This window comes from Ochlerotatus camptorhynchus, unplaced genomic scaffold (genome assembly GCF_037179485.1).
Source record: "Ochlerotatus camptorhynchus isolate MF236.1 unplaced genomic scaffold, CSIRO-AGI_Acam_v1.1 ptg000467l, whole genome shotgun sequence".
Lineage (NCBI taxonomy): Eukaryota > Metazoa > Arthropoda > Insecta > Diptera > Culicidae > Ochlerotatus > Ochlerotatus camptorhynchus.
In genome coordinates this window covers 171,841-239,369 of record NW_027040953.1, presented here as the reverse complement: position 1 = coordinate 239,369, position 67,529 = coordinate 171,841, and the positions used below count along the sequence as shown (strand labels likewise).

The 67,529-nt window shown below is 42.4% G+C and overlaps 1 protein-coding gene across 1 annotated transcript; it reads left to right on the top strand.

Annotated features, from left to right (window-relative positions):
- Positions 1-8,546: 8,546 nt before the first annotated feature.
- On the top strand, positions 8,547-40,427 carry LOC135712280 (protein yellow-like). Its single transcript, XM_065235244.1, has 2 exons — positions 8,547-8,920; positions 38,877-40,427. Exons 1-2 carry the CDS (start codon positions 8,689-8,691, stop codon positions 40,277-40,279), a joined length of 1,635 nt encoding a protein of 544 aa, XP_065091316.1. The 5' UTR covers positions 8,547-8,688; the 3' UTR covers positions 40,280-40,427.
- The last annotated feature ends 27,102 nt before the right edge of the window (positions 40,428-67,529 follow it).

Genomic DNA, 67,529 nt, shown 5'->3' with positions numbered 1-67,529 from the left:
ATTGCAGTACCTAGTGCCGCTGCAGCAGTACTGCCTATGGCTGAACGGATGTCCCTCCAGCCATCTTCAAGAGAAGCTGCGCCAAGCTGCTCTTCCATGGGTAGTGCAACTTCCAGCTGCTGCGCGTAGTCCTGGGCAACTCCAGCCACAGTGGGACGAAATCAATAAAAGTGGGACATGGCTGTTTGCGATGAAACTATGGAGTGTAGCTTTTTGATGGCTTCTAGAATGTTTCTTTATTTTGTAAGTACTTTATTTACAAAGTAAACATTTTTGGTTAAGGAGGGTATACACTCAGATAAAAAAATTACTTTTTTATGTTATTGTTCGTAACGACGAAAATTATTAAACGCGCACCATCTGGTTGTGAATCGTCATCGTATCCCATCAACGAGATCCCTCATCCGTCAACGAACCCGTCAAACCTCGATGGACGAAGGAAGAGAAAAACCGCAACATAAACAGTGGAGTTAGATCACTTCCGATGCTTTAGATATAAAAGCCTAACGTGACAGGAGGAAAGGACCTTTTACAATCTGCCAACGAGAAGTTCAACTGTGCCCGACAACTTGTAAGCAATCTCGCAGTGAGTTTAGAATTCAGTCGAAAAGTAAATTGTACATGAAGAAGAAAGTTAATGTAATTGAAATTAAATAATTAAAGTGAAGTTAAGTGATATAAGTTAATTTGAACTGAACAAAATTAAATTGAATAGAAATATACAGAATTGTTTATCTTACCTGTGGACTGGTCTTAAGTGCATTTAAATCTGAAAAAGAAGAAAGTGTACTTACCTGAGCATTATCGCTGGACGTGAACCTGTAAAGGAAAGGTGCAACCGACTAAAATCCCGCTGCTTCCCACTACTATCAACAGTTATGTTAAATTTGATGAACACGTATCGAAACATTGAAGATGAAACCTTTTTAAGAAACTTTGTCAAAGATTTAAATTTCCTATCTTTTAAGTGGACGAAGTTATGGGGTGAAAATGGACTACACACGTTAGTACCCCCTTAAAAAACGTTTTTTCACCATAACTTTTTTCTTTGAATTTTCTCGTTTTTTAAATATTCTACAGTGTTGTAAATGCTTAAAAAATCCACATTTTTGCTTAAAACATTAAATCGCTATCTCTTTGTTGAAAGTATTTACGCCAGTTTTTACAATTTTTTACACTATCTTTAAGGGGGTGTACCTTGTATGTTAGCAGGTATTAGCAGCTAATGACAACGTCATTGCATTCAGCAACTTTACCCTACTGTTTCATATACAATTCATAGGGGGATCCAAGGGGATGCTCAATAAATTTTCAAAAAATGTACCTCAATGTTTTGTTACGTTTTCATGAAGATTTTTCCAAGTATGTACATACATGAAGACAAAAAATGTGTTGCAAAAATGTGGATATTCTATGGTGAAAAAACGTTTTTTAAGGATGTCGTTTGTAGTCCATTTTCACCCTATAACTTCGTCCACTTGAGAGACAGAAACTTTAAATCTTGGACAACATTTCTTTAAAAGACTTCATCTTCAATGTTTCCATAGGTGTTTATCAAATTTAACAAGACATAAAAAAGTTATTTTTTTATCTGAGTGTATACCCTCCTTAACCAATTTTTTTTTACTTTTTAAATAAAGTACTTAAAAAATAAAGAAACATTCTAGAAGACATCAAAAAGCTACACTCAATAGTTTCATCGCAAATAGCCATGTCCTACTTTTTTTGATTTCGTCCCACTGTGCGGCGTCCCGTAGTTGCTCAATGTTGGGTCGCGGCGTTCGACTTCGACGTATTATGCACCGTCGAGAGCTTTGAGCGCATGCATACTGCAACTAGGTAGTGGTCCGAATCTATATTCGCACTGCGGTACGTGCGGACGTTGATAATGTCGGAGAAGAATTTCCCGTCGATTAGAACGTGATCGATTTGGTTTTCTGTGTGTTGGTCAGGTGATCTCCAGGTGGCTTTGTGGATATCCTTGCGGGGGGGAAAAGTACTTCGAACTACCATTCCTCGAGAGGCTGCAAAGTTGTCGTTCGATACGGCATGCAGGCTGTTTGGCCCGATTGCCGGCCTATACATTGCCTCCCGTCCTACCTGTGCGTTCCTGTCGCCGATGACGATTTTGACGTCCCGTTACGAACAGCCGTCGTACACCTGCTCCAGCTGCGCATAGAACGCTTCTTTCTCGTCGTCTGGTCTCCCTTCGTGTGGGCAGTGCACGTTGATGATGCTTTAGTTGAAGCAACGGCCCTTAATCCTCAACTTGCAAATCCTTGCGTTGATCGGCTGTTAACCAATCACGCGTTGGCGCATCTTACCCAGCACTACAAAGCCGGTTCCCAGCTCGTTGGTGGTGCCACAGCTCTGGTAGAAAGTAGCCGCTCGATGCCCGCTTTTCCATACCTTTTGTCCCGTCCAGCAAAGTTCCTGCAGTGCTACGACTTCGAAGTTGCGTGGTTGAAGTTCGTCATAGATTAACCTATCGCAACCCGGGAAGCCGAGCGATTTGCAGTTCCATGTTCCGAGTTTCCAATCGTAGTCCTTATTTCGTCGCGTAGGTCTGTGCCGATTGATCCGATCTGTCTTTCTTTCTTCAGTATTTGCAACTTTGTTTTTTTTTTCAGGGCGGCTTGTTGGGCCTGCCCCAACCCCCTGTCTCGCCGGGGGACCATCGTGCACAGCTCTGTTTAGAGTCCCATGATGAACAGACGCTCAGGTTTGGTGAAGCATTTCCTCTATCACCGTACTATGATTACCGCGCCAGTGTTCGCGTCGCACCTCTTCACTTTGCTATTGCCGGACAGGCAACGTTGCCCAGGCTGTGACACCCTGCTGTGTCCATGTTTCAGCTGGTAGTCTTTTGTTATCATATGACTCGAGGAGGCGTGAAGTAGGAACTTGTGAGAACCAGGGCTAGGTATTCCGCTCCTTCCAGGTTGTCAACTCACCATTTTGTAGCCCATAGTGAAACATATCACCTTCATAATGCTTCCATATGCCCCAAACGATTAATTCTTGGTTGAACTTCCATGATGTAATCAGCTGCTTCATGCAGACTGAGCAATTCTGATTATAGTATCAGATTTGTTCTGAATACAGAGGAACTGGGAGGACTTATTAGAAACTTTTCACCAATCTCTGACAGTCATGCTTCTGGAATTCTTGTTTAGATTGGAATCAATGTTTACTCTTCAGCGTTATTCCTGAAAGTAGTCTGACTGCTAACTGTTTATGTGGCTTGCTGCAGATAACTGTGAACAACCTTAGGGAAGATCGGGTAACCAACCCCGGTGGGAACTTTGGTCATAGGCTGACAGGGAAGGGGGGGGGCGGTTGCTTCGGCAAGCCTGAGAGTCTGTTCTCCAGGAGGAGCGGCTCACAACAGCGTCTGTTCCCCATGTTAGGGGCGGCTGATCTACGTCCGAGTGCCAGTGAAGGACTCTAAGCACAACTGTGCACCCTGGTCCTCCGGAAAGTTAGGGAGTTGGTGTCAGGCCCTGCGAGCCAGCCATAAAAAAAGCATTGCAACGGAAAATCAGCAACAGAGGAATACGAACCGAGACCAACAGCAACGACCCCAGCGACGAAATAGGACTTGCGATTGGAAACTCGGCACGTGGAACTGTCGATCTCTCAATTTCATCGGGAGCACCCGAATACTCGCCAATCTACTGAAGGACCGTGGATTCGGCATCGTAGCGCTGCAGGAGGTGTGTTGGACAGGATCCATGGTGCGAACGTTTAGAGGTAATCATACCATCTACCAGAGTTGCGGCAACATACGCGAGCTGGGCACAGCTTTCATCGTGATGGGCGAAATGCAGAAGCGCGTGATCGGTTGGTGGCCCATCGACGAAAGAATGTGCAGGTTGAGGATCAAGGGCCGATTCTTCAACTTTAGCATAATCAACGTGCACAGCCCTCACTCCGGAAGCACGGATGATGACAAGGACGCATTTTACGCGCAGCTCGACCGCGAGTACGATCGCTGACCAAAGCAACGACGTCAAGATCATCATAGGAGACCTAAACGCTCAGGTAGCCCAGGAGGAGGAATTCAGACCGACGATTGGAAAGTTCAGCGCCCACCAGCTGACGAACGGGAACGGCCTACGACTCATAGATTTCACCGCCTCCAAGAACATGGCCATACGTAGCACCTTCTTCCAACACCACCTCCCCTATCGTTACACAGCAGACAGAATCGCAAATCGACCACGTTCTGATTGATGGACGGCACTTCTCCGACATTATCGACGTCAGGACCTATCGTGGCGCTAACATCGACTCTGACCTGGTGATGGTCAAACTGCGCCCAAAACTTTCCGTCATCAACAATGTACGGTACCGACGCCCGCCACGGTACAACCTAGAGCGACTGAAGCAACCGGATGTCGCCTTAGCATACGCGCAGAATCTCGAGGCAGCGTTGGCAGAGGAGGGCGAGCTTGATGTGCCCCGTCTAGAGGATTGCTGGAGTACAGTAAAAGCAGTCATCACCGACGCAGCCGAGAGCACCATCGGGTACGTGGAAAGAAGTCGACGGAATGAATGGTTCGACGAGGAGTGCAGAGCGATTTTGGAGGAGAAGAACGCAGCGCGGGCGGTAATGCTGCAGCATGGAACCCGACAGAACGTGGAACGGTATAAACAGAAGCGGAAACAGCAGACCCGCATCTTTCGGGAGAAAACACTAAAAACGCCGCCTGGAAGAAGCGGAGTGCGAGGAAATGGGACTGCTGTGCCGTTCCCAAGAAACACGGAAGTTCTACAAGAAGCTCAACGCATCCCGCAACGGCTTCGTGCCGCGAGCCGAAATGTGCAAGGATAAAGACGGGAGCCTCTTGACGGACGGACGTGAGGTGATTGAAAGGTGGAAGCAGCACTTCGATGCGCATCTGAATGGCAAGGAGAACATGGCACGGGAGACCAGCGCAATGGAGGAAACGACTACGTCAGTGCAGCAGAGGACGGAACTTGCCAGAAGGAGGATGCCATTCAGCAGCTCAAAAACAACAAAGCAGTTGGTACGGATGGTATCGCAACCAAACTCATATAGATGGGCCCAGAAAAGTTGGCCACCTGCCTGCACCGGATGATAGTCAGGATCTGGGAAACAGAACAGCTACCGGAGGAGTGGAAGGAGGGGGTAATCTGCCCCATTCACAAGTAAGGGCTACCATTTGGAATGTGAGAACTTCAGAGGATCACCATTTTGAATGCCGCCTACAAAGTGCTATCCCAGATCACCTTCCGTCGTCTATCACCTAAAATGACCGACGGCCGATCGACAACGGACCAGATCTTCACCGTACGGCAAATCCTCCAGAAATGCCGTGAATACCAGGTCCGAACGCATCATTTGTTCATCGACTTTAAGGCGGCATACGACAGTATCGACCGCACAGAGCTATGGAAAATCATGGACGAGAACGGCTTTCCTGATCAAAGCAACGATGGACGGTATGCAAAACTGCGTAAGGGTTTCTGATGAACTATCTAGTTCATTCGAATCTCGCCGGGGACTGCGACAAGGTGACGGACTCTCATGTCTACTCTTCAACATTGCTCTAGAAGGTGTAATGCGACGAGCCGGGCTCAACAGCCGGGGTACGATTTTCACGAAATCCGGTCAATTTGTGTGCTTTGCGGACGACATGGACATTATCGCAAGAACATTTGGAACGGTGGCAGAACTATACACCCGCCTGAAACACGAAGCAGCAAAGGTCGGACTGGTGGTGAGTGCGTCAAAAACAAAGTACATGCTAGTAGGCGGAACCGAACATGACAGGATTCGTCTAGGAAGTAATGTCACGATAGACGGGGATACTTTCGAGGTAGTGGAGGAATTCGTTTACCTTGGATCCTTACTGACGGCTGACAACAATGTGAGTCGTGAAATACGAAGGCGCATCATCAGTAGAAGTCGGGTCTACTACGGGTTCCAGAAGAAACTACGGTCAAAAAAGATTCACCCCCGCACCAAATGTACAATATACAGAACGGTAATAAGACCGGTGGTCCTCTATGGACACGAGACATGGACTATGCTAGACGAGGACCTGCAAGCACTCGGAGTTTTCGAGCGACGTGTGCTAAGGACGATCTTCGGCGGTGTGCAGTAGAACGGTGAGTGGCGGCGAAGTATGAACCACGAGCTCGCTGCAGTCTACGGCGAACCTAGCATCCAGAAGGTGGCCAAAGCCGGAAGGATGCGGTGGGCAGGGCATGCTGCAAGAATGCCGGACAAAAACCCTGCAAAGTTGGTGTTCGCTACTGATCCGGTTGGCACAAGAAGGCGTGGAGCGCAGAGAGCACGATGGGCGGACCAGGTAGAGTGTGATCTAGCGAGCATTGGGCATGACCGAGGATGGAGAGCGGCAGCCGCAAACCGAGTATTGTGGCGTACTATTGCTGATTATGTCTTATCTTAAATGTGATGTTGTACAAATAAATGTATGTATGTATGTAGTAGTGAGAAAATTCCGAACTTCTGTCCACCAACCATTAAGTCTTGATCTACTGAACAACTTTGCGCGAGACAGTAACCTTCTATATGTCCAGGATCGCGAGTTATTCCATGTTGGTCCCTATTAGGTCAAATCCCATATGCTACGTGTACTCCATTTACGCGATTCCCTCGCGTAAACGGAATCATTCGAGACCAACGTAAATGGAATTCGTGTAGACCGAGTTCACGTTCTTTGGGGGGAGGGTGTGCTTTGTCCCGATACTTTTGCATTTTAATGAAGCTATGCAAATATACTGGTTGCTACCAAAGGATTCATAGTCCATTTATTATATGACAAGCTTTAATTATTTGTTTGTATTTACATAGTTGAAGATGCTAATTTCAATTAACAGACTAAAGTGGTTATTTTTTATACGATAGATGAGGAGATGAAAGTATAGAGTTGATAGTTACGTTAGAGTACGGCAGTGTATATAGGGGGAGTTTGGTAAAGAGAGATGATCAACCCGATTTGTACCTTCCTCAAAGCTGTCCTTGCTCGCTTTCTACTCTCTATATACAATTTTCACACTGCCGTTTTTCTGACGGAACTATCAACTCTATACTTTCATCTCCTCCATCTATCGTATAAAAATTACCGCTTTAGTCTGTTATTTGAAATTAGCATGTTCAACTATACATGATAAGTTTCATCGGGACTATGTTTTGCTTTTTGACATATCTACGAAGCTTAGCTTTGCTTAGTATGACTGAACAGATCAATGGTTGCTACAGTGTGATTGATCATAATCACTGAAATTACATAATTACTGGGACTAGAATTGGGAGTGATCGATCATTCTCATTGTTCAGGTTTCAGTGATTCCATATATTAATTATCAATAACGGTCAACGTCCTTACAGTCAGGTGAAAGTGATGTGCAATACAACTGTCGCAATTGAAATCTGCGTACTTTAAAACTCTGATATTTCTAGACCATTAGATGATGAATTTGAAGAAATTTTAATGATCAAACCATCCTAAAGTATATTTGTATTATAATGCACAATATCTTAGTTAAATAGAGCATACTAGTATAATACTGTACTGAAAAAAACGACTTGATATATAGTGTGTCAGTTGCAATTTACTTTAATATATATAATTAAATCCAAAGTACAGAACCAATTTTTTAGCTGAACTTGGTGATGAATCAATAATAAAAAATACTACATATTTAATACCTTGAAGGTCGAATTAATAATTTAAGCTAATTTAAGCATTTCTGGAAATTGTCAGCTTTCAAAAATATCAAGAAGCAATTACTTTTCACGAATTTCTGTTTTTTTTTCATGTGATCATATAACCATATAAAAGCAGTTTTAATGAGTTTTTAAAAAAAGCTAATCTGGTACTCGTCAAAAAACATTCATCAAAACTCAAAAATCAAATTCTGAACACTTAAAAAAAATCTGACCGAAAAAAAAAACAAAATTTGTCAAATGATTTTCGAGCGCTACTGTACACGTGCCTAACAACCAACTAAACAATTTCATCGACCCAATTCTGCTTCTCATCTCTTCGTCTGCATGGATTTTTTTTTTTTCGTCGACCGGTTTCAACTTCGAAATCATCTGAACCTCAGATTCCAAATCTCCGTTCTGGACTTTGCTAATTAATCGAATTTGTTAGAAATATCCAGACTGTAACCAAGTGAGAGATATCGAGCTGCCACTCACCCATCGCACCACTCGGTTGATCGAGCCTCTTTGGGCGGTCGGCAGGCAGGCAGGCAGGTAGGAACCCAATCGAAGTCAAGAGCAGTACGGCGGAAAACAAAAAAAAACACGCATAGCTGTGAGTGAGAACCCACCACCAACCCAGAAGAATTCATGTTCGGTGTTGTATCATAGCGTGTGCTTTTAAGGTTGTTGTTGTTGTTGTTGTCGTCGTTGCTGTTGCTGCTCTACTCTGCTACCGGAGAACTCCGCCGGTCACCGATCAGCAAGTGTGTGAGAACCACCCCGAACTCGTTGATATAACCGGCGTGCGTTGATCCTCCAATCGTCAGTCGTGGTAGTTGGTTCCTCCGATTAGGACCTGAACCGGGTGTGAGCGCGTGCGTTAAGTTTTCAGTGTTTTCCCAAAGAATTTTGGAAAAGGATTTTGTTTAAAAAAAAGCGGTCTAATTGGAGATTGTCCCGCGATTCAAAGAATTATAAAAAATATGTGGAAGTCCGTGGTGTGTTTGGCCCTTTTGGGCGCCCTCGGTGCCGTCAGTGGAACGTCGAAGCTGCAGGAACGGTACAGCTGGCGTCAGATGGACTTTGTGTTCCCGAACCAGCAGCTGAAGCAACAGGCCCTGGCCAGTGGGGACTACGTTCCGACCAACGGTCTTCCGGTCGGAATCGAACGATGGGAGAATAAGCTCTTTGTGTCGGTGCCAAGATGGAAGGATGGTAATTATCTCTCGCTCGTCGGAGCGTGCTTTTGTTTGCCCCAACAAGGACAATGTGAAAGTGCAGTTGGTGTGATCTTTAAAACAAAACGCGGGGGAAAAAAATCCCGGCCAGAAAATGGAAGGGACAGTTGCCGAATGGCAAAGCGATCGTGAGGTGGAGATTTGTTTAATTGAGGAATGATGTTTTTTTTGCGATCGTCTGAAGGACATATGATCGTGGAATTTGTAGGTAGTAAGAAGCTTCCTTTCATCGAACGAGTGAAGTGACTGTGGGCCCTCCAATGTCGTTTAAACTGTGGGAAAGGAAGCTGATAAGCGGATGAGTGGTGCAAAAGAGTGATTTCGCAATATTTGGCATTTGTGTTTTTGCTTTCTGGCAGTTGCTTGGGAGTTGATTGAAAGTGCGATCATTCGAGAGGCGGGGATTATGCCGAAGTGTTGTTTCAATAGTAAGAGATGGGGAAACTACAATGTTTTGTGGTAATCCATGTTGAGATGTCTTGAAAATTTTCTGAGGTTTAACTTCAAATGTTAAGACGGTTGAAAAGTGGTTTCCCTCAGTGGTGTTTGGCAGCAACTGAATTGTGACTAATACGAATAGATCACACAAAAGTAACGACAACCGTTCTATGTCAAATGTGCGGCAGCTGAATGCTTCACTGGTTCCATTTTTGTTGTGTTTCGTAGAATTTTTCATTTGATTTGTCTTTACTAGCACTGTTCATTGATTAAAGTTGGTTAGGCTAAGACGCTCTCAATTGTTCAGCTCTTTAATTTGCGCCACAAATTGGCCCTATTGAGTTGAAGGGTGTATGGCATATTATCATTCAATGGCTTCAGTCTTCTTAATTAAGTCCTTTAGCTTCTGCTAATTTGTAGCAGAAGTGATTTTCATGAAATAAATTGATGTCACAAATACCCAAAATTGAAAAAAAAAACAGTGGTTTTTGTATTGAGAGATGAAAGTTTATGAAATCAAATTTACCCATAGCAAAGAAGATAAAGCCTCAAACAGTAGGGGGAAAGACCACCCTTGATCCGCAAAATGTTGGCAACGGTTCCAGTTTTTTTTTTTCACTGAGGAATTATTTTGTAAAACAAATTAAATGTTTGACTCTCAGCCTTTTGAGGGGGTTAATTCGAAATACTGGGATCAACGCAATGGTTATTTTCATTCAATTTTTCTATTTAATATTTGATATCTGGTGAGAATGTTTGTTAATGTTTGCGTGCAATTGGCTGAAAAAAATGAGCCTTCAGATCCATGGAAAAAAAATTCTAGTCAATTCCGCCGTAATTAACATGCCTCCAAATATTTTTGGCAGAAATGTGGACACATTGTTGCAGTTAACTTATAGGTTTTTGATGGCTGAATTAGATTTACAGTTGTGCAAAAACAAAAATAAAAGCTGGTTTTATCAAAAAGTGTTTCAGAAAAGCTAAATTGATCAATTTCAATACACTGAAAATCTAGCTCAGAGAGTGAGTCACTTTTACTGCCCAGACAAAAAAATACGTTTTCATTTTCCTAAAAATATTGCAAAAATATATCGATGATCAGAAGTATTCAGTTTTTCTATTTTTCTAAAGAAAATTAAAGTGTAGAACATTTTTTTCTCTTGGTCATCATGGGACAGAGTTGGACTCAAACAACTGCAAAAATCAATCTTTCGTTTTCTGTTTAGAGTCCATCTTTTTTTTCATGATGAGAAATATTTTAACATGTACATTTTTTCGAACCATTTTTTTTTTTGGGCTTCTCTTGAATATTTGACATGTGGTGAGAATTATTTATAATATTGGTACCGTTTGACAGAATAACGTTCAATGACTTCATTCTTCGCAATGAAGTCCTCTGCTACCTCAAGCATCTGCTGGGCGATTTTCATGAATTAAATTGATAATGATTATGTCACAAATATCCAAAGTTAAACAATCGAAGTGAGCAGCACTTAACCCGAAAACAGTTGTTTTTTTTTATTATTGAGAGACAACTCGCAGGTGAAAGCTTATCAAATCATATTTACCCACAGAAAAGAAGAAAAAACCTAAAAAAGTAGGGGGAAAAGACCACCCTTTATCCGGAAAATGTTAGCAACGGGGAATGTCCTAGCGGTTCGTCTCAGCCTGAATAAATGCCAATAGTTGAAAGCATCCTGTTGTTTACTGGACAATTATTTTGCGACATAAATTAAATGCTTCGCACTCAGTAGAGTTGGGCAGTAGCTCAAGTCCGCTTTCGACGGGGTAAATTCAGAATGTTGGGGCCTCGAAATTTTCTATTTAAGAGGAAGTTCACCATTCTGAAAAAAAATAATTACATTTTGATTTGTCCAAAAATGTTGGAAAAGATATCGACAATCTAAAATGTTCAGTTTTTTAATATTTTTCTCCAGAAAATTTATGTGTAATTTGGACACAAAAAATCGCAAAAATCAACCGTTCGGTTTTGTTTAGAGTCCATCTTTTTTCATGTTGAGATAAACAAAATATTTGGGCGTGTACATTTTTCATGTCTTTTTAATTTTGATAGCTAGCTTTCAATATTTGACATGTGGTGAGAAATATTGTGTTGGCATGAAATTCGAGAAACATCGTTCTAAAGTAATATGCTAAAAACAAAAAAAAAATGAACCCTCAGATTCTTGAAAACATTTGACATGTTAATTCCGTCATAGCGCACTCTCCAGATGGATGAAAGTCTAGAGGGCAAATTCCGAGATAATTTGATTAAATTCCAGGGGCATCTAGAAAAATCTTTCAAGATAAAATGGAAGAATATTCCGGAGGAGGTCAAGAAGGATGTCTGAAGAATCATTCAAAGGAAATCAGAAGAAACTTCCGGATGAGTTGGAAGAAACTTCTGAAGGGAGTCAGAAAAAAATCTAGGAAGTTTGAAAAATAAGCTTTCTGGAGAAGTCGGATGATACTTCCTGGGGTAGTTGGATTTAACATCTTGAACAATTCCAGAAACGTCGGAAGAAACTTTTGGGGTGAATTCAAGTACATCTTCCTGGGTACACTACCGATCATAAGTTTAAGGACACCCCCAAAAAACCATGCAAATATGTTTTCTTCAATGATCTCTCATTTAACGTTCAACTTTCGATCTCCAAAGGTTATTTGAATGGTATGAATGGTGTAGCATAAGTATTATACTACTTCTTTTATTTCCAAATTTGGCCAACCCAATTCTGAGAATATTAGTCACGATTCTTTAGAGTAAATTTTAAAAAAATTTGTAATTTTTGGTGAACTTTTGCACACAAAATTTGAAAATTATATTGAACAATTTGCCTACGAGAAAAGTTCCATTAAATACCTATCAAATGATCTAAAGAGAACGAAAATTGGACGTAACATGACAGAGATATGAACATAACAAATTTGTCATGTTTTTTTTTTGGGTGTCCTTAAACTTATGATCGGGAGTGTAAATCAGAACAGTTTTTTTTTAATTTAAAAATAAATTAAATTAAAATAATCTGGGGATATTTAGTTGTACAGAAGTTCATAATTAAGTTTCTTTCGGCTTAAATCATCCGACAGGGTGCTTGTTATTATGAATTAATGCCAACTGGCGAATCGATTTTATTTTTCCCTCTCCGCATTCCATGAAACTTCGCATAATTGTTCATTAGGAACAATTAAACAAGTTTGTGCTGGAATTCGGCCATATTGGCTCACGCATAATTTTCCAAAACGGCGTATTCGATATTTTTCAATACATCATAGCACGAAAACGGCTCGTCTAATCGAAATGAAGGCTCAGCCAACGAGTTTAGTCAATTTTTAGGTGTCCATTGTTGTCAATTCAGGAAAGTTAGCATTTTGGATATGCTTCCTAAAAAATTAAAAAGTTTAATAATCTTAAAATTTTATAATTTTGTTTTAGTGTGTATTTTTTTTTTGAAAATTCAATCCAGTTTCCAAAACATCGAACGCGCCATTTTGGAAAATTTCCATATCAAACTTTGTTCATTTCCCCTGTTGCGATGAACAAAGAAAACTCTTGCATTTTTAAACTTCTACACGGCCAATGAGATTAACCCAAATTTGTGTTCAGTTTACTCATAATCGCAAAAAGTGCAGGAGCTCAGTGATGAGTAAATTAGCCTCATGTTTTCCTGTAGAAAGCCTCAAAAATAAATCCGGAAAATGAAGAAAATTGAACTCAGTCTACTAGTAGCACTAATAGATTGAGAGAATTCAATCTTCACTTTTCTCATGTTCGGGATCTTTTTAACTGGAAAAACCAGGAAAACTCTGAGGCAAATTTACTCATGGCTGAGTTTCTGCAGTTTAGGTGATTTATTAGTAAACTAAACTCAAATTGGGGTCGTGTTTAACGAACAAATTTGTCATCGGTATTTTCGTACAATAGGATTGTAATGAAAAGTGGTCCGTAGTAAAAATCGCTCAGATTGATTCCCATTCTATGCATATGAAAAAGTGTAAAAGTTGACCCACATTGTTGACCCCCAACCCTACCCCTTTTTAGCCACTTTATGCGTAGATCCGCGTTTTCCTCAATTGAGTCGATCTCAGCTTAATTTTGAGTTGGGCTCTTCGTTCTTGTGCCTAGCGACTTGAGTTGTACACACTTAGAAATATTGATGTAAATTTAGGTGCTCTGAGAATGACATATACGAACGTCAATTGTGACATAAAATTAAGTCATAATAGATGTGAAATTCAGCTCAATCAAACGTAATTTTGAACTTTTCAGTCTCGGAGCACTTTAGTTTACATGACATGTTTGTTTACGTCTCATCCTTTATGTCAAAGATGGTTTCCGTCACGTGTAAGATTATGTATTTCTAACTGTGTAGCTGTGGTCAGTTATCACCAATACTCCTAAAGAACTATCTCGCGCAGTTTTAGGAGAAACATGGGCAGATTTGTGAAGGTAACTAAATGATTAAGGAATATTTACCTATCGCAAGGGATTTACCTGCAGACAGCCATTCCATAGCAAAACGATTAAGTGGTTCTCAGAATTTCGTAAAAATTGGTAGTTTTGTTCCTTATCGCAAAATATTACACCCGTGATTTTTCCATGATTTCCATGGTAGGGTAATCCAAAAAATCCAAACTTTACTTTTTTTTCAAAAACTCATAACTTTTGAACCGCTAAGCCGATTTCAAAGATCGAAATATCAAATGAAAGGTAATTGAAAATAATTTTAAGGAAAAATATAGTGATAGTGAAACATTTGATTGCATATTGAAAATCATTTATTGCAATTCTTTTTTCGGTTTTCATGGTTTGTAGACAGATAAAAAAAAATTGAAAATTCAGGCATTTTTGCACATCATAAAATCAACAATGTGTATTTTTTTTCTCGTTTTTGAGTTATATTTTTTGAAGCTATCGAGTTATGGGTTTTCGCTCAATACTCCTATGCGACTAGACTTATGACTTAGATTATGTGACGTTTACTACCACTCGAACGTTGCCGTGGAACACTATTTTGCAAATCATTCTTCTAGAACCTCGAGCAAATAGAGTCTTATTTATGTTTAGCTAGAAAAATCTTAAACTCATTGCTTCATTTTCGATAAATCACTGGTGGAAGATCATCTCAAAACTGCTCGATTTAAGGTGATACTATAAGGAAGCCTTAGCGTGAAACTTCAAAGGCACAAATGTCAGCTTCCACAAAACATACAACTTTGAAATTCCTACTCTCTGTTTGTAGTAGCACAGTATTAATTTATCATCAATGATAGGTCCTTTTCTCTTACCTCACTATTCGGGCAGTAGACGGATGAAACAGGTTCATTCTCTTCATCGGCTTTCTTTTTTATTTATTTATCACCGTTTTCAACTGGTCGTACAGAATCCTATTTCTAAAAACGTGTTTAGTCAAGTTAAAATCAAATTCGTCACAGACAACATTGAACAACCGAATACACTACACCAGAGTACGCACTGGAACTAGTTTCTTCTTCGATTCCGTTGTTGGTTACTACTGACTGGCTGCTTCCGTTCCTTTCGCTTGGGGCAGGAGTTCATCCGATGCCCCTCCGTCTTACAAAGGAAACACAAGTTTTGGTTCCCCTTGCGATTTAGAAAATGCAGCGAGTTGGGAATCTCCTCTTTTACATCCATGTAAATTCCCCGTACATCTGTCAGCATTCCGAGGCCCAAGACAGCTGGAAATTTCTCTCGTACTACACGTACTACTATGACCGTATTTCACTAGCACCAATGCTAGATCGCTATCCTCCCAACAAACAATTTGAGTTGATTAATAGTAGAATAAGCTATTTTTTAGCTGAAGAAGCATATTTTTGCCTGAAAAAGCTCTTATTTAGCTTTCAATGTTTGTTAGGCGGGACTTCTGGTGATAGGTCGTAAACGCTCACGTAAACTCAGCGCTTCCACAAATGTCGCAATACCGGCCAATGACGGTTTCTTACAGCTAGCTGTGAAGCCTTAATCTAACAGTCAGTTTTATTTCCACCGACATCTCCATCTGTTGCTTGCTTCTAACGGGCCTACGACAGAACCGAACCAGAGGGTGACTCCCGGGATTTCCCGGGAATTCAACCAATTGCACCATTCCCGATTACTGGGAAATTCAAGCTATCGCCCTAATAAACGAACACAATATATGTACGATACCACAAATCGTTCTACTATACCACATATTGTTGGGATCATAACCCAACTAGGTTGTTAGGCACTCCTTATGATTCTTTTATATGCGAGTGGATATAATTTGATTTTGTTTGATGATTGTTATAATTCACCACGTAACCGGATTAAACAGACTCTACTTTAAATATTGATTCAAATTAGAGGGGTTCTACTGCCTGATCGTATGTATCGTTGTTTAATTTTCGCTCGGAATTTTTCATTTCAAAACCTAATCAATACTCGAAGCTATTTGCGAGTTAGCGGGGAGCTTCAACTTGCTGCTTTAACAAAGCAAATTTTCGAAAAGAGGATCGATAAAATCGCAAGTTGGACAGATTTCATCTAGTAAGAGAAAAAAAAATCATTCGTTGTTCATATCAGGCTAAAATGTGAAAGTTGGAAAGCATTTTACCGAGTATTCCGCAGACAAGGCATTGTGTTCTCGTTGTTCGACGGTGCTGGATGCAGTACATCCAGACTGATTCGAATTAGCTCATAACATATGCTTGAAACGACCCTCAGAATCCCAGCAACAGCCGAGCTCTTCGAAAGGCTTGAAAACAGCAAAACAATCCAGTTTGTCTGGCCACCTAAAACGCAAAGAACAATCTGATATAGTTGCGAGGCTCGCTGCTCTTGATAGATTCTCGATCGCTGGAATCGAGAAAAGTACTTTCATCCTCCAATCGCCAATCCGAGCACTGGTAGGACAAACGTGATGAATTTGATTCAGAACTTCTATGAAAATGCCAAAGATCAGGTAAAGTGTAACGTTGTTTTAGATAAATACAAAGATCAACATGTCGGTTTTGAATTGAAAACAGCTTTTCGAGCTGATTCAAACTCGCTGTGCTGATAAGTTCAGTCTCACTCTAGACGAGTGGACTAGTTAACTTACATTGTGCAGATGGAACGACTTTCAATCGAATTCGATTTGACCAGCGCAGATGTCATTGGGTCAACCACACATGGTGCGAAGGTGAGGCTCTCTGACTACCTGCAATTGGCTCTATTCCCAAGTAACATTGCCAGTTTTATGGTGGTTTTAAAGCATGCTACAAGTCTAAATCATGGTCTACAGAACCCTCATAAAACCAAAATTGTTACTTGGGTTTGGATGTTTCCGACGTCGAGTCAGCTGAAGTCGAACGTGTTGTACAGTATACTGATTCCTGTTCTGATCTAAGTTCCGATGAATCAGACTCTAAATCCTATAGTGTATGTATCTATACTTGCCGTGTACCCCAATTCAAGTCGATCTTGTTGCGTTTCAGACATATAGAGAAGCATTTTAAACGTTGTTCTTTGAAACAGGGACTTCTTCAAGCAAATATTTCGAAAGCTCATGGAAAGTAATTGGATTTTTTATTGGATGTAAAGACCAGATGGAACAGTGTGGAAACTATGCTTGAAAGGTTTTTGCTAGTACACTCATGTGTCGAAGAAACTCTCTGTGAGCTAATTCTCAAGAGGATGAAGCTTCTGAAGCTTTATCAAGCCGTAACGCAGATTTCCTTCAAGCTGAAGGAACCCTACATTTCCTCATCAGTACTCTCAAGGACCAAACACATCACATCGGAAAACGGCTTTTCCAAGCGGTGGTCACGCGAATCTCTGAAAGACGCAACGTTGAACTTGTATCTTTGCTTCGTTTTCTGCAGAACAAGGATTGTACCGGAACAAATGAACTTCCACTGGCATCTCGAACTCAGATTCTGAAAATGGCCAAATTGGTAGCATCAAGAGTAATCCACTTGACAAATGATGAGAATAACCAATCTTCATCGAATCAGTGCAGACAGAGGCAAAAGTGAAGCTTGATGTACTTAGATAAAAACTTACTCAGTGCATTCATGAACACACTTCTAAACGCACGGTACCTAGTACAAGTAACACTGACATTGCCAAAACAATCCAACACAAATTTGCATTGAATGAGCTACTTGGAACACTTTCTCCCAACCACCAACTTAGACCGAAAGAGAGTGAGTTTCCTCATCATCATCCAACTTTTGTGATAAGAAGCGTTCGAACCTGAAGTCGTATTTCATGAATCAAGATCAGCCAAAGTGATATCAGCAAAAGTCAACAGACTGAGTTAACTTGAAGCAAGGACTAAAAGTTGATCTTGTAGTTGCTATTTGATATGCGATAAAATGAAAATTATCGGTAATTCCCGATTCCCGGGAAAGCATTATATTCATAAAATGTCGAGAATCGTCATCCTCTAAATCGAACGAACTTCACACAATAAGCAAGCACCGCAACAATAGTTGCTATCGAACAGCTGCCTGTGCCAGATCCAGATTTTGATAAAAACTTCGAAAAATATGGGAACGTTCACGCTAAGAAGAGATTTTAATATCATTCTTCATCAAGACTCTGGGACTTGAATACTCGAAAGGCTAGACTTATTAACATTTCTGACATAATTGAAGTGAAACGGCTTACATTTTTCAAAATCTTTTACTCAAACTAGTCTTGTTCAATCTAATCTAACATCAACAGAGCCAGTTCTTGAAAGTATCCTGGAAAATGATGGATATGAAAGGCTAGAATATATATGAAAGGCTAGACTTATTAACATTTCTGACATAATTGAAGTGAAACGGCTTACATTTTTCAAAATCTTTTACTCAAACTAGTCTTGTTCAATCTAATCTAACATCAACAGAGCCAGTTCTTGAAAGTATCCTGGAAAATGATGGATATACCTCCATCATCTTTCTTGTCCTTTTGATATATGTTACACATCAGAGGTTCGCAACAGATATCAAAGCAGCCAGGCCCGCTGTGCCGCATTTAAGGGGCAAGATGGTTCAGAAACATACCGTCTTTAAACGCCCATTAATCAGTTTATCGTGCATTTAAGATTTAATCCTAGTATACAAATTCATAAACGTAAAATCAACGACGAGGCACAATTTACCGATCGTTTATCAATTCTTTAACGGTTGTCACATTTAACGGAAACGTTAAATCGTGTACCTTAAATATCGCGGCAAATTGACGGTTTACGATTTAACGAAAATGTGCCCACCATTGTACCCTTCATATACCATTTAGATCTCATTTTTGTTATGATTACTGTTAACTCGACCACACGGTTGCCAAGAACTTGTTATCAAGTACGCTTGTATCAAAATATTCAGATTTTGTTTACATTCTCTGCTCGGGTGGCTCCTTTCCCAAATGTTGCGCACGAGTTTTCCGGACTGTAACCTTAAAGCTGGATTTAGGCTAGGCAAGTGAAATGATCAACTCAGTTGAATTCAATTGACGTGAAAAGTTGAGCCTGGTTCAACTTTTTCAATTCAAGTTAGTTGATCAAGTCAGTTGAATGGCATGGTTCACACGTTCAATTGGCGTTCAAGTCAGTTGAATTCAACTGACTTGATCAATTGACTTGCGCTATCTAAACCCAGCTTAAGCGATTACAATTCAGTATTGATTAAAAAAAAACAATGCTTCATGTTTAAGCCTTATGTTGATGGCATCCGTAGACTTTGATTACATACAGCTATAAGTTCTGTTACGATGTAAGAGTGAACCGAGTGATGTCACTTAACAAACAAATAAACTTTATTTTACGACAAAATACAAAGTTATAATTAATACTGTTCAACCGGCGATAGCTATTGACGTTTCATTCTCTAATGACAAGATGACTGCGATAGCATCCGGTCGAATGACAGCTGTCGGGTGACAGCCGTGAGTGTAGGAGTGTAGAAGAGCTGGTACGGCATGTAGCGTACCGGTGCATGCCGTTGTCTCGAAGAGCGACGCAGGAGTCTTTTCATCTGGATCAGGTACTCGAAATGGAACTCGAGCTCGACGTTGTGGAGTAGACGGTTCGAAGAGCCCTCGCAAGAACTCTCGCTGCAGTTCATTTATCCCTTCCGGTTCAGCTAGTGGTGGTGCTGCTCCAGTAGCAGCCAAATCTTCGGACGGCTTTAGATCCCAAGTGTCCAGCAATATATTAAGTGGAATGGTTGACTCTGCCTGATCGGGTCCTCCCATTACAATCGTCGTGACGTCTCCGTAGCTGATTGCTGTGTGAGTGGATTAAACACACATTATACATTACTCGTCCTACACGTTCTACGATTTCTCCAGCGATCCAGCTCCAGTTGTTGCCTTGGTGAACTTATCCATACAGTTTGTGCTGCACATCAAAGTTCTTCTCCTTCGCACAATGTTTTGTGTTGAACTGACGGTCTTGCTTGCTGTTGTCATGCTTGGTGAACTTGCTGGGTTGACGAAGGAGTTCCAAAAAGGTGCGCATGGGTCGGCCAAGCAGGATTTCAGCAGGTGATTTCCCACCAGGCACACTACGACAGGGTGTTGATCTTCAGGTCTTCCCCTCCAGCCTGAATCTTCTTGACACTCCTTTTAAAGGTGTCATCAAAGCGTTCTGCCGGTCAGTTGCTTTGGGGGTGGAACGGTGCTGTTTGGAAATGCATTATCCCGTTTGTCTCGCAGAATTCCTCGAAGGTGTCGCTAGTAATCTGCGGACCGTTGTCGGTCACCAAATCTTCCGAAGATCTTTCGAAGATTCGACACTGTAACAGCATTTGGAGAATGAATCCACCACTAGAAGGAAGTATGTGTCATTGATGGAACCAGCGAAATCTGCGTGCTCTCTCTGCCAAGGTTTCTCGGGGGTCGGCCACGATTCAAGCTTTGTCTTAGTATCAGCTTTTGCAACCGAGGCGCATTCCTGACAAGCGCGTACTAGCGTGGTGATTTGGTCATCGATATTGGGCCAATAAACGAAATTGCACGCTAGTGAACGCATGCGATCGACCCCTGTACAGTTGTTGGAGAATTTTCTGATGCAGCTTCTTCGGGACTACGATCCGGTCACTGTGCATCAGCATACAGCGAATCGCGACGCGCAAAGAACTGCTGGACCTCCAGAAACTTGATATCACACTCCGACCCTGGCTGGTCTCATTCGCTATCTGGCAGACGATGTTGCAAATGACAGTTTCAACCTCAATCAACGCAATGATATAGTCCTCGTCCGGCTTAATATGTGAGTTGTTTAGGCGGTAAAGGATGTCTGCATGTCCGAAATGGTCAGTGGAAATGTACTCGATCCGGAAGTCATACAGAAGCATAGTAAGAGTCCACATTTGCTAACCGGCTGTGTACGCTTCCACGCTTTGAACCGGTTTGTGGTCGGTCTGAGGAACAAACTGCCTTCCGCAGATCATTCTCTATCAGGCTGTACCGGGACTCAGCTGGCATCAGGCTTCGGGATGCAAGGTAAATTCGTCTGGAAATCGGTGTGCAATGCTAGCACCAATGCCCACATTGGACGAATCTGCAGACACAACTAATTCATGGCGAGGATTATAGTGCGTCAGCATGAGCGGTGACTGGAGGATTTCCTTGAAACGATCAAATGAACACTGTACTTGGAACTCTCCTTGAGCAGCTCATCCAGAGGTTGGCGTAGTGTACGCATTTCCCGAATGTATTTTCCGTAAGAGTTAATCGCACCTAAGTACGAACGAAGCGTAGGAACATCGTGCGGAGGAGGTATATTGATGATTGCTTTCACTTTGTCCGGGTCCGGACGAATGCCCTCCGTATCCAGAAGCTGACGCATGTATTTTACCGTGAATCCATACTCTTGAAGGCGCAGTAGAACACGGTACAGCTTCTGTTTGTATTCCTCAGCATTGCGATCACCGACAAGGATGTCGTCGAGATACGGAGATGTACGTACGGGAGTCCACTTAGAATGGCATCCATGATCTTCTGGAAAGCGCCGGGTGCACACTTGACACCGGGGGAAAGCCGATTGAAACGCTAGAGCCCCTTGTGGGTGTTGATGGTGACGGACTTCCTACTTTCCTCGTCGATCTCAACTTGTAGATAAGCATCCGAAAGATCTATGTGGCTAAACGTTGTGCAATTCGCCATGCGATTGAACATGTCTTCCGGGAATGGAAGCGGGTAGCTGTTTGATTCGAGCGCATTCGGCTGGCAGACAACTGCGACGGGAGCTGCCCAATCTGCGTATGTCACTGGTGTGATGATACCCAAATCTTCAAGCCGCTTCAGCTCGTCTTCAACTACGGCCTCGATGTTGTACGAAACTGGCCGCTTGGGCTTGAATACTGGCTGAGCGTCCGACTTGAGATGTGAGATGCACTTGTGTTTTAGTGCACAGTCCCATACGATTGGCTACCGACCAACTTGGTACGTCCTCGAGCCCAAAATCATCCATAAGATCTGAGCTTCGAAAATTCAGGGTAAGGTCAGAACAACAAACGTTGCAATTACCTTCCTTATGAGTTCCGCCGATAGTGTACGTTGCTCGGAACATGGGCTCGATGTTTAGTCTATCTCCGCTGTTCGGGGATTCAACAGTCCGGTGGAGACGTTTGAGGTACCCCGACATTGATCCAGTTCTGCCTGGATATAATGGTTATGTCCAAACCCGAGTCCAGCTGCATTTCAACCGGTGTGATGTCCTGCGTTTCGTTTATCTTCGACAGCAAGCGGATCCGGATGTCCGCGGCTGTTGTGCTCTGAACCTTTTCACCATCGATATTGTAGCGGATAAAATTCGATCAGAGCTCCAACACTGAGAAACGGTAGGAACGGTAGCACCATCATTCAACCAGTCTCGAATTAATCTTAAAAAAGGATCTTCATGCAGCGAGTAGTATCAGGAGGGTCTAATCCGTTTCGGTAATACAAAAAAAAACTCTTCGTTAGATGGAAACACTTAGTCAAAAACACTACATTTATGAAACGGATCAATATAAAGATCTACACTACACAACAAATATTAAATACAAGGTTTGACTCTCTTCGGTGAGGTCTCTTCGACGACCTGTTCACTACTCAAAACATTCCATTTCTATCCAGAGCAGCGCGTGACGTCACGGATATTGCCGGTCGATGGTCTGGCAAGCCAGGTCGACACACTGATCGGACGTTATCCTCCTCTCTTGACACTCTTTATCTTTTCTTTAGATCTAAGCTACCATAGAAGAGATGAGTTCTATATACCTAAACCGGCCCGATTCCTTATCCCCATCATTGGATGGTATATATTGTATGGTCTAGACTGTAGCCAATAAGCCAAACGTAAACAAATCTGCCCGGCGGTTGTACGCGTTGTACCATACATGTAACTCTAAGACCAGAAGGTCCTGAAGAAACGTGCTCAACTTTTTGACTCAGCTCTGGTACTCTCTTCGGTCCCAAGCTAATCGATGCACCCGTCGAAACATAGGAAAATCCACGAACCCCTCATTTTATCGGTCAAACTTTCATAGCGAATCAAAACTAACATAGTGTAGTACTAGAATTTCGACTAGAATGGGATACGGTAATCGATTTGCTTGGGACCAATAGGCTAGTCAAGTAGTGAGCCAATGTAAAATCGTTAGTTTTGTATTGATCGTTGATTGTACTGCTCAGCTGTAATAGATGAAGGCCAGGGTTGTAGTTGACTGGGGATCTGGATTCCGAACACTCTCACCCACCGTGAAATTGTTGCAATTTCTGAAACAAAAAGAAGGGATTAGGATTGGGGGGTGTTCGTCGGTTGAGCATCATGATTGATCGGCTGATGAGTGCCTTCTGTGTTGTCTAGGCTAGGAAGCAGACAGATCCCTTCTACTGATCGCTTGAGGAACCCATCTTTCGTTTTTAACGTTACAACTCTTACGACTCCGTCTTCACCCGGATGGGACTCCGGTCTCGCCCCATTTTCCACCGTGTTAGGGGTAGGTTCTTGTCACAAACTACCACCAATTTGCCGACCTCGATTGATTTCATAGGACCCAAGCGTTTTGTGCATCCTTGGTGTTGGCACAAATACTCCTTACGCCATCTGTTCCAAAATCCTTGGAACTTCTGCTGCAGTTGTTGATAGTGGTTAAGTCGGTTTATAGGTACATTCAACCAATCAGGTTCAGGTAGATCGTGGAGTGATGAACCTATCAAGCAATGATCTGGTTTTAATGGCTCTAGGTCGTTCGGGTCATCGAAGCTTCGACTTGCACGAGCAGAGTTTGAAAATCTTCTGGCGAAATCGGTTCTTCTCCAACGACTCAAGCAGAGCAGATGATGTTTAGCTGATCTAACGGCCACCTCCCACAAACCGCCGAAGTGAGGAGCATTCAAAGGATTGACGTGTCATTGGATGCCTTCGTTTATGCAGTATTTGGTTACCGCTTCCTGGTGCTTACTGTCTCGCAACATCGCGAACAGTTCCTGGAGTCGATTCCGTGCTTCGACGAAGTTTGTTATCGCTATAAATATCGTTACATCTGCCTCTCCGTCCCATGAAACGGCAAAGTGCTTGTAGGAATCGATCGGTGGATAAATCCAAACGAGATGCCATGCAGATGAATACGGAAACGTAGGCCTTAACGGCGACACGACGTCGACCGAGACGAACAAAGACAGGTCCGAAGTAGTCCACACCAGTTTTAGCGAACGGTCGAGACACAGTGACTCTGGACGATGGCAGTTCGCCCATGAGCTGCTGTGTTGGCGGCGGATTTGCTCTGTAGCATTTCCTACATCGTTGTATTGGACGACATCCATCGTTGGACAACATGTCGAGCTACAGCGTCCTTAGATGATCTCAACCCGCACACGAAAATAAGGGACTTGAGCGGGTCCTCTTTGAGCTCCTTCAGCTTGAAATCGACGCAAGCTGTTACCCTACAGGAGTACGTAATTAAATCTTCATTTTCCTTCTTCGCCGTCTGGAGACACCGGTACCGACGGTGGAAGGTAGAAACTGGACTGCCGAAAATGGTTTTCAATTTGGTCATCGTCTGCTCGAAGGTAAATTTCTTGGAGAGTTTAGGAAGAATGAATGAAGTATAGCTTTCGAAGCAGTAGCCGTACCTTCACGCCGTCGTCCAATTTGGATGCGTCCTTCTCAAAAAGATCTGCATACCTGTGGAGAACCATGCATCGAATGAGCATCCCTTTGCCAGATCGTAAGTGAACTCAGTAATACTGCTCGCTAGGGAATCAAGAACTAGCTCGTTTTGCTCCGCCATCCGGGTCATCAGTACTTGTTGGTTGCTTAGGAGCTGCAAGATTGTTTCCTTGAACGGTTGATCCGCAGTGCTACCTGTTACTGGTGGTTGTGGCCCAGGCATGGCGAACACGCGGTCGGTACACGACTTACAGTTATAATTAATACTGTACAGCCGGCGATTACTAATGACGTTTCATTCTCTGGTGACAAGATGACTGCGATAGCATCCGGTCGAATGACAGCTGTCGGCTAACAGTCGTGAGTGTAGGGGAATAGGGTCGAACTCCAACAAGTTCAACTCTAGAAAAAACCCTTTTCCCGGTAAAATGTCTGACAATAAAGTTTCATATTTCAGATGCAAGCAACCTATCAAATCTCAATGTGAGCTGAGAAAATCAAAACATTCATTCAACTTCAATCTGGAACGTTCAACGACCCCGATTCGAATTGCTTTGCACCGAAAAGCACCGTGATAATGTTCCGCCAAAAAAAAGGTACAATTTGTAAACGTCCGCGTAATTTCCTTATTTTCAATTCCCGCTGACAACTGTGTCTGTTTGTCGTCGCCGTTGACTGCGACAACATGAACGAGGAAAACAAAAACATCAATTTTGTAAATAACTGCTGGAAGTCTTAGCCGAATGTGGTTCAAATATTTGCATCAGTTGAATTCTTCGCAAAGTAAAAGTGGAAAGCTTGTTTTTTTTTCTGGTTGTGACCTGTTGTGAATGCACGGAATTCACGTCCAAATTCCGACGTCAATGGGAACGAGTCACTCGTACTTGATGTCATGTGCACTGGGGCGTTCAGTTCGTGGTAAACGCGTTGTAAAACAGCCCCATTACGTTGCTGACCGCAAAATGCGCACTGGCTAAAACCCAACCCATAAAACATAAATGACCAACCGCAGTCAATTAATCTCGCAGTGACAAGTTTTGACGGATTCCAAGGCGAGGTCACAGCAAGGTTTCCAGCTCAGAGCTTCCGTTCGAACAAATCAGAGCAATCGTTTTCGAAATTCCAACACCGGGTCCTTTCAGAACGTTCAATGACTGATCAAGTAATCAACACTCAACTGCGGACAACTTTACGACTTCCATTCGCTCTCAAATAAACAATCTAATTATGAGTCAATTAAATCCACATTCAACCCAACTCAAGTCAGGCCCGAGGGGGCAACTTTTTTTATGTCATAGAGACAAACATCAAATCAAATGAGACAACATTACGCGCGGCAAGTGACAGAAGTAGCAGCCTCAACGAACGTAAGAAGTGCCTTTTCCGTCTTCAACTTCATCTACTTTTAAGTAATGTGGTTCGCTAGTTGCCTCCCCCGCCCCCCTCACTTTCCGCAACTGATACGGTGGCAGATTATTAGCAAATGCAGCAACGAGCAACCTGACGGGTGTGTATCACGCAACGTTTGTCGTCGAAATCCATCCAACATGAAAACATCGATCCGACCGACAGACCGACACCCACTGCGCGTGTTGTAAACGGTTGAGCGTGATTGTGCGTTACGCTCCGTTACGCTCCTTCGGAGAAAAAAAAGGACGCTGCTGTTGGCCAACTCCTTATGTTCGTGCAGCTGAGCAAATTGGTCAAGGTCGAATTGGTCGGCATAATCGAGCGAGCAGCCCGCGAGCTTTTGGAAGTCGTAGGATCGCGATAAGGTGCTGTTTTACACATGTTTGAGCTTGGGAAATTCGGCGGCTAAGCGGGCGTGGCATGGGGCAATGCCGCTTGGCTTGCCTGGGTTCGCTCGGTGGAGTTTTTGCGAACGTTGATGGGAAATTTTCTCCGAAGGCACTGTTATAGAATCGCTGATTGCTTTGCCGGGGGCAAGTTGAGAAAGGCTATAATTATTTGTTAGATCTTCAATAGGTTACCGATTTCGGCAATTGAGGCACCCACATTTTAGTTCGACAGGGTCATAAAGTAGCTACGCACTTACTGAGCGTTTTCAATGGCTTAGGAATGTTGAAACTTTCCAATTAATTGATTCTTTTTTGGTGGTGATCAAGGCCTTAATTACCATACTAGGATCTTTTAAACTACCCTTTCACAGGTCTAAGGGTATTCTAATGTAGTCTCATTAACTTCATTAGGAAATCTTCGTGAACTAAGATGAAGATCAGAGAATTTCACGACAGTTCCATTAGCTTCAAAGAAAATTCTAGAAACTAGACAAGACCTTCAAAAATCTTCAAATTACTTCAGATTAGCTCAAAGCTCTTTAGAAAATTCAAAGAGCTTCGGGAAAGTTCTTGGCAGTTCCATGAACATCCGGAAAATTGTGTAAATTTGAGGGAAGTTCCAAAAACTTCTCGTAAATTCTGAGCACTCCAGGTGCGTTTGATTAACTAAACGAACTTGTTTAAAGAACAAAGTACGCAACAATTCAAAGAAGTTAAAAATCCCATGAACGTCAGAAAAATTGCGAGAACTGAAATGAAGGTCCATGAAGTTTTGTGAAATTTTAGGATGATCTGAGAATTTCATGGCAATTCCATTAACTTCAAAGAAAATTCCAGAAACTATACGAGACCTTCAAGAAACTTCAGATTACGTGAGATTAGGTCAATGCTCTTTAGAAAATTCAGAGAGCTTCGGGAAAGTTCGTAGCAGTTCCATGAGCATCCGGAAAATTGTGAAAATTTGAGGGAAGTTCCAAAAACTTCTCGTAAATTCTGAGCACTCCAGGTGCGTTTGATTAACTAAACGAACTTGTTTAAAGAACAAAGTACGCAACAATTCAAAGAAGTTAAAAATCCCATGAACGTCAGAAAAATTGCGAGAACTGAAATGAAGGTCCATGAAGTTTTGTGAAATTTTAGGATGATCTGAGAATTTCTTAGAAATTCCAATAATTTAGAGGAAATTCTGGAATCTTTAAGACCGAACCGCATAGAAGCTTTTAGATACTTAGGGTAGGTTTCGATTGCTTCTGGATTGTTCCACAGATTTCACAAAAGTTTCGCGAACGTCGGTTAAGATCCAATAGCTTCACGGCAGTTCTATTAAATTCAGGAAAATTGCAGGAACTTCAGTTGAGTTGAAAGCTCTTAAAGGAAGTACTACCTGATGAGGATGCTAGTTTGCGTAGGCAAGTCTTGAATTTCTAGAAACCATCGATACAGACCATTGTTTACAAAAGCTGTTAGACCCTAATTCCAGCTCGATCTAGAGTTTAGAGGTCTTTAGGGCAGTTTTATTAATTGCAAGGAAATTCCCGGAACATCATCAGAAGAGTAGTGAGAACTCCAGGAAAGGTAAAGAATTTCAGGGAAGTCAATAAAAACTATAGGAACTTTGAAGAAGTTCTGAGGAATGAAAGGAAATTTCGAAGTTCTGTAACATTTCGGACACTTCAATCAAGCGTAGAGAACTTACCTAGAAGCATGCTCCAGAAAAGTTCAGAAAACTTCAGGAGAGATGTGAAAATTTTACAGAAGATTCAAGAACCTCAAGGAAGATTGGTCTAGAGATAATCAGGATAGCTCTGAGATCTTAAGGCTTGCTTCAGAATTTAAAATTTAAAACCTTCCCAAACCATGAACGTCAGCAACATGTTGAGAAACTCCAGGAAGTTCAAGGAATTCCAGAGTCCAGAGAAGTCCTGAAAATTTGTGAAAACTTTAGACTTATTTTGTGATTTTCAAAGAAGGTCAGAAATTTTCAGGGAAGTTTAAAGATTTTTAGAACAATATCATTTATTTCAGGGCAGTATCAAAAACTTCAGGTGAATCACAACAACTTCAGGGTGGCTTCGAAAACCTCTGAGCACTTCAATTGACTTCAAGGAAATTATAGGAACTTTACTGAAGTTCCATGAATTTCGAGGAATTTCCGAAAAAATGACCAAAAGTTCCCCAACAAACATTGGAAGCAGAATAAGAGCTTATTCAGACGAAAATTTACTTATTAAACTAAAAATGAAGACAACAAATCAAGAAGACTGGCAACTTTACCAGAATCCAAGCGACAGATACAGTAGCGCTGCACTTGAGTGAAGGTGGAAGCAACGCATAGAAAAATGAGCAAATACACAAACCCTTCTTCTGAGGATGTAATCTTTGCTATCAAATTCGTTCAAAGCATTTACCTTTGAGCGGCAGATGACGCGATTGTACCTGTCTCATAGCGTTTGTATGAGAAAATGGAAGAGTTGCTAGTCTTCTTGATTTGTTGTCTTTGCTAAAAACTAGCTTATTCAGCCTTTAATAAACTCAAATTGTTTGTTGGGTCATGTTCTACGGTTTTGTTAATTTTTAAATGTCCGTATTTGTAAACTTCCAAAAATTTGCATTTTTCTTGATGTATTTCTAAAAAATCAAAAATTAGACATTTGTTAGATATATTGGGTGTAATTTTTTTAAATTTTTACTTGAAATCACTAAAAAACAGATTTTTACATATTTTTTTCCTAGAACGACAATATTTTTCTCTACACATTAATCTCAGACGTCATTTTGATCATAAGTGTCGTTTCCGCGCTATATTTTTTTGAAAATTTCAAAGACGCCATTTTGAAAATTTTACATGACTCAAAATGGCCTTATTTTAGCAAAAATATGAATCATTGCCCACATCAAACAATTATGCAGAGTTTCTTGCGAATCCAAGAAGGTCAAGTTTTTCCGATCCGCCATTTGGCATGGAACTACTCATTTGTGGAGTTCAGCTGATTTGATCTACTAGATCAACCAAGACTGGGACATTGTCTGAAGTATCGAATTTTGTCCAAGCAGACTAATGTTAGCTATGAGCATCAAGCACGATCTATTTTCATGTATTCCAGATGTTGTTGGTTCTCCAAATTATCTTGAAGATCCCATCAACTGATCTGCAAGGTCAACCAAGACTGGGACTGCATCGGTAGTATCGAAATAAGCTCGAGTAGATCCATAGAGTCAATTGGCATCACTTGCGATCCATTTTCATGTATATGAGATGTTGCAGATTGTCCAAATCGTCTTGGAGTTTAGGTGAGATGATAAACTAGATCAACCAAGATTGGGGCAATGTCTGCAGTATCGAAATATGCCCAAACAGACTCATGGTCTCAATCCATTTCCACATAGTCCAGATGTTCTAGGTTCTCCAAATTGTCCTGGAGTTCATATCAAGACTTGATCAGTAGCGCGTCGTGCACGATCTATTATCATGTCTAGAACACTTAGGTTCTCCAAATCGTCCTGGAGTTCAGGTTCACTACCCAAGCAGCACACTTCCATCGAAATAAGTTGCTGCAACTTGATTGTGACTGGAATGGGTTGCACATAAGTAACCACAATTGTTCAGTGACAAGTGTGCTGCTAGGGTAGAAACTTTAGATAATCAAAACATGTCCAAACCAGTGCTGTCATGGTAAGTTTAGAGCTGGTAACTAGCTGATTTTTCATATGATCTCCCCTTTTAAGCAGCGCCCAAAATTGAAATCTCGGAATGTAAACACAATTTAGTTCCCTGCAATTGACACTAGGGTGTGGGTAAATCTTCGGTCTTTTGCCGTCTTCAGGGGATATTAAGTTGTACTGTCTATTCCCGATGAAGATCCAAACTCTGAATCGAAACGTTAACGATGATTAACTGTAATCATCACTTTTCCTTAAAGACTGAAAAGCTCAAACAAAATGCCTAGCTCTTTCAGAGCTTTGAACTGCTCTGACAGTATAGACGTAATTGGAACTGCTTTAAAGAACTGCAATAATGTTCTCTAGACTTCTCTCAATTATTAAAAAAATAATTAATAATTCCCGCAAAATACAGCGAGCTGCTGTTGTACTGAACTGTTCTTTGATCGATCGTGAAGCTCCCGCAATTTTTCTGATGTTTTCGATACTTCCTTGAACTTCTCTTAAAATTTAAAAAAAATTCTTGAAGTTCCCAAAAAAATTTCTTACCATCCTTAAATTTCCAAGAAGTTCCAGGAATATCTCTTCCGTTCCAAAATGTTTCTTTATATTCATGGAACTTCAATGAAGACCCCGTAAATTTTCAGAAACTGTAGAGACATTCCTAAAATTCTCGAAATACTCTTTAACTCGTCGGAACTTCTTGAAAGTTCCTGCATTTAATCAATGGAACTGCTTTGAAGCTCTCTAATCTTCTTGTAAGTACTCGGAACATCTCTGAAAATATTTAACCTGCTCAAATAAACTTCCTTGAACATCCTTGATCTATCCGGATGCTCCCGCAGTTTTCCTGCAGTTTCCAATACCTCCTTGAAGCTAATGGAGTATCCCTTAAAATCTCCAGACATTCCAGAAATTCCCAAAATGTTCCAGAAATTCTCGGGTTTTCTCTTCCATTTCCTTAATTTTGAACAAGTTTCTGGAATATGTCTTTCGTTCCAAAAAAATCCTGATATTTCCTGAACTGTTTCCAGATATTTAAGGAACCTTCCAGAACTTCTAGAAATACTCCATAATGCATCGGAAATTCTGGAAAGGTCTTGCACTAAATCAATGAAGATCTCTGATGTTCCTGTAAATACTCGGAACATCTCCGAGAATATTGAAACTGCTTGAATAAAACTTCCTGGAAAATCTTTGTTCTATACTGAACCCCCTCAATTTTCCCCTCAAGTTTCTGGAATATATCTTACGATCCAAAACAAAATCCTGATATTCCCCGAAGACTCGGTAAATTTCCAGATATTTAAGGAACATTCCAGAACTTCTAGAAATACTCCAGAATGCATCGGAAATTCTGAACAATTATTGCAGTTAATCAATGAAGATCTATCATTTACCTGTACATACTCGGCACATCTCCGAGAATATTGAAACTGCTTGAATAAAACTTCCTGGAAAATCTTTATTCTATTCGGAATCCCCTTAATTTTCCCCTCAAGTTTCTGGAATATATCTAACGTTCCAAAAGAAAATCCCTGAATACTCCGTAAATTTCCAGATATTTAAGGAACCTTCCAGAACTTCTAGAAATACTCCAGAATGCATCGGAAATTCTGGACAATTCTTGCACTTAATCAATTAATGTTTCTGGCACAACTCCGAGAATATTGAAACTGCTTGAATAAAACTTCCTGGAAAATTTTTGTTCTATCCGGAATCCCCTCAATTTTCCGGAAGTTTTTGATACCTTTTCGAAGCTCATAGAACTTTTCTTAAAATCTCCATTCACTCCTGAAATTCCCAAAATTTTCAAGAAGTTCTCGAAAATTTTACTAATATTCCCTGAAGACCCCACGAATTTCCAGAAACTCTAGAAATACTCCATACTGCCTTGGAAACTCTTGAAAGTTCTTGCAGTTAATCAATGAAGATCCCTGAAGTTCCTGGTAATACTTGAAACATCTCTAAGAATATTTGAACTACTTAAATTAATCGCTTTAAAAAAATTAAAAAAGCTCCCGCAATTTCCCTAAATTTGTCGATACTTCCTTGAAGCTTATGGAGCTTTCCATAAAATCTCCAAACACTCCTGAAGTTCCCAAAATGTTTAAGACGTTCTCGGATTTTCACAAACGTTCCCTAAATTTTAAGGAAGTTCCTGGAATATCACTTAAGTTGAAAATTTTCCTGATACCCATGAATTTTCCCTGAAGACCCCGTAGATTTCCAGAAATTTTAATACTCCATAATTCCTCTCGGAACTTCTTGAAAGTTCCTGCAATCAATTAAAAGAACTGCTCTAAACTTCTCTGATCTTTCTGTGAATACTCGGAGCATCTCTGAGAATATTTGAACTGCTTAAATAGAACTTCCCTGAAAATCTTTGGACTTCTGAAAAGTTCACCACATATGTCTAAAGTTTTCTAAAATATTCAGTATTTCTTCAGGACTACCCTGAAAATCCTGGAAATTCTTAACGATTCTCAAATTTGTGCTGTCCCGAATTTCTGGACGTTCCTAAAGTTGTTGGGGTTGCCCTGAAGATCTTTTAGCATCCCTGAGGATCTCTGGACCTAGCTTCGCTGAGGTTCTTGGAACTTGTTAAAAATGTTCCCTGGAGTTCACTGAAGTTCAGAAGTTCTCCGCATGTCCCCGATGTTCCTGGACAGTTTCTTAGAAGCTGATGAAAGCACCTTAATGTTTTCGAAACTTGCCCGAAGTTTCCTTAGAATTTACCATGAAAGGTCATAAAACTTCCATGTTTTTCTGGACGTTCTTGAAGTTCTCGGAACAACGCTAATCTTTTCGGAACTTGCTTTAATTTCTTGGAATTTCTATGAAATTTTCAGAACGACTTGAAGGTTCCCGAAATGTTTCTGATGATAATGTAACTAACATAAAGTTTTCAAAAATTTCGTCACCTTCAAGGAACTTCATTAGAGTTTCTTTGAAGTTTTTAGAACATTGTTCTTGGACAAACTGAAGTTTCAAATTTTCTTTCCGGGGAAATTCATATGACTTTTCGGGGATGTACATAGCTCTTCCCAGGATTATTTAGGTTCCAGAAGACTTCAGGAAAATTCTCGTGGTAGTCCATAAAAGTACTCGAGGGCAGTCCACAAGGCTTCAGAGGACTTCACGGGGGAGTCCAAAAGACTTTTCGAGAATGTCCATACGCTTGTTGTGGGACTTCGTAGGACATCTCGGAAAATAACATAGGAATTTTAGGAGATGTCCATAGGACTTCTCATGGGGATTAATAACATTTTTCGGAGAAATACATTGGACTTTTAAGGAATGTCTTCCTTGGATTATTGGGACGCAAGACTTCTCGGGGATGTCCTTAGCAATTTTCCGGAATATGAGCTCATATGACTTCTCTAATAAGTCCATAGATATCTCGGAGAAGCGCAAAGGAGTTCACGGAGAAGTTTGTATGACTTTTCTGGGATGTTCATAGCACTTCTTGGGATTATTGAGGTTCCAGAAGACTGCTTCAGGGCAGTCCATAAGACTTCAGAGGACTTCGTAGGACATCTAGGAAAATAACATAGCTATTTTAAGGACATCTCATGGAGATCAATAAGACTTTTTTGAGAAGTTCATTGGAGTCTTAGAGAATGTCTTCCTTGGATTATTTGGACGCAAGACTATTCGGGGAGGTCCATAGCAATTAACCCGAAGATGAATTCATAGGACTTCCCATAGTCCATAGTCCATAGTCCATAAGATATCTCGGAGAAGTTCAAATGAGTTCACGGGGAAGTTCATATGACTTTTCTGGGGATGTCCATAGCACTTTCCGGGATTATTGAGGTTCCAGAAGACTACTCCAGGGCAGTCCATAAGACCTTAGAAAACTTCTCGTGTTAGTCCATGAAACTTCTCGAAGACAGTCTATAAGACTTCAGAGGACTTCTCGGGGGAGTCCATAAGACTTCTCGAGAATGCCCATACGCTGGTTGTGGGACTTCGTAGCACATTTTGGAAGATGACATAGGAAATTTTAGAGATGTCCATAGGACTTCTCATGGGGATGAATAAGATTTTTTGGAGAAGTTCATTGGAATTTTCGGGAATGTCTTCCTTGGATTATTGAGACGCAAGACTTTCCGGGGCTGTCCATAGCAATTTACCCGAAGATGAGTTCATAGGACTTCCCTAACCCATAGTCCATAAGATATCTCGGAGAAGTTCATTGGTCTTCATGGGGAAGTTCGTATGACTTTTATGAGTTGTCCATAGCACTTTCCGGGATTATTGATGTTCCAGAAGACTACTTCAGGGCAGTCCATAAGACTTAAGAAAACTTCTCGTGCTAATCCATGAAACTTCTCGAAGGCAGTCCATAAGACTTCAGAGGACTACTCGGGGGAATCCATAAGACTTCTCGAGAATGCCCATACGCTGGTTGTGGGACTTCGTAGCACATTTTGGAAGATGACATAGGAAATTTTAGAGATGTCCATAGGACTTCTCATGGGGATGAATAAGATTTTTTGGAGAAGTTCATTGGAATTTTCGGGAATGTCTTCCTTGGATTATTGAGACGCAAGACTTTCCGGGGCTGTCCATAGCAATTTACCCGAAGATGAGTTCATAGGACTTCCCTAACCCATAGTCCATAAGATATCTCGGAGAAGTTCATTGGTCTTCATGGGGAAGTTCGTATGACTTTTATGAGTTGTCCATAGCACTTTCCGGGATTATTGATGTTCCAGAAGACTACTTCAGGGCCCTCCATAAGACTTTAGAAAACTTCTCGTGCTAGTCCATGAAACTTCTCGAAGGCAGTCCATAAGACTTCAGAGGACTTCTCGGGGGAGTCCATAAGACTGCTCGAGAATGCCCATACGCTGGCTGTGGGACTTCGTAGTACATCTCGGAAAATGACATAGGAAATTTAAGAGATGTCCATAGGACTTCTCATGGGGATGAATAAGATTGTTTGGAGAAGTTCATTGGAGTTTTTGGGAATGTCTTCCTTGGATTATTGGGACACAAGACTTTTCGGGGATGTCCATAGCAATTTACCAGAAGATGAGTTCATAGGACTTCTCTAACAAGCCCACAGTCCATAAGATATCCTGAGAAAGGAGTTCACGGGGAAGTTCACATGACTTTTCGGGGATGTCCATAGCACTTTCCGGGATTATTGATGTTCCAGAAGACTACTTCAGGGCAGTCCATAAGACTTAAGAAAACTTCTCGTGCTAATCCATGAAACTTCTCGAAGGCAGTCCATAAGACTTCAGAGGACTACTCGGGGGAATCCATAAGACTTCTCGAGAATGCCCATACGCTGGTTGTGGGACTTCGTAGCACATTTTGGAAGATGACATAGGAAATTTTAGAGATGTCCATAGGACTTCTTATGGGGATGAATGAGATTTTTTTGTAGAAGTTCATTGGAGTTTCCGGGAATGTCTTCCTTGGATCATTGGGACGCAAGACTTTTCGGGGATGTCCATAGCAATTAACCCGAAGATGATTTCATAGGACTTCCCTAACAAGTCCATAGTCCATAAGATATCTCGGAGAAGTTCAAAGGAGTTCACGGGGAAGTTCATTGGTCTTTACGGGGAAGTTCATATGAATTTTCTGGGATGTCCATAGTACTTCTCGGGATTATTGAGCTTCCAGAACACTGCTCAGTCCATAAGACTTCAGAAAACTTGTTCAGAAATAGGAGTTAATATTTTTTTCTCAAACAAGTTCATAGTCCATAAGATTTCCCGGAAAAGTTCATGGGACTTCTCGAGGATGCTCGTAGGAGTTTTTGAAAATGTTCGTAGAACTTCCCGGGATTTTTGTGAGACAATAGAACTTTTCGGGGATTATTGGAAATTATTGGGAGTCCATAGGACTTCTCAAGAAAGTTCATTGGACATCTCGCGGATGTTCTTAGGATCTTTCAGAACTATCCATAGGACTGCTCAGGGGAGTCAATAAGCTTTCTCGGCAAGTTCATAGGACTTAGCAAGACTTATCGGGGAGTCCATTGGACGTCTCAAGGATGCCAAGGAATTCCTCCGGGAGTTCGTAGAACATCAGGATTTATCGGAGAAGATCATATGGCTTTTCGGGGATGTCCATGGAGCTTTCTGGTATTATTGAAACGTAAGCCTTCTCGGCAATATCGACATCAATTTTCAGGAATATAAGGAGCTACTATGACTTCTCAAACAAGTCCATAGTACTTCTTGAGTAGTTAATAGTCCATAATATTTGTCGGAGAAGTTCATAGGACTTCTCGACGAAGCTAATTGGACATTTCAGAGATGTTCATAGAAGCTCCCAGGACTGTTGTCCATGCATAGGGATTCTCAAAGAAGTTCATAGGAAATAGCACTTTCCGGGATTTTTGAGAATTCAGAAAACTTCAAGAATCAGCTTCATGCAATTTCCACTTTTGCGGACATTCAGGATCTCAGAGGACGGTCCAATAGCCACCAGGGTCCATGTTTAAGTCACAACCTCAAATTTGTCATTATATTTAGGATTCAAGTCTCATCGAAAAAAAAAATGACGGGAGCAGTTTCACGAAATGACCACTTCCTGGATGTTCCGGATCTATAGAAGGACAGACATGCTTGGGTCACAGCAGGAAATTCATCACTGCATCTCGGGTACAAGCCAAAGATCATGAAACTTTGCATAATTGTTGCAAAATGTCCAATCGACAAAAGGACGAAGGGAGGAAAGGTCGAATCGACAAAAGGTCAAAGTGGACAAAAGGTCGAATGGACAAAAAGTAGAATCTAACTTAAGGTCGAAGGGTCAATAGGTCGAAGGGTCGAAGGGTCAAAAGGTCGAAGGGTAAAAAGGTCGAATAGATAAAAGGATAAAACAATGTTTAGAAAATGTTCACTCCGGTTTAAGAGAACTTAACTGCTAATGATAAATGAAGGAAAATAATCTAGAGAAAGGCATTTATTTTTCTCTGAAATTACAGTAATGCACACAGTATCTTAATTTCCCAAATAACTGCTCATGATTGAAAGAAGGGAAAATATTTGAGATGGCCACCGATTTTATCCTCCAACAATTCGACCTATTAACCATTTAGACCTTTTGTCCATTCGACCTTATGTCCCTCTAAGTTCAGTTCGACCTTTTGTTCATTCGACCTTATGTCCCTCTAAGTTCAATTCGACCTTTTATCCATTAGACCATTTGTCTTTTCGACCTTTTGTCCTTTCGATCTTTTCTTCTTCGACCTTTTGTCCAACTACCTTATGTCCTTCGATCTTTTGTTTTCAAGAAATTTGTTGTGCTCTATGATCAGTTTTCCACTGAAGCAATTACCTGTTTGGCGTTTGCTCTCAGGCCAGTGACAAGGCCTATACCAACAGCAGCGTTTGACAGTAGGCAGCATGTCCCGGGCTCAAATCGTTTATTTTGCTGTGCTGGGCCCGCTGTCACGGTATAATATGTTGCCTACGCGCCTGCCACTGGGTTGGTTGCTCTGGATCGTGTGGAGGTTCACTCAGTGGCCACCAGGGTTTGTATTCCAATCGCAACTCGAATTGGTTCCGATTGAACATGTTGCGATGTCTAACGAACCGTGTTTCACTAGGACCACTAGGATCAGTTTCATGATTTGATCAATTTTACTGTTGTCCCGGGTTTTCCGGAGGAACAGGTTGTAACTTGCTGGAGCCTATGTATCTCCAAAAAATTGGCAATTTTCTACTCAACGACTGTCCCAAAGACAACAGGCCGTTAACTTTATCTAATTACCCTCAAATCAGAGTTGAACTCCAAATAGCTGAAATCCCACAAGGAACGTGCATTGCGTAAGCACCGATCAGCCGTGCTATAAAAATGGAGAAATGCTGCCAAAATCCGACATTAAAGGAATGTAAACTGAATTCCCATGTTTTAAAGCGTTCTACAAGTCTCAATCATTGTCTGCAGAACCTTCATAAAACCCAAATTTTTACTTGGGATATTCATCAAAATAATGGTTCTGGAGTTGAGCCACAGACTGTATAATATCTAGAATGTACTCACAAGGTCATTACTATCAACCTTTAGAGCTACCTGAATTGACTAATAACGTCTTAGAAGCTAATCCATAGGGCTTCTGAAGCTATCTGGAGCGTCAAAAAAAAATATTCTTAAGCCCTCTAGAAACGCCCGTATAACCCGCCCGTTTTCAAGAATTGGGCTGTTTCCAACCCACAGATTAGTAGCTCATTTTTAGCGTGCATACCATACCAAATTCGAGTAAATCTGACTCTAAATAAAAATAACCAAACTTAAACTGCAATCAATTAACTCATGTTCCCCATTCAGGTGCTCAGCTTGATTTGCAAACAGCCGCAGAACAGAAGCTTCGTGAAATCCGATCTCCCTCCACCATCGAAACATGATCGCTTTTGACAGTCGAAAATCCATTTCAACACCTAACCTGCAGCACCGCATGCATGCATTCATCCAAAATAACCATTCGTGACAGCTCCTTAGCAATAACGTGAAACCGGGCGGGCGATTAAGATCTCAACGCTGCTGCTGCTGCCGCCGTCCGTCCGTCAGTCACTCAAAAGAGATCAGTGAAATCAATCCCAAAAACGACTGCTGCGCGCCGGTCTTATGCAACGACTGCTCAGCTCTCAACCATTTTCAACAGCCCAACAGTTTTGGACCTACCTTAAACCTCGCGTTCGCTCAATGAATAATGGAAGATGAATGAATGCAAAGCGCGAAAACGAGGTGGCTGAGCAGCCGCATAAGGCGCCACCAATATCGCTGCCAAGTTCAAGGTCGCTTCACCACTTGGATAATTCGATTGAACCGATCGCTTAATGCACTTTTATTTTTTGCAAAATTGCTAATTGACGCACCAACTGAACCTTCGCCTTGTGATTGATTGCCCGGTGGAAATTTACTGATGTTCCATTCTTTCTCTTCGCAGGCATCCCATCTACCCTGAACTACATCGACATGAACCAGACGCCCTCAGGATCGCCACCGCTGATCCCGTACCCAAGCTGGGCAACCAACGTGGCCGGAGACTGCGAGAACGGTCTATCCACCGTGTACCGCATCAAGGCTGACAAGTGCGGCCGTCTGTGGGTCCTGGATACCGGTACCGTCGGTATTGGCAACACCACCCAGCAGCTGTGCCCGTACGCTTTGAACATCTTCGACCTGAAGACGAACACCCGCATCCGGCGCTACGAACTGCGTGCGGACGACACCAACCAGAACACCTTCATTGCCAACATTGCCATCGATATGGGCCGCAGCTGCGAGGACACCTTCGCGTACATGTCCGATGAGCTGGGCTACGGTTTGATTGCGTACTCCTTCGAAAAGAACAAGTCCTGGCGATTCGAGCACAGCTTCTTCTTCCCAGACCCTCTGCGCGGTGATTTCAACGTTGCCGGCCTGAACTTCCAATGGGGTGAGGAAGGTATCTTCGGAATGTCACTGTCCCCGATGCAAGCCGATGGTTTCCGTACCATGTACTTCTCACCGCTGGCCAGCCACCGTGAATTCATGGTTTCCACTCAGGTCCTGCGCGACGAAGAAGGCGCCGAAGAGAGCTTCCACAAGTTCCAATATCTGAAGGAACGAGGACCCAACGCCCACACCACCTCCCGTGTGATGAGCGAAACCGGCCTGCAGCTGTTCAACCTGATCGATCAGAACGCCGTCGGTTGCTGGCACTCGTCGCTCCCATACAGCCCCGAATACCACGGAATCGTCGATCGCGACGATGTTGAACTGGTCTTCCCCGCTGACGTCAAGATCGATGCAGAGGAGAACGTGTGGGTCATCTCCGACCGTATGCCAGTGTTCCTGATCGCCGAGCTGGACTACAGCGATATCAACTTCCGCATTTTCACCGCTCCTCTGAGCACCCTGGTCGCCGGAACCGTGTGTGACGTCCAGCCATCGGTCCGGCCAGGTGCCATTCGGCCCAAATTTGGAGGTACCGAACTCAGTACCTACCCGGGCTCTACCCTACTCCCAACTGGGTACACACAGCCTGCCAGCTACACACCTACCTCGTACGCCCCCACCGTTGCCCCAGTGACCAAGTACACCTCCATCCCTTCGTATGACCACCCGAGTTCTCACGTGTACACGACCCAGCAATATCCGACGACCGCCAAGGCGTACCACTTCAACAAGTACCACGGCGTTGAATACCAGTCGCACGGAAATGGCCACGGGGACTACCACCACCACCAGCACGGGGGCCACTACCACGATCAGGATCATGATCACGAGCACGGACCCTACGGTGGCCACCGGTACTGGGGTGCAGCCGACAAAAAACCGGAAGCCTGGAAGCAACAGTTCTACTAATCCGTCCACTGCGGTGCAGGCAGCTTTTGTTTAGGGAAATTTAGGTAAATTATTTGTCAGTGTAAATCAGTACTCCTGTGTATGTGTGTAAGCAGATCGATCGAACGAATGTACACAAGTCGAATAAATTAAGATTTTTGTTATGAAATGCGTTTGAGTTTAAAATATTTGACTTCCCTCCCGAGCCAGACGACGAACGCCGCCAACCGGTCCGACTTGATCACTCTCCTCTAATGACCGCCATCTGTCGTATCTTGTTAGCCATTCCGAGCTCCATCGTGGGTCTTAATGTGAGCTTTCAGCACCCTGCTAGCATTCAGGCCGTAAAATCAGCAAATGCAATTGCACTAATATTGTACAATTTACAACACCCGACTTCCCGACACAGCAGTTCATTAATCGAAGCTAATTACGACCGGAAAGTGATTCAAAACTAAGCCGTGTAACGATCCCATTTCGATGACAAATTTATGGGACGAGTTTTGGAGAGGTGGGGCCGTCTCGGTCGTTTTGCAAACAGAGTGAAAGGGTTTTGCCAGCACACGTGTGTTTGGTCGGAAGGTCGCAAAACAACGAAAAACAAGGTGGTGATGATTGTGAAAGTGAAGTAAATCGATCAGGAACGGGTTTGCCAGACAATTGCGTTCTTGAGGATGGATTACGACCTGAGGTCAACGTAAATCGGCCCAAATTACAGTACTTAACCACGCTTATCGTGACAGGGACAGATACCAATAAGGAAGGTTGATTCGAAATGGTAATTCGTTTGATGGGGGTCTCAGTTTGCTGCTTAAATTGAAAGACCGACAATGATTGCGTTGCGAGAGAAGGGAAAGTGTAGGTCAATCAGTCTGGAGTGGAGTCAATTTGATCGGGACTCAAGGTCGCTTGAGTGGTTATGATGCAACGAGGTACGCAATTTACGTTGCATAATCATGCAGGCCCTCCTCGCTATGCCTAATGCATGGCTGGTCACAACTTTTACAGGTCCCACTTTTAAACTATTCCTGATTCAACGTCCTTGAGACTTTACCTGCTGGACAATGTTACGCTCGCTCAGCTAGTGGCTAGTGCTTGTCTGCAATTTCATGTGCGTCCTGTACGTCATCGAAAACACTAAGTTGAGAGCCGGCATTCTCACGTTCTTTTGCCTCAGTTTTAAGATCGGTCGCGTTTTTATTCTGCAAGTCGTAAATCTTTGCTTGTCCGTTTTTACTCCAGTTCAGCGTGTCTGCTGGTTGACCCGTCCTTCACCATGTCCTTAGTTTAGTGCATGTCATGTTACTCCATCACTATTGAGAAATTATGAAGTGTTCGGTTTTGATACAGTTGTCAACAGGGCCGTCTTAACCACCCTATGATTTGATAACAAGTTTTAAATTCTTGCACATATGAAATAAAAACAGGTACTTGCGACAATCCTTTTTAATTGAAAATACTTTGTCTAATCTGCATTTGTTTTAACACCCAATTAAACTAAATCAGGTTACGACTCCTCTTACCTAGGAATTTGTTTATAGAAGTGTTGATATCAATTTTCATCAATGTTTCGAACTCAATATTCATTATCAGTAACCAATTAAGCGTGGTTTATAGCATCCCTCAATTTATTATTGGTTATCAGTTGAGCAGTTGGTGGTCTTAGTTGAAATATATATCCTGATGATAATTTCCACATTTGGGGAAACCAATTGCCCAAATAGCAATTTTGGATTTATTACAACCTTGTTGCCTATAATTTGGACTTATAGAATGTTTTAAGAACTTGATAAAACTTGCAATACTACGTAGGTTAAGTCCATGTGTCAGCAATTTATAATTTATGTAGACCTCCTTTTTGACGTAGGGCTACGTCTGTGATTTCTATATGGGGGTACACTTTGTGAAAACCAAAAATGGAAAATGTTACGAAATTATGAAAGATTTTGAACGTTAATAACTCAGCTGCCCCTGGTTCAATTGCGATAATTTTATCACCAATTGATCAGAAATATTTCTACGCATCAAAAGCATTGCTACCGACTGTTGATTTAAACCAAGAAACAATTGAAAAAGTGGTAAATGTCAAGCTTTGTCCAAAAGCGTAGAAATAACTAACAAATCTACCAATTACGTACATGCATATGCTGCTTCCCCAACACAGTCATCAGATTATCGTTTCTAGACAAATCAAGTCGAAGTGGCATTCGCCTCCGATCTTCGGGCGTGTGCGAATAAGGAGGATGTAATAGTGTAACATGTTGCACACTCATCACCATATTCAGAACCACACACTCCCAACGACCACACAAAATGCTCTCCAGAGTTGTATTCTTGTAATCAAACCTGGAAGCAGGGTTGCAAGTGAGTTTGATCGATTCTCTTCATCTAGTAGTAGTAAAATTATGTTTATTTCTGTTGATTATGGTAGTACATTGATTTATCATTATTTAATATTTGCGTTTTTCAACTAGTTTACAGAATACCCCTTTGGGGATTTGTTTTATTTGAATTGAAAAAAAGTGATAACCTACCTAACTACGAGAATAACTTAACCTAACGTGCTAGATCACGTATGATCTGATGATTTGTTCTCAGACAGGTGTCTCTGAACCTTTCCAGGATGAATATTCTCCGTTCTTCTAATGTCTGAATTCCAGCCAGGAGGTGGATCTCAGAATTTCTAGTCCGTGGGGGACTGTTTAGGACCATCCTAAGGATCTTGTTCTGGATCCTTTGGAGTTTAAGGTGATGGCATTTTGCGCAACTCTCCCAGATTGGCATACCGTACTCGATTACAGGAAGGATGATTTGTTTGTAGACAGCAAGCTTATTTTTCATGGACAGGGTAGACCTCCTGTTGATGAGTGGATACAACGATCTTATCAAGATGTTGCACTTGGCTTTCGTTTTGTCAACGTGCTCCCTGAAAAGAAGCTTGCTGTCTAGTGTTAGCCCGAGGTACACGACCTATTTGGACCATTCCACCACTGAGCAGTTTAAACAGATCTTATTATTTTCAGACGGAACAAGTCTGGGAGATTTTGAATGTGGAAAGATAAAGACCTGGGTCTTTGCCGCATTGATACGGATCTTCCAGCTGTTGAAATATTCAGACAGGACGTCCAGGCCTCTCTGAAGTTTGGCAGTCAGAGCTCCGATGACCCTACCCTTGTAGACGATGGATGTGTCATCTGCGAACAGAGACAACGATCCACCAACAGGGAGAGCCGGCATAGCGGAGGTCAACGGGTTGAGTAGAATGGGGCCAAGGATGCTTCCTTGTGGAACCCCGGCACCGATGTTGAAAGCATCCGATGTGATGCCATTCAGAGAGACTTGGAACGTCCTCTCAGATAGGTAGTTGTTTATTATCTTCACTAGGAAGATTGGAAGACCGTACTGCTGCAATTTGAACACCAGGCCATCATGCCAGACATTATCGAACGCTTTTTCAACATCAAACAACGCCATGGCAGATGTTTTCGAAACAGACTTGTTCCGTTTGTGAATGTTTGTTACTCGAGTCAGCTGGTAGACGGTCGAACGACCTTTCCGAAAACCAAACTGTTCCTCGAGTAAGATGTTGCTTTGTTCGGCAGATTTTAGGAGCCGGTGGTACAGTGCTCTTTCGAACAGTTTTGATAACCCATTGGTCGATAACTTGAAGGAGAGGACGGATCCTTCCCAGGTTTCCGGATGGGTATGATTTTAGCTGACTTCCAGCACGAGGGGACGTAGCCAGGTCGGAGGCACAGATTAAAAATCAGTGCCAGATGGTTGTAGAATCTGGAACTCAAGTGTTTGAGTTCCAGATTCAGGATGTTGTCGAAACCTGGGGCCTTCATGTTTTTAGATGATTTGATATAGGCCAACAGTTCGTCAGCCGTAATCTCGGACTCCTCTAGAAAAATGTTAGGAATCATTTTCAGCAACCTCAGATTCATGAGGGCTGACGATGTTTTGTCCGAGATTATTGGAGCTGACGAAGTGTTGACCTATCGCGGCAGCCTTCTCTTCAGGAGTTATCAGATGAACCACTGGGTCGCCGGGACGGTCCAGTGGGGTCAGTGGTGGAATGGGCCTAGGCTTGTTTTTAAGAATTTTTGTAAGTTTCCAGTAGGGCTAAGTACAATCTGGGAGAGAGCGGATCTTATTAGCAAAATCGTTATTTCTGAGATCCACCATCTTGGCCTGAATGATCTTTGTTAATCGATTACAATTGGTCTTCAAGTTAGGCAGGCCAGTACGCTGGTACTGCCTACGAATAGAGTTACGGAGTCTAATGAGATCTTTGGTAGGGCTGTCAAGGTTCAAAGTATTACTCACCTGTCTGGATACTGGAATGTGTTGTTCCCTGGCCCTGGAAATCGCCTCCTCGATAGTTTGTAGACACCGGACAACATTTTCGGACGTCCCCGGTTGGACATCGTAGTCGATGGTTGTGTCGAAGCAGTGTTTATATTGCGCCCAGTTGACTCGATGGTAGTTGCGCCGGGAAGCTTCGAAGCGGTTTACCGAGGATTCCAACTTTGAGGAGAGTGCCAAGCTACTAATCAGTCGCACATTTTCAGCAAGGGGATGACTTATCCCTAGAATTTCAGAAAATTTTCGCGGTTCAGCTATGAGACGACGAGTCCCGTTGTTACTAGAGGGTGTTCCACATCAAATTGCATCACGAAAAAAAAACACTGTAGAAAATTACCTAGTTGACCGATCCTTTCCAAACCTGCAGACAATAAAATATAACCCATTAGTAAGCATTTGAAATATTTATTTCATTCAACTTCAATACCATAACCGTACGCTCGCATCTTACGCCTAACTCCTCTCAATAGGTTTTGTACAACATCTGGCTGCAGCTTATTCTGTACGGAAACCCACTTTTTCTTCATGTCTTCCTCAGATTTGACCTCCTAGGGATGCTTCCGTAGTACCTGCTTCATAAAAGCCCAGTATTTTTCGATGGGCCTTAGTTCCGCTGCGTTGGGGGGAGGGTTCATATCCTTGGGTACGAAAGTGACCCCGTTGGCTTCGCACCACTCCAGGACAACATTTGAATAGTGGCATGAAGCTAGATCCGGCCAGAAGACCGTAGGGCCCTCGTGTTGCTTCAACAGATGAAGCAGACGCTTCTGTAGACACTCGTTGAGGTAGATCTCCCCGTTTACAGTCCCGGTACTCACGAACGGTGCACTTAGTTTGCCACATGAGCAGATCGCTTGTCAAATCAGGTAATTCTTGGCAAACTTTTAAAGTTTCTGCTTCGTTACTTCCTCCGGAACATCAAACTTGTGCTGAGCGGTGAAGAACAGTAGCCCTGAAGGCTGCCGGAAGTCCACCTTGACGTAAGTCTCATCATTCATCATGAGACAATGAGGCCTCGTCGGTATCTGGGTGTACAGTTTCCGGGCCCGTGACTTTCGCACTGTATTTTGCCGTTCGTCACGATTTGGAGCCTTCTGCACTTTGTGCGTATGCAGTCCCTCAAGGTCCTTGGCTCTCTGAACGAAAGACTTGGACACATTCAACTTTTTGGCCACATCCCTGACCGAAGCATTGGGATTCCGCTTAAACGCTTTCACGACACGCTTGTGATCCTGATCACTAATAGAACAACCATTCTGACCGCATTTCTCCTTCCGTTCGATGCATAGAGTTTCGTAGTAACGTTTAATCACACGACTCACCGTTGACTGCAGGATTCCGAGTTGTTTTCCGATGTCCCGATGAGAGAGTTGAGGATCTTTCAGGTGCTTGCGCAAAATCAATTCGTGACGTTGCTTTTCGGGTGACTCCATTTTTTCTTATTTTCGAAAAAACTGACAGCGATAAAAATGCAGTGTGAACAATACACTATAAACTACTGTTCAACACTACCGTGGGTTCAACACTACCGGCGCCGGTGGTGTAGTGGTAAGCGTGACTGCTTTCTAACACCCCGATGGGTCTGGGTTCAATCCCACCCGAGGTCGGTGGGATTTTTCTGAGGCATAAAAATCTCTGGTCACGTCTTCCTTCGGAAGGGAAGTAAAGCCGTTGGTCCCGGCCCATGTGTGTTGAATGGGTGCGATATCCTACGCAGGTGTGGAAGCTGCCATCCTGCACATTCGATTGCCGTCAATGGATGGCAATCGATGTCCGTCGGTGATTGGCACTAGATTGCGGAACAGAGACCGCCGTTAAATAAAGGAAAGAAGAAGAAGAAGAAGAAGAAGAAGAAGAAGAGGGTTCAACACCCTCGCGCTTGCCTCGTCTAACTCAAGAACACGAGTCACATATCTCGCTGGGTGACAATTATCCATAAATACCCGCTGTCCCAGTTTGGAGAAGTATGTTTTGGAATTATAAGGTTTCGGTGTATGGTATTTTTTTTATTAGGAATGGTAAACCGATTCCACTATTCAATAATGTCCTGTGCATTTTTATTTTCCAGTGTGATTGGCCGAAAGATGCCGTAATGGCTTTGATCTTGGCATGGTCAACAAAACAGTGTTTATATAATACGAAGCATGTATTGTATAAGAATAATCATGCAAGATAGCAGGTCTGAGAGCCTACTAGTATTTTTTTTAGAGTTTCAGAGTTCGGACATCTACTGAGAAATTTGTTGAGCTTCAGGGTGGTTCGTAGATCTTTAGAACAGAACTGCAAAACTTAAGAAAATTTCAGAAATTAAAAGAAATTTACAGAAAATTTACAGTGAAATGTAAAGTATTTCACAGAAGTTTGGAGATCCACTGAAAACATTTTCAACATCAGAAAAGTTCGTAGATCTTCAAAACAAAGCTACAGAACTTTGAAAAAAATTACAGAATTTCTGAAAAAATCACAAGAATGGTCATAGATCTTCAGTAAAATTTGCAGAACTTCAGGGAAGGTCGGCGATTAAAAAAATATAAATACGATTTCAGGGAAATTTGTAGATTTTGAGAGAGACATTTAAAACTTCAAGGAAGCTCAAATATTTTCAGAAATTTTTTGAGTACTTAAGGTAATTGAGAAGATCTTAAGAAAAATTTTCTGATCTTCAGAGTAGGCAGAGAGCCTGCAGAGGAATTTACAAAACCTCAGAGAAGTTGGCAGATCTACTGAGAAATTTATTGAGCCTTAAGGTTTTTTCGTAAATCTTGAGAATAGAACTACGGAGCTTCAGACAACTTTACAAAATATTAGAGATATTTGTAGGAATTTTTCAGAAAGCTTCAAAGTTTCAGAAAAATGTGGGATGTTCGAAAAATTCGAAAAATATCAGAAAAGTACCTCAATTAAAAAAACAAATCGCAGTGAAGTTCAAAAGTCCAAGATTTTGCAGAACTCCATGGAAGTTGGAAGTAGATAGATCTGAAGAACTTCAGAGAAGTCTGTAGACCTTAAGAGAAGTCTGCAGAACGCCACACAGTTCGTACGGTTTTAGAAAAAATTGCAAAACTTCAGCAAAACTCACAGAACTTTGGGAAAGTTCATCGATCTTTAGAAGTATTTACACAACTTCCGAGAAATTCGTAATTCTTCAGATAAATTTTTAAAACTTTGGGGAATTTCAAGGAATTTTAGGTAGATCTGCAGAACTTTATGGAAATCCAAAAATCCACAAAGAAATTTTCAAACTTTAGAAAAGTTCGGAGATCGACTTAGAAATTTATTGCACTTCAGGGTAGTTCGTAGATCTTCAGAGCAGAAATACAGTACTTCAGAAAACTTAACATAATTTCAATTTTTTTTAGGAACTTCAGAAAAGTTCAGAGGGTAAATCGTAATCGATCTACTGAAAAATCTGCAGATGTTTAAATACATTTTAAATGATTTTTATTGCGGTTCTTGGATTTTAAGAGAAATTTATAGAACTTCCGGTAAGTTCGCTGATCTTTAGAGATATTTGCACAACTTCAGAAAAAAAATTAAAACTTCCAGAAAGCTCAAAAAATTCTAAAAATTCTTTTAATTCTTTAGGAAATTGTGTAGATGTTCAGAGATATTTGCCGAAGTTTGTTAATCTTTAAAGATATTTTACCGGAGATCAGAAACAAAATTTCAGGGACGTCCGAAGGTTTTCAAAGAAATGTGCAGAATTGAGTTCTTAACAGAAACTTTCAGAACTCAAGGAATCATGTAGATCTATAGAGAACTTTTCCCACTAACTTGTCGAAAGTTGGTATCGAGATCCTGGCGAAGTTTTGAAATCCATTTTCATCTTCATATCTTGAAGGACATAGTTCTTGAAGGGCAAGACGAGCCAGATGCCTGCCGGTGTTTCTCCTGAGCAACCATTTCATACTCCACAAAGTTCACCTTCTCTTTCTAATTTTATTTAAAACAATAGAAGCAAATACGCCTGCCGAAGCTAGAGCAATTTTCCGGTAATTCATAATGAAGTATTTACTTTTGATTCCTGATACAGTTTTGTTTTGAAATCTAAATTGACAGTTCTTTCGACATGTGCAAGCAGTCTGAACACCAGCAAACAGGGGCGTTCGACAAAGTGTGTCGAAAGTAAATTCGAGCAGATTTTTCATTATGGCGGCGATCAAAATCAGACCAAGAAATCAGATAGTCTAAACGGACCTTAACGGACGGACTTGGGTCCGAGTGCTATTCGAGATTAGTTCCCGCCAGCCTCTCATCGAGAGCTCCCAAAGAATTGCGTGGTTACGGGTGTCGACTGTGAATGAAATTATGTTAGCACCGACACCCAATTTCCTCCAAATTCCTTCACGCAAACTTTTTGTACTCGCAAACTTTTTCCTCATATTTTAACTTACCTCGATAGGCGAATCGAGCCACTCCTTGCTTCACAAAAAACTTATTTTTTCCTTGAGTCTTTGCCCATCACCGAAAGAACTGTTTGATCCAAGCACCAACATTCAGAGAAACATAATTATCGTTTGCTCCGGTTGTAGCAGAAATGAGCTGGATCACGCGCTCTTTAGTTGAATTGAGGTAAACGTTCGCAATATCTCTATTAGATAACATGCTGTTCAACGTATCTAGAAATTTGAATTACACACTTCCGTAATAACAACTGAAGTTGTCAACCAGATAAAGGCGTTAAACTAAGGTTAGCTGGTTTGATGTCAGGGGGTGAGGAAACGAATCGATTAAAGTTACTTACATCCCTTTCCTTCTAACGCTCTCATGTATGCATGTGTATTAGTGCAAAGTGATCCACATAGTGAGCCAAAGCCAAGGAATGACGACCAATTTTTATCATGGATTTTAGCAAGCCGCTAGCAAACATCAATGAGCTGGATCACCGAGTTAAAGCAATCACTCACACAAACACTGCACACAACTCGCATACTACTCGCATACTAGTCGCGCACTATTTACGTTTACGTTGTTTTTCTTTTGTTTACTAGTACAACCACATCACTGCGATCTGTGTCTCCTGTATCTGTAACTTATTGAGTTATGTGAGTAGAATCACAAAAATCACTGATTTAGGGTGAAATAAGGCAAAATTGACCACTTTTCAAGCCTGGCCCTGCACCATTCGATTCCGTATAATTTTTCACGAAAGATAAGCTGCTTTAAATTCAAAAATATCAGAAGCGATCTAGCTCTATGAGTAGGCTCATAAAAATCACATATTTAGGGTGAAATGGGGTAAAATGGACCACTTACCAGGCTAGCCACTAAATGAAATCAGCACCATTCTATTCTTCAATAATTTTTCTCGTAGGGTATGCTGATTTTCAGTTAAAAAATTCAGCGGAGATTGTAGTTCTATGAGCAGAATCATAAAAAAATCATTGATTGCGGGTGAAATGGGGCAAAATGGACCATTTCTTGGGCCCAACACAGAATGAAACCAGCAACATTCTATTCCTTATAATGAATAACGTTCCAAAGTGTGCAGTGATGACATTTCACCGCTCTATGAGTTCAATCCTTTACGACTACTGCATTGACAATGTAACGCTTCGCAGAGTAGAACTTATGACTGATCTTGGTTTTCTTTTGGACCCAAATTTGACCTTCAATCTTCACTATTCCTCGATCATCTCTCGAATTTCATAGATTGCACGAGATTTCAAAAACCCTCACTGCTTGAAGGCACTATATTGCGCTTTAGTTCGGCCCATACTTGAGAATGCATCTGTGGTCTGGTCTCCATTTGAGCTAGTGTGGAATCTCCGAATAGAACGTGTTCAGAAAAGATTTTTGAGGTTGGCTTTCACAATTAAAAAAGCCACCGCGGACTACCCATTCGCCGTAGGCTAATGGTGGTACAGTAGACTGAAGCAAAATTTGAAATTTTCGCTCCACAGTGTTCAAAGGATTTCTAATCGGGTCCTGATTAGCATCCGAAAGTTTAAACTCATGTAATAAGAAACTGACTAGGCACAAACCATTTGAAGTTTATATGGAAATTACTATGGGAAAACAAAACTTGTTGTTCATTGTCTTCTAGCCTTTTTACATATTGTACTGTTAACAAATTCTATTGCTATTCTTATGGGAATTTTTTATCAGTTACAACTTTGCACAAAACCGTTTTTTATCCAAACGTCAAATAAAATAGTTATTAGTTGTTTAATAGATTGATAATCTTATGACAAGATTAGGCAACTGTTTTGTGGGCAACACTGTATTCTGCAGTGTTACATAGTAGCCATGATTATTGTCCTCTATTCTACGCGCCATAAACACCAATGTTGCCTGCTGAACAGTTGATTGAGTATGATTATGCACAGACATCAGTGACTTGAATCCTTAATAATTTTTGTTACTTACATTTGATCGAAAAGTGACAAGCTCAGCTGTCATTTTTTTAAAGTAGAGTGAACTGGTGAATTTTGAGATAGATATGAACAGCTCTATTGGCTGAGCCACCATAGTCAGAATGGCGAGTGTCAACCGGATCCTTTATGGTTAGCCGGGGAAGCGAATAGCTCCTTAATGGTTACCCAACAAACATTGAATGTTCAATAAGAGCTTTTTCAGGCAAAAATAAGTTTCTTCAGCTAAAAAATGCCCTTTTCAGCTGTTAATCAACTCAAATTGCTTGTTGGGTGTTAAGTTGGGCCCCACAATGGCGATCCGACACTCTGATTTTTCCTTGATTTGATTTTCCGTCGATCTTGTTTTCCGTGCTGAGCACCAATGCTACCATGGAGGCAACTCCCACACCTGGACCCTACACCTATCGACCCATCAACTCATGAACCAAGGACCAACGGCTTTACTGCCCTCCGAAGGAAGGCGGCACCGCTATCCGACACTCTGTTGCACTCACAACTTTCACCAGAATCTTTCTTGAGATTATTTGTAATCTATGTCTTATTGAGATTCTCCGATTTTATGTCTCTTTCAAGAAATACTTTGGGAATTCGCTAGAATCCTTCTAAGAGTGCTTTGGAATTTTAAATGCCGAGATTTTCCGTAATTTCTCTATGGGTTCTTCAAAATTCCAAATAAGATGTATCTCCTCAATTCCTGGTGGAATTCATCAGAAGTCATTGTTATGTTCTTCATCTCCTATTTGCATTCAATGAAATTTCGATTGGAATTCTTTATAATGTTTGGTCAATCCTTGACCATTGCAGGAACTGGTGGAGTTTTCGGATTACTGAGGCCTCGATGGGTGATAGCTCAACCTCGAAAGAAAATTCAAAAACTCTTATTCAGTCTTGAAAAAGACCAATTCGTTTCGGCTGGACTGGGAGAATAAGAAGGGCGCAAGTAACAAAAAAAAAACGTATTTATTCTTCGAACTGGTGGTCTGTATATGACGGGAATTTTCTAAAATCACTTATTTGACATTCTTCTTCATTTTCTTCTCTGAACTGCTCTTATTGGCTACCAAATGGCACCAATCAAGCAGCGCGCTGTTTATTTCGATGTGGTGGTGAAGCTCTGCTTGGGAAGGCACCGTTGGCGGCTGATCGATAACGACGTTCGTCGTTTTGCACACACGCACACACACACGCACACACAGACACACACACACACACACGCACACACACACACACACACACAGACACACACACACACACACACACACACACACACACACACACACACACACACACACACACATACACACACACACACACAGGGCTACAAATGGTGAGTTGACAACCTAGCTCTGGTTCTCACAAGTTCCTACCTCACGCCTCCCCGTGGTGTAGCCTGGGCAATGTTGTCCTTCTGACAATAGCAAAGTGAGGGGGTGCGACGCGAACACTGGCGCGGTAACCATAACACGGCGATAGAGGAAATGCTTCGTCAACCCGCAGGAGTGCCAACCGGCACATTAGGATCGACGCCAGTAAGATCCTTATTACGGCATACTGGATACGGCATGGAACTATGGACACGACACGGTACAATGGATTGGATACCACGCTACAGGGCTGACAGTCGTGCTATTCTGCTCCCTAAGTAAAGAAGGGTGACACCTTCTTGAAATGGCGAGTGGGCTAATAGTGCGGCTGCCCCCGTCCCGGTAAAACCTTGGCAGGCCTCCGGATACGTTCAAAACTCGTCACCAATTGGTGATTGGTGAGTAGTAGGCTCAGATGTAACATTCCTGACTTACGCCGATCTGGCTCTGAACACGGCCCCCATGAAGGACCGTGTCAACCCTAGCATGGCCTCCCTGCTTGCATAGATAACCATGGGATCACGATAGGAGACTACATACAACGAGTGGAGATAGCGGCCCGAAGGGGGGACCCATCAGAATGGATAAAATTGGAGAAAAAAATAAAAATGAAGAAAAAGAAAAAACCAAAAAAAATATGAAGAACGACGGCAATACGCCAGACAGTGAAAACGGAGGAGCAAACGTGTTCGCAAGGAGTGGGATATTGCAGAGATCACCAGTGTCGAACCTGGGGGTCACTGCGAGTTCCAGCAGCAGCAGTAAGTTTCAAGAAGAGCAGCCAGGCGTTGGGCTAAGCCAGATATTCACACCAATATCCAGTAGTAGCAAATCCCAAGAACTGCAGCTCGGGAGAACCAAAATGACGGAGGTCAGGAGGAAGATCGATGATCTCTATGTGTTCGTGAAGGATAAAAACAACGTACACAAAGAGATCAAGCAACTTGTGACCGGTATCAAATCCGGCATAACAGTGGCAGATCGGGAATGTCAAGAGTGGAGAAAAAGGGCCGAAAATGCCGAAAAGGCTCTGCTGGAGGCCAAGGAGAGCATAAGACTGGCTCAAGCACATGAGACTCCGAAGGGACCCACAAATCCACGTCCTGAAAAGAGAGATAGGGACACGCCAGGAGATGAGGAGGAGCCCAAAAAACGCAGGGACGACGAGGAAGGCATCAAGGAGATGGGAGAAAATGGTGCGTGGCGTAAAGTCGAGAACCAGAAGGAGAGGAAGAAAAAACAGAAGGAAGATGAAGTGAGGAAGAAGGAAGAGGAAGCGAGGAGGAAGGAAGAAGAAGCGAGGAAGAAGGAAGAGAAGAAGATGGAAGACAGGAAGAATAAGGAGAAGCCTAGGCCTCGTAGGGAGAGAAGCAAGGGTGACGCTCTGGTTGTTGAGGCGAAGGACAAAACGTCCTACGCAGCACTCCTCCGGAAAGTGAGAGACGATCCGGAGTTGAAACAACTAGGCGAGAATGTGGTGAAAACCAGGCGAACCCAGAAAGGCGAGATGCTATTCGAGCTGAAAAGGGACCCTACGGTTAAGAGCTCAGCTTTTAAGGAGCTCGTCGAAAAATCTCTTGGCGAGACGGCGAACGTAAGAGCCTTATCCCAGGAGTCAGTGGTCGAGTGCAGGGATCTGGACGAGATCACAACAGAAGACGAGTTGAAAAGTGCGCTGAAGGTGCAATGCAACCTGGGAGACGTACCGATGGCAATTCGGTTGAGAAAGGCGTATGGTGGCACGCAGACGGCGTCGATACGACTTTCTTCGGACGCAGCTAACGAGCTGCTGAAGACTGGCCGAATCAAGGTTGGGTGGTCAGTGTGCCCATTGAAAGCTATTCCTCGGGTATCTAAGAAAATGGAGAGATGCTACAAATGCATGGGCTTCGGTCACCAGGCGAGACACTGCAAAGGCCCTGACAGATCTGATCTGTGCAGGAAATGCGGAGAGAAGGGGCACGTTGCAAAAGACTGTACAAAGCAACCGAGGTGCATGCTCTGCAAAAAGGAGGACGGAAATGGCCATGTGACGGGAAGTTTCAGGTGCCCTGAGTTCAAGAAGGCGATGGTGGGCCAGCAATAATGAAGGTAAACCAAATAAATCTCAATCATTGTAACACAGCACAGCAACTGTTGTGGCAGTCAACAACGGAAACAAAGTGCGACGTTGCAATCATTGCAGAGCCATACCGAGTCCCTCTCGATAATGGTAACTGGGTGGCGGATAGAGCAGAAATGGCGGCCATACAAGTCATGGGCAGGTATCCCATACAACAAGTGGTGGCAAGCTCATATGAAGGTTTCGTGATCGCCAAAATCAATGGAATCTTTGTATGTAGTTGCTACGCACCCCCGAGATGGACAATTGAGCAGTTCCACCAGATGCTAGATGGGCTCACCGAAGAGCTCATTGGACGGAGACCAGTCGTCATCGCAGGAGACTTCAATGCTTGGGCAGTGGATTGGGGGAGCAGATGTACCAACGCAAGAGGGTATAGCCTGCTGGAAGCTCTGGCAAAGTTGAACGCAGTCTGGCCAACGAAGGAACCATCAGCACCTTCCGCAAAGATGGTAGGGAATCCATTATCGACGTTACTTTCTGCAGTACGTCGCTAATGGCAAATATGAACTGGACAGTGTGCGAGGAGTACACCCATAGTGACCATCAGGCGATCCGGTACAGTATCGGCGAACGAACACCGGTGGAAATGCGGAGGACGAAAGTAAGCGAGCGGAAGTGGAAGACGAAGGCATTCAATAAGGATCTCTTCATCAAATGAGTTGACCGAATTATTAGCAAGGGCATGTGACACAACTATGCCGAGAAAACTGGAGCCAACGAACAGGCGGCGTCCAGCCTACTGGTGGAACGAGGAAATTAGCACCCTCCGTGCTACTTGTCTTCTAGCCAGAAGGCGTGCTCAGAGAGCAAGAACAGAAGCAGACAGAGAGGAGCGCAGGGTGGTGTTCCGAGAGGCCAGGGCTGCACTGAAACGAAAGATAAAGCTGAGCAAGTCAAATAGTTTCAAGGAGTTGTGCCGCGATGCCGATGCCAACCCCTGGGGCAACGCATACCGAGTTGCGATGGCGAAGATCAGAGGCCCAACGATGCCGGTTGAAATGTGTCACAACAAGCTGAAAGTCATCGTGGAGGGACTTTTCCCACAGCATGACCCAACGAACTGGCCACCTACACCATATGGCGAGGTAGATGAAGACAACGTTGAACAAGTCTCCAACGAGGAACTCATAGCAGCAGCGAAAGGGTTGAAAGCGAATAAAGCTCCCGGCCCGGATGGAATTCCCAACGTGGCGTTGAAGGCGGCGATCCAGACGTTCCCGGACATGTTCAGGATGGTGCTGCAGAAATGTCTGGACGATGGTCAGTTCCCTGATAGGTGGAAGGTACAAAAGCTTGTGCTGTTGCCGAAGCCCGGAAAACCGCCGGGGGATCCTGCATCGTATAGGCCAATATGCTTGCTGGATACTGTAGGAAAGCTCTTAGAGAGGATCATCCTCAACAGGCTGACGAAATGCACGGAGAGTGAACACGGATTGTCGGAGAGACAGTTTGGATTCCGGAAAGGGAGATCGACGGTGGATGCAATTCGGACAGTGATTGACAGAGCCGAGAAAGCTTCCAAACAGAAGCGGAGAGGAAATCGATACTGCGCCGTGATTACGATCGATGTCAAGAATGCATTCAATAGCGCCAGCTGGGAGGCCATCGCCAAGGTGCTCCATAGAATGAGGGTTCCAGGCTACCTCTGCAGGATTCTAAGTAGTTATTTCCAGAACCGGGTCCTTGTCTACGTGACAGACACGGGGCAGAAATCGCTTAGAATCACGGCGGGGGTTCCCCAAGGCTCCATTCTAGGTCCCACGCTGTGGAACGGAATGTACAATGGCGTGCTGACGCTCAAGCTGCCCAAAGGAGTTGAGATCGTTGGCTTTGCGGACGATGTCGTCTTGACGGTAACCGGTGAGACGCTGGAAGAAGTGGAAATGTTGGCGGCTGAGGCGATAGATACGATTGGTAACTGGATGCAAGGATCGAAGCTGCAGATAGCCCACCACAAAACAGAAGTGATGTTGGTCAGTAACTGCAAAGCAGTGCAGCGGGCAGAAATTACCGTTGGAGAGCACACCATTGCTTCGAAGCGCATGCTTAAGTATCTGGGAGTGATGATCGACGACCGGCTAAACTTTAATAGCCACATCGAATATGCTTGCGAGAAGGCGACGAAGGTCATCAACGCAATAGCCAGAATCATGCCGAACAATTCTGGTCCAAGCAGCAGCAAGAGACGTCTTCTGGCTAGTGTTTCCTCATCAATACTAAGGTACGGAGGTCCAGCCTGGATTGAAGCGCTGAAAACGAAGCAGAACCAAAGGAAATTGAGCAGTACGTTCCGGCTCATGGCCATGCGAGTCGTGAGTGCGTACAGAACCATTTCGATGGAGGCAGTATGCGTTATCGCCGGTATGATCCCAATCGGCATCACCTTGGCGGAGGACTACGAGTGCTATATGACGAGAGAAACCAGAGGAGTACGAAAAATGGTGAGAACGGAGTCGATGGCTAAGTGGCAGCAGTAGTGGGATGCAGCAGAGAACGGTAGATGGACACACAGGCTAATACCGACTCTTTCGACCTGGGTGAACAGGAAGCATGGAGAAGTCAACTTCCACTTGACGCAGTTCCTGTCTGGTCATGGCTGCTTCAGGAAGTACCTGCATCGGTTCGGACACACAACGTCACCCTTCTGTCCGGAGTGTGGGAATGTGGAAGAATCACCAGAGCACGTGGTCTTCGAATGTCCTAGATTTGATGATGTGCGAGAGGATATGCTCGCCCTTAGCACGGAGAATGTCGTCGAAGAAATGTGTCGAGAGGAGGGCACCTTTAACGCCGTCAGCAGAGCAGTAACGCAGATCATGTCAGCGCTGCAGCGAAAATGGCGAGAACTAGAAAGTAGTAATGTGCTCACACAAGTGCGAAGTGTTAAGCCGAAACCGGGAGAACTCTCCGTCAGAGTAGGCTGAATCCACCACCAGGGATAACCGAGTAGAACGTGACGCTGGGAGATAAATGGCTCACAAATTGGAGAGACGATCAGCGAACTGGAAGCGCCAATTAGCTGAGGTAAAGTGAGGTGCGTAATGCACGGCCCCCTCCGAAGTAATACGACAAGTGGTTCCGGGGGAAAAGGGCAAGGCGTCTAAGGAGGTTTTAGTGCGGTAAGAATCCCACACACCGTGTCACCGCGACTGTGCGCCCAGTCGTCAAGCGGTGGCACGATGGCCTTTTTGAAGGTTTCCTCCTTGCCAAAAAAAAAAAAAAAAAAAAAAAAACACACACACACACTTGCACTTGGTTTGTGAAAAGTAAAGGGGGTGGTAACGATGAGATTTCATTTTCAGGAAAGGGGTTGCACGTTAACTGTTACGTTTTCGCATTATAGTTGCGAACAATGTTTCTTGGAGATATTTGAAATTCCTGTTTGACTGACAGTGACACTTGGAATGCTATAGAATTTCTACTGATTTTTAACAGAATCAAGGCGGTAAATGCTTCACGAAAGGAAACTCGCTCACTACTTGGCTTTCTAAGACAAAGTAGAGCTGTTTCAGCTTCTCACTGTCCAGCTTAAAGGGTGATACGGTCAAAATTTGGTCAATATCAACTTGACGTATTTCTTTCAATTTTGCATTTAAAAAACCTGAACACCCCTCATTTTGAAGGTGTGTGTGTGTAGAATGTTGCTCCTATTTTGATTTTGGAATTCACTCTTCAGTTGTCAAAATGCCGTCCAAGCAAGAAGAGCAGCGTATCAAAATTTTGCTCGCGCATCGCGAAAATCCGAGCTACTCGCACGCAAAGTTGGCAAAATCGCTAAAAGTTGCCAAATCAACCATTACAAATGTAATTAAAGTGTTTGGGGAACGTTTGTCGACAGCCAGGAAGTCTGGATCGGGGGGAAATCGAAAACCGGAAGCCGCTGAGACGACAAAGAGAGTTGCCGGTAGTTTCAAGCGAAACCCTAACCTCTCTCTGCGAGATGCCGCAAATAAGCTGGGTGTATCGTCTACAACCGTGCATCGAGCCAAAAAACGAGCCGGACTATCGACTTACAAGAAGGTAGTGACTCCAAATCGCGATGATAAACAAAATACGACGGCCAAAGCGCGATCCCGGAGGCTGTACACGACGATGCTGACGAAGTTTGACTGCGTGGTAATGGACAACGAAACCTACGTCAAAGCCGACTACAAGCAGCTTCCGGGACAGGAGTTTTATACGGCAAAAGGAAGGGGAAAGGTAGCAGATGTTTTCAAGCACATGAAACTGTCAAAGTTCGCAAAGAAATATCTGGTTTGGCAAGCCATCTGTACCTGTGGCTTGAAAAGCAGCATTTTCATAGCTTCCGGGACTGTCAACCAAGAAATTTACGTGAAAGAGTGTTTGAATAAACGTCTGCTGCCTTTCCTGAAGAAACACGGTTGTTCCGTACTGTTTTGGCCGGATTTGGCATCTTGCCATTACGGTAAAAAGGCCATGGAGTGGTACGCCGCCAACAACGTGCAGGTGGTTCCCAAGGACAAGAACCCTCCCAACACGCCAGAGCTCCGCCCAATTGAGAAATACTGGGCTATTGTCAAGCGGAACCTAAAGAAGACCAAAAAAACTGCTAAGGGCGAGCAGCAGTTCAAGGCAAACTGGCTTACTGCTGCGAAGAAGGTGGACAAGGTGGCTGTACAAAATCTGATGGCAGGGGTCAAGCGTAAGGCCCGGCAATTCGGATTTGGAAAAGCGGAAGCCTAACTGAATATTTTTCCTGAATTTTATACTAATTGAACTTGAAAAAGAAATTAAATTTGATTTTTTAAATAAACGATTTCACCGATTTACACGCGTTTTCCCTTGACCAAATTTTGACCGTATCACCCTTTATTTGAGGAAAGTGCCAAGCTACTAATCAGTCGCACATTTTCAGCGAGGGGTTGACTTATCCCTAGAATTTCAGAAAATTTTCGCGGGGATTCCAAGGGCTGAGTGACAGCAGCAGGAGGATTTGGAGCACTCTGGTGCCTTGGGTTTAGTTGGATGGGATTCTGGTCAGCTTCAGGTTGTGGAGAATGTTGAAACGATGGACCCGCTGCATCATGGCAAAATCGTCTGTAATTTGTTTCAAAACGCATTTTATATCTACTGAAAAACATACCTTGACTCAGAAAATGGTTAAAATCGTATCCCTTTTTTTTGATGCAACTTTCTCCGGATTGTCTTTTGTTTTTTTCGTTGGTACGTAGACTGATACATCTGTTGAAATCCCTGACAGGCTGCTTCCTGCCCCACTTCTGTATAGGTTGGAATATACTTCCTTTTGACTACACAAGGTAGTTTAGTCCACGAAGCGGCTGGTTTCGAAGAAACATCTTTGCATAAAACACCCGCATTTTTACCAGGCCACAGCAGAACATTTCATCGAGCCCACTGATGAGGAACCACCGACAACATGGGAATTCCTGCCTCTGTGGTTTGCACAACGACATAGTAATCTCCTAGAATGATTATTGTAGCAAAATTAGCTCACCTTTATTCGTTTGGGGTTTGATATTTTACTCGCAGAATGTAAACAAACACTGATTGACATGCATAAAACATTCAGAACCTTGAGGCAGTGTATCCAGATTAATTTTTAATTTAATTAATTAATAATTTGTTTTTTTTTTTTCCTTTGGTTTGTTTTTTTCGTCGATCTTGTTTTCCGTGCTGAGCACCAATGCTACCGACGTGCCAGGAAGGCAGCTCCCACACCTGGACCCTACCTATCGACCCATCAACTCATGAACCGGGGACCAACGGCTTTACTTCCCATCCGAAGGAAGGCGTGATCAGAGATGTTATGCCTCAGAACATCCCGACGGCGCCGACTGGGATTGAACCCAGGCCTGTTGGGGTGAGAGGTAATCACGCTTACCACTACACCACCGGCGCCGTTAATAATTTGTTACAGGCGTTTTTTAAGCTCATGTTTGACTGCTTGTTAGAGTGGCAAGAAATTCAATCAAACAAGCATTCGGATGACGTGTTAAAGCGTTAGATAGCTGTAACAGTATAGAGGTAACTCTAAGACCAGAAGGTCCCCAAGAAACGTGCTCAACTTTTTGGCTCAGCTCGGTCCCAAGCTAATCGATGCACCCCTCGAAACAAAGAAAAATCAACGAACCCCTCATTTCATCTGTCAAACTTTCATAGCGAATCAAAACAAACATTGTGCAGTACTAGAATTTCGACTAGAATGGGGTACGTTAATTGATTTGCTTGGGACCAATAAGCTAGTCAAGTAGTGAGCCAATTTAAAATCGTTAGTTTCCACCGGTTGGTAACAGTGCAATTACAAAAGACTTTATTCAGAGTACCCTGCTGTAAAATTAGATTGTCATTCATCAAATTTTCAAGTGTTTAAATAGAGCGGATGGTTCGATCTAGGGACGTCGATGCAAAGGTTACGAGTTCGAAAGTAGATGGTTGAATGGTTTATACGATGTTTCTAATTTTCATTTCACAGCAAAAAATATACGAACGAGTTTATGAATCAGCAATACAGGTAAATTAAAAGACAAATACATATACAATAAAATCACTTGGTCAAGTTTTTGATCAATTTGATCAATGATTTTGTTAGTGGTTGTGATAGATTTTAAAAAACGACTTTGAAGGGTATGTACAAAAAGGGAACCGTAAAAGACAAAGTGAACAAAAATTAAAAAAAAAAAAAAAAACATTGAACATGTGGACAGTATCGATTTCTTTATAGTTGCTCAAGCGATAGAGCAATTTGAACGCGAAAAAAAAGTTTTGGGAACGAATTTCCCGTAGAGACAAAAAACTATCTGTGGAAGTGATGGCCGCGAAGCGTGCAATCCTTGAAGCGGTATACAACCTGGCAGCAGGAGCTGCCCTGAGGATAAGGTCGGCAGGCCTCATCGAGGACTTAAACTGGGCCTACAACGGCCTCAAGATGACCGTAGATGCTGTGAAGCCCTAAGTGAGTCGCCGTGCTGTAACGACGAGAACGTAGTCGTCATCGTCGTCGTTGCCGGTTTGCAGAAAAAAAGGGAAGCGATAGTAAGTGCCTGATAAAATGAACTGATATCGGAAAACATAATCATATAATCAAGTTGCATAACACTAGTAACAAGTAAGGTGTGTTCTAGAACCTTTTCCAATATTCAATGTTTACAAGAAAAAAAAAAAAAAAATAATAATCTCAATGCATTCAAGTGTAAATCTAATAGAGTTCTACTAATAGGACTCCCAATATTTATATAGGCAGTGGAAATTTTTGTTTTGTGCATTATAATTACTTATTTACGATTATATCGATCTACATGATTCTCTATTGCTTTACTCATTTGTCGATTTTCTTGCTAATGAATTGAGTACATGACTAAAAGAGCGTAAATTTGCATTTAAAGTTGGAAATTTTTCCGAAACATACATTGATATCACATAAGAAATTATTTCGAGAAATCAGGTCGTCACTGTGTTCCCTAATTGGTATTAAAGTTCTCCATTGTGGAAGATTAGCAAAGCAAGACGAACCGAAGCCATTATTTCACACTATGAAGCTATTTTAAGATATTTTCTGAAAACCTTCTAACTTCTTGAGTCAAATCCTCTGAATTGTCTATGTTAGGTCACATTGTAGGCATACATGGACCAATATGTAGAAAAAGAGACAGTAGTGAAAAATTTATTAAAGGCTGTTGCCACAGTTAACGCAACGAGCCCCCAATATTCCAAAAAGAAGGATACGGTGCTCAGACACGTAACTTCACTGCAAAAGTTTGTACTGTCATTAGCAAACAAGAAGATTGACAACGCGTTCGCAGCATTTAGGCTGCAAGTTAACCAATTTTTCATAAGAAAAGAACAGGAAGAAGAAGCAGAAGGTGAACAGGAAGAAGAATCCGAAAGCGAATCTGACGAAGAAAAAACTAAGCCCATAATGCCGCCCAAACTGGATCTTAGCTTGGCAATCCGCGTCGTGGATAAATACGACGGGGATGCAGCCACGCTACAATCCTGGTTGGATAGCGTGCAGGTTCTTCGGGAGGACGATCCTACCGTCCCGGAGGCCAATTTTATTAATTTTTTGAAATCGCGGTTAATTGGTGCCGCGAGGGGATCCATTGATGGAACCCAAACACTGGCAGATGCGACAACTGCCTTGAAAACAAAGTTCGCAATTCAACTTACACCTATTGCGGTGGAGGCTGAATTACGAGCTTTGAAGCAAAAGAACAAAACAGTGACGGATTTTGGCAGCGAGGTAGAAAAGCTCGCTACCAAATTAGCGTCCGCATGGGTTTCGAAGGGTGTGCCCTTCACCACTGAGGCCTCAGCGAAGCCAGTAGTGGAACCCATAGCAGTGCAAACCTTCATAAACGGTCTTAAGGATCAATCAGCAGCTTACCTAGTGAAATCTAGGAATCCAAAGACGTTGACTGCTGCTATTTCGGATGCATTGGAGGTGCAACCTCATGCATCCGCTGAGTCCGCAATGTGGGCTCAGGGGGGTTATCAACCTCCATTTTTCAACAGGGGAAACCGTAGAGGTAACCACCGCGGAGGCCGTGGTAACAATTACCATGGTAATCGTGGCGGTAACCGAAACTACGACGGGAATGGTCGCAACAATCGACCGCATCAAAACAACAATGGTTATCGGGGTAACCAAAATAATCAAGGTTACCGTGACGACCATGGAAACAATCGAAATCAGAATCACAACCGTGGTGGATATCACGGAAATAACAACAATAATAGCAGTAACAACAACAGCAACAACAACAGTAACCGCAGAAGAAATGCGAACGTGGCTGAAGAACCACAGCCGTCGCAACAGCAACAACCCCGAGAAGAAGCAAACGTAGGGGAGTTTTTTCGCTAATTCGATCAATACTAATAGAGCATTACGGTTAGATTTTCTAATCGATGCCAAAAATTTTAAGTTGATAGTGGACAGTGGTGCATCATGCTGTCTCATAGATCAACGTTATTTAACAAAAAATTTGAACAGATGCATTGATCCATCCCGTACCATAGAGGTGTATGGTATAAATGGAATTACCAACACCTTGGGAGCGGTTGATACTTATTTGGAATATAAACAGTTAGTATATCCTATAACTTTTCACGTGGTAGATCATTTACCAACCAGTGTAATTGGTCTAATCGGCACAAATTTTTTGAAAAAATTTGGTGCGAAAATCGATTTTGAACATTCTACGCTATCGCTAAGAGCGCCTCGATATGAGGAAAACTTCATAGTACCTCCCAGAACAGAAGTCGTTACCTTCATAGACACCCGGTATTCCAAACCGTTGGTGATTTTGAATGAGGAAATAAAGCCTCATGTTTTTATTGCGGGTGCAATTGTGCAACCGGTGCAGGGAAAGATCCCTGTCCGTATGATGAACGTTAAAAATAAGCCTGTAAAAATTGAGAATTTAACCATTTCAACAAAGCCTTTCGAAAACTATGATGTCATAGAAATCGAAAGCGCTTCCAAGCATAATGATGCGAGAGTGGGCGAGCTTTTATCGGAGTTGAACCTTGATGGGATCAACCCGAAAGACCAGCCAGTTATTCAAAAGCTGTGCATGAAATATAACGATATTTTTTGTCTGAAGAATGACAAATTATCGGTGACAAGAATTTACCAGCCATCACTCACGGTAAAGCCAGATGTACACCCAGTGTACACCAGGCCTTACAAATTACCACAAGCCCAAAAGGAGGAAGTCCAAAGGCAAGTGGATAAAATGATCGAGGAAGGGATCATTGAAGACGCCGTTTCAGAATGGAACAGCCCGTTGTTGCTAGTTCCAAAGAAATCGACCGATGATAAAAGAAAATGGCGATTAGTTATTGACTATCGCAAGCTCAACAACGCACTGCAAGACGACAAATTTCCACTTCCTAACATAGAAGAGGTAATTGAGTCGTTAGCCGGAGCGAAATATTTTTCGCATCTGGATCTATCTCAGGGTTACTACCAGTGTGAGTTAAGACCTGAAGATAGATCGGTGACAGCTTTTAGTACTAATAGGGGTCAGTACCAAATGACTCGTCTCCCTATGGGACTAAAAGTAAGCCCTTCAACATTTTCCAGACTAATGACCGTAGCAATGTCAGGTCTCAACATGGAAAAGTGCCTTGTATATCTGGATGACATAATCATCTTTGGAAAAACTTTAGAGGAACACAATAAAAACCTCGCGGAAGTTTTTGAAAGGTTAAGACATACCAACCTAAAACTAAATCCGCAAAAGTGTAATTTTTTAAAGACCGAGTTATTATATTTGGGTCATCTAGTATCTGTCGAAGGAATTAAGCCAGATCCTTCGAAGATCGAAATCATAAAAAGGTGGAGTAGTCCTCAAACAGCCGACGAAGTAAAGCGCTTCGTAGCGTTTGCGAACTACTACCGCAAACACATAAAGGATTTTGCCAAATTATGCAGTCCTTTGAATAAACTAACGCGGAAAAATGTGGAGTTCGTCTGGACAGACGAGTGTGAACACTCCTTCCAGTTTCTGAAGGAATGCTTCATGAACCCGCCTGTCCTTGACTACCCTGATTTTTCCCCGTCAAACATTTTTACTTTGCATACAGATGCATCAGGTAAGGCATTGGGTGCAGTCCTAAGCAACCAAAATGCTAGGCCAGTTGCATTTGCAAGCAAAGCCCTGAACAGTGCTGAAAAGAATTACAGCACCATTGAAAAAGAACTTTTGGGTCTAGTCTGGGCGATTCGACATTTTCGACCATATCTGTATGGTAGAAAATTCGAATTGTATACAGACCACAGACCGCTAGTATATTTATTTACATTAACTGACCCTTCGAGCAGACTGACCAAGTTTCGTCTCGCTCTGGAGGAGTATAAGTTTGACGTAATGTACAAAAAGGGCACGGAAAATGTGGTAGCGGACGCGTTATCACGAATTTCCGTAGAAGATTTGAAAGCTCTCACACCGCAGACTGGTTTGGTGTGTACAAGAGCTCAAGCCAAGAAACAGCAGGCGTCAGATGAACTAAAGGCAGGAGATGAGAAAGAAAAACTTAACTACATAGAAATACAAATTGGGCCCAAAAACAGCGACAAAAATAGCCAAGCTACAGAAACAACAATTGATGAGCAACTGAAGAAAGGAGTTCTCTCTATCGAGCCTAATACGTCATTAACTCACCTACGGGGAGTGATGAAACGATTTGTGGACTTCGCGAGAGCAACTAAAATTATAGGCCTTACACTGAAATGTTCGAACGAAGCAAAATCGTTGAGGGAAAAGATTGAAGCCCTCCAAGTTAGTGGCATGCCACCTATTTTTATAATAGGAAAGAAAATCACGGAAATTACGAACAAAAAAGACCAACAGGTTGTAATAAACGATTTCCACGTATTGCCAACTGCAGGGCATGCGGGAATCAAGAGAACAACCAACACCATCAAACAGCGATATCACTGGAAGTCCATGGATAGTGATATCGCATCCTTTATCAAAAATTGTCCTCAATGCCAAAAGAACAAAAGCCAAAATACTAGACAACCAATGCAGTTGACTAGTACGGCCAGTTCGGCGTTCGAGAAAATTTTCTTGGACCTTGTAGGTCCTCTTCTACCAGACGCGCAAGGGAATCAATATATTTTGACAACCCAATGCGATTTAACCAAATACATTACGGCAACACCAATTTTGGACAAATCGGCAGATGCTGTGGCCAAAGCATTCGTCGATAATGTCATTTTAAATTACGGTGTTCCAACGCAAATCTTAACAGATAGAGGGACAGAATTTATGTCTGCTCTATTTGTTAAAATATGTAATCAACTAAAGGTAGAGAAGTTGAACTCTACCGCCTATCATCACCAAACAATCGGATCGTTGGAAAATTCCCACAAAGTCTTGGGAAATTTTCTTCGTATCCAAACGGGAAACTCATACGGAAATTGGTCTGCCTGGGTACCGTATTATAAGTTCGCTTATAATACAACGGTACATAGTGCAACGGGCAAGACTCCATATGAACTAGTATTTGGGAAGCTTTGCACACTTCCATCAAACCTAACAGAACAGAATGAGACCGACCCTGTCTACAATGTAGACGATTATGCTAGTATTCTGAAATTCCAGTTGCAAAAGTCCCAAATAGAAGCTAGAAAAAGTCTTCTGAAAGGGAAAGCAACTAGGGTAGAAAAGAACAAGCAAGGATGTAGAGACAAAATTTTCGCAAAGGGACAACAGGTCCTGGTAAAGAGAGAAGTGGGGTCTAAATTGGAGCCTAAATATGAAGGGCCATATCAAGTCCTTGAGGAGTTAGGTTCCAATATAAAGATCCAAATAGGGAATAACACGGATATCATTCATAAGGATAGGATTAAAATTTTTTTTAACTCGAAATAGTTTCTTAATGTGGAAACAACAATAAAAAAAAAAAAAAAAAAAAAAAAAAAAAAAAAAAAAGAGAAAGAGAAAGATATTGCAAACACATTTTTATAACTAATACATCATTACAATTATATACAATTATTTTACACACATTTATATAGTAGACACAGTTATATTATACAAGTTTGGTACCAAAACACATCATAAATAATTCAAAAACATATTACAAACACATTTTCATAACTAATACATCTATATTACAATTATATACAATTATGTTACACACATTTATATAGTAAAACAATTATATTATACAATCTTGATACAAAAAAAAAAACTCAACATAAATAATTCAAAAACAATTTAAAAACTTATTCTGTTGAATAAATTTTTAAATTTCATTCGGATAGGGCGTGTGGTGGATACGGCCCTGCGCAAGCAATGCGCAGACGGACGATAAAATGTATGTAAACAAAAAGATCAGCATAAACGCGATCACGCCACTCGGGCAGCGAACGCAGTTTGTGCTGATCCAGCAGAAAGGGTCACGTCCGCCACCGCTAGGTAGGTTAAGTTAGCATAAGAGAGAAGTAATAAAATGATTCTTAGTTCTGACACGGAGGCGAGCAGTTGAGTTGATTTTATCATACCGAAAGCCAAGTGGCTAATACGAACAGATAGAGGGACAAC

Excerpts from the sequence above, each read along its gene's own strand:
- LOC135712280 (XM_065235244.1), top strand. The coding sequence starts at position 8,689 with ATGTGGAAGTCCGTGGTGTGTTTGGCCCTTTTGGGCGCCCTCGGTGCC. Across the intron at positions 8,921-38,876 it reads GGTGCCAAGATGGAAGGATG|GCATCCCATCTACCCTGAAC; the intron begins GTAATTATCTCT and ends TTCTCTTCGCAG.